The following is a 72,089-nucleotide window of genomic DNA, read 5'->3' as shown; positions in this document are numbered from 1 at the left end:
TCATAGACCCATTTGTGGACTGAAGTCAAGAAATACTGACTCAGTCCACTGGGATGCCCTCAAAGTTGTTCATGCAATACCATCAGAAGCTGTACACCAAAGTACAGTGCCTGGTATATCCTTTCCCAAGGCTCTAAGACAGTCTTTCTTTGTTGGTAATAACACACTCTGGCCTGTAGCTTATTGCAAGTGGTTTCAGGGAAGCAATCATGGCAAAACAAACACTTTCTGTAGATGATAGAGATTTAAAATGGGTGTGGTTAGCTTATTATTAATGATTTTCAAAACAAAGATCTGAAGAAGATTTGTTACAGGAATAATGTAGTTGACAAGGAAGGTTGATTCTTTCTGTGACATGTAAAATAAAATCACTCCAAAAAATTAAAGACAAAATTCAAATAAACACATTATTAGCCATATTTTCAAAAAGGAGATATCATATATAATTTATGAAAATGGATGAACATAAATTTTACAGAGAAAAAGCCTTCAGATAGCATAATCTTCACACATAACATACATGACTAAGCAAGCATACAATTAGAATAACCCAAGAATGTATCAGAATTATTAAGTAAAAAGACTCAGTAGATCTGGAGGAGGTACTAAACATTTGTTATATATTTTTTTCTAGTGCAAAGTTTTTTTATTATTATACTTTATGTTCTAGGGTACATGTGCACAACTGGACAACATATACATATGCAGATTTGTTACATATGTATATGTATGTTTATTGCGGCACTATTCACAATAGCAAAGACTTGGAACCAACCCAAACGTCCATCAAAGACATACTGGATTAAGAAAATGTGGCACATAAACACCATGGAATACTATGCAGCCATAAAAAAGGATGAGTTCATGTCCTTTGTCAGGACACGGATGCAGCTCGAAACCATCATTCTCAGCAAAATATCGCAAGAACAGAAAACCAAACACCACATGTTCTCACTCATAAGTGGGAACTGAACAATGAAAACATCTGTTATAGTAATAAAACTCCAGATATGAGTTTGTGTGAATCCCCAGTTGAAAACCATTGGCCTAGAATTCAAATTACATAAGTAAGGTTACTATCTAGTTAACATTTTCAAAAATAACTGAAATTATGACAAATAACACTATACTGATGTTGTCTAATTTCAGACAAAAAAAGATAAGACTTGATATTTGCATATCAAACAAAATTTACTGAAGTCTTTAAAGCAACTGGCTTCAGGCTATTTAAATTTACTTCACACAATGTAATCTTCTATTAAGCATTCTTTGTGATTCCTTTCTATCATGGTTATGAAAAGACAGTCTTCATCCTGGGACTAATCATAATGTCCAAATAAATACAATTTTGATTTTAAATTTAATAGCCATCTGCACCACATTTAATTATGTTTCCAAGGAACATAATTTTAATTAATGTTAACTTGTTTATCTCCATAAAAACTCAAGACAGCAGCCTTTAAATAATTTTACATATGGGTGTGTGTATATATATAATACCCATATATATGTATACATATACACATATATACATATACATATATACCCATATACATATACCATATACATATATATATAGTTAGAGGCTGCTCTCCTGAATATATATCATTATATATGTATAAACACATATATCATATATATATAAAAACATCATGTTGTATCCCTTGAATATATTTGATGTTTTGATATACACACAGTGAAATAATTGCTAAAGTCAAACCAATTAATATACCCATCATCACACATGGTTACCTTTTTTGTGTATATGTGGTAAAAGTACCTAAAATCTACTCTTTTAGCAAATTTCCAGTATACAATACAGTATTATGAACTACAGTCCTCATGCTGTACACTGGATCTCTACTTATTCATCTTATATTACTGCAACTTTGTAAGCTTTGACTTCCATTTCCTTCACCCCTGTATCAAGCCTGATAGCTACCTTTCTACCCTCTCTTTCTATGTATTCAAACAATAATAATTTTTCAAAAATGTTTTCTGATTTGTGTTAGTCCATTCTTGCAATGTTATAAACAAATACTTGAGACGGGATAATTTATAAAGAAAAGAGATTTAATTGGCTCACAGTTCTACAGGCTGTACAAGAAGCATGGTGCTGGCATCCGCTTCTGGTGAGGGCCTCAAGAAACTCCCAATCACGGTAGAAGGCCAAGGGGAGCCAGCACATCATATGGCAAGAGAAGGAACAAGAGAGCAAAGGACAAGGTCCCAGATGCCTTTAAACAACCAAATCTCGTGTGAACTAACTGAGGGAGAACTCATTTCTCACCAAGGAGACTGACATGGTTTGGCTCTGTATCCCCTGGGAAACCTCATCTCAGATCATAATCCCCAAGTGTTGAGGAAGGGAGGTGATAGGATCATGGAGGCAGTTTCCTCCATGCTTTTCTTGTGATCGTGAGTGAGTTCTCACGAGATCTGATGATTTTATGTGTTTGGAATTTCCTCCTTCCCTCTTCTCTCTTTTGCCACCTTGTGAAGAAGGTGCCTGCTTCCCCTTCCACCATGACCGTAAGTTTATTGAGGCCTTACCAGCCATGCAGAACTGTGAGTCAATTAAACCTCCTTTGTTTATAAATTACCAAGTCTTTGGTGGTATCTTTATAGCAGTGTGAAAACAGACTAATGCAGAGATGGTGCTAAACCATGAGGAATCTGCCCCATGATCCAATCACTTCCCACCAGGCCTCACCTCCAACATTAGGAATCACCTTTCAGCATGAGCTTTGGAGGGGACAAACGTCCTAGCCATGTCATGACTATTTGAGGTTATAGTAGCCTCTTTAAAATTTAAAATACGTAAATATAAATACTCCCTGATTTCTGCATCTGATAATTCTTTTAATTAAGATTTTCATTTCAAATTTTGTTTGAAAGGGTTTTAGGTAATTTATTTTAAAGGATCCCTTCATTATTCCTGCTGATAGACCTGTGAGAATATATGTTGACTAGACAGCACAGGTCAAACTCCAGCATATAGGCATTGAATTTCTGGGTGTAGCCACTTCATGGTCTGGGTTTCTTTAGGTTCACAAGTAGAGAGTGATTCTAACTTTACACTATAATTGACCATTTCCACCCAGTTCAGAGCCTACCCTTTCACAGATTGTGTACTCTTTTATTAGCTTAATTTAATAGCTTCAGTCAAAACTCAGTTGCATATAAAATATGTATGAGACAGAGAGAGAAAACAGTTTAAAAAGATGAAGAAAATAATCAAATTACAGATACAAGCATATAGCTCTAAAACCAATAACAATTCACTTAGGCCTTAAATTCTTTTGTAAGGTACAACTGTGATTAAGCTATCAGGAATTACTGATTGACATTTATGAAACTTATCTAACCACTGTGCTTGCTTGGAATTGCCAAATGAGTAATTCATTAGTGTTTCATAGGTATAATTAATACCACTAAGGAAAGTTAAACAAATTTAAATTATTGTTCTTTTTTTTTTTTTTTTTTTTTTTTTTTTTTTTTTCAGACGAAGTCTGGCTCTGTTGCCCAGGCTGGAGTGCAGTGGTGCGATCTCGGCTCACTGCAAGCTCCGCCTCCCGGGTCCATGCCATTCTCCTGCCTCAGCCTCCTGAGCAGCTGGGACCACAGGCGCCTGCCACCTCGTCTGGCTAATTTTTTGTATATTTATTAGAGACAGGGTTTCACCGTGTTAGCCAGGACGGTCTTGATCTCCTGACCTCATGATCCGCCCGCCTGGGCCCCCCAAAGTCCTGGATTACATGCGTGAGCCTCTGCGCCCGGCCTAAATTATTGTTCTTTAAAAACATATTTCAGCTGGGCACAGTGGCTCACACTTGTAATCCCATCACTTTGGGAGGCCGAGACGGGCAGATCACGAGGTCAAGAGATCAAGACCATCCTGGCCAACATGGTGAAACCCCGTCTCTACTAAAAATACAAAAATTACCTGGGCATGGTGGTGTGTGCCTGTAGCCCCAACAAGGCTGAGGCAAGAGAATTGCTTGAACCCAGGTTGCAGAGGTTGCAGTAAGCCGAGATTGCATCACTGCACTGCAGCCTGGCAACAGAATGAGACTCCATCTCCAAACAACAACAACAACAAAACACATACTTCAAAGGCACTTGAGTTTAGAACTGGCAAAATCTCTATGAAATAATCATTAGAACCTACTTTATGAAGGTTATTCCATTTCTGCGACATCCTCGCTTATTCCATTTTCACTGAAAGATGTGTTTTCTTTCTTCCAACTCTTCTATTTAAATCTCTTTTATTTACTGTATGTACTATACACTTATATGTGTATACATAAGCATTCAGGAACTATTTTTTGAGTGTCTTCTATGTTGCTGATACTATGTTGGGTGCTGGAGACTTATAATTAATGATAGAGAGCTACTCCTGCCCTCATGGAGCATCTAGTCTGAAGAAGGACACAATTACCCTACGGTTTGGTGAAATGTGATAAAATGGGAAAAGTTGAGCATGACCTGGGAGTTTCGAGGAGGGGCATCAAACAACTTTGAAAATGGAGAAAGGAAAAGTCAGAAAGGATTCCTAGAGAACATAGCAAATAAAGTGCAAAGGTAAGTAGGAGTATGCCATGTAGGGATGGGAAGAGAGGGCAGTCACCCTCAGAAATTTCCATGCACCCTATGTATTCACAGGTTATAACTTTCAGCACAAGAACTCTGCCTTACTTATGTATCCATGTTGCCTAGGTCGGGAGCTGATATTTACTAGGTGCGCCATAAATGGCTGATGAAAGAAAGAAAGGGAAAGATGCAGAGAGTTATAGTGTGTCCAGGAAGTAGACACAGATCTGCTAAGGGATGAAATTTCCTGATGCCCTTGTACAAGTAAATCCTACTGGGTTATGAAAGTTAAATGTATCAGGTCACAGATGGCAAAAGTACAGGAAAAGAGACCTTTTCTTAATAGCAGTGCCTTCTTTTTGGACAGGTGTAAGTCATGAGACAGGGGAGAGATGTTTCTTGTGCTTACGTGGGACACAAGGCAGTAGTAGACCTAGGTGAGAGTTAGGGACATGAATCAAAGAAAATCTGTGGAGAAGATGGAAGGAAGCAACGAGAGCAGGAAAGGGTAAAAAGCAATCGATTTTAAAAAGGTGGCAAAGGAAAATGTCAAAGTCTGCGGGCAAGAAGATTGAGAAAAACTGGAAATAAGAGGATAAAGAAGTGAAGGAAGAACAAATATAAAGCAACAGCAGTGAGGTTTGAATATCCATTCCAAGTCAAACCCGTGGAGAGTGACTATAACGGGTTATCACATGTTTTTGGCTCTCTTATCCAGAACCTAAAGTCTTTTGACTAGAAAAAAATATACACCTTTTGTTATGATAAGAAACTAAAAGTTTTGATAATATTATGGAATCAAATGCTTGTCAGACAAATAGATGATAATTTTTGGAAATAATTGCCCAAGTTTTTCCCTTCAAAAAAGATTTTTTTCCAAATACATATTTATGCCATTTGTTTAGCCACAAGTAAACAGTCAAATTATTTTGTTTATAACCTCAAACCCAAAAGCTTGTTCGGAACAGAAATATGAACCAGAAATAAATTACATGGTAAATCAAACCCTTATTTTGGGGCTAGGACACTATGCAAAGTGGTTTGCAATTTGTTCTTTGCAATGTAAATGAAAACCCCAAGATATTGGCAGGAGAATAAACTCCTTTTTTTTTTCTTACCCATCAGATGGGCAAAAATCCAAAAGTTTGAAAACCCAGTCTGTTGGTGAAGCTACAGAGAAACAGGCCCTCTCATTTAGAGCTAGTGAAACTGCAAAATGTCACAACTTCTATAAAGGGAAATTTAATAGTATCTAATAAAAGTACATATGCAGTTACCTTTTGACCCAACAACTGCACTTCTAAGAAATGATTACTAAGATATACTAGCAGAATAAGAAAATACATAGACTTAAATAATTCACTGCCATTTTATTATGATACCCAAAATAATGGATACAATCTAGATGTCTGATTATAGAACTGCTTGAATAAGCTATGGTGTATCCACACAATAGAGTGGTATGTATCTGTAAAAAGAATATAAACAAGGCCAGGCACAGTGGCTCACGCCTGTAAGCTCAGGATTTGGGGAGGCTAAGACAGGAGGATCACTTGAGCCCAGGAGTTTGAGACCAGCCTGAGTAACATAGAGAGACCCCCATCTCTACAAAAAAAATTTTTTTTAAAAATAGTCAGGTGTAGTGACTCCTACCTGTGGTTCCAGCTACTTAGAAAGCTGAGGCAGGAGGATCACTTGAGCCTAGGAATTTGACATTGCAGTGAGCTGTGACTGCACCACTACGCTCTAGCCTGGGTGACAGGACCAGATTCTGTCTCAAACAAACAAAAAAGAATCATGTGTAAAAAATAGAATTTTCTGTGTAGTATGAAGTTATCTCTAGTATATATTGTTGAATTAAAATGTTAGTAAAATAAATAAAAAGGTTGTATATCATGGTACTATTTAGCTTTAAAAGGGTGATATGGGAATATTTATATATTTTCTTGTATTTTAGATAATGGAATGATTATGCATATTTATTCAACTATCTACACAGAAAGGAAGGAAATTGTGTGAAAGAGAGAGGGATAGAAACTAGATTTCTTAGCATGTACAACATTTTGTAGATTTGACTTTGAAATCACATAAATATTTTACTTAGGTATAAAACAAACTTATTTTTTAATTCCTAAATCTCTAAAGCAAATTGAAATACATAAAATTGTAAATCCGTTAACAATATCACTATACAAATTGACTTTAAAACTCAGTAATTTAACTGTCCATCCCCAATAGGATGTACCCTAAGAATAAAAAGGGTTTGCAAAAGAATATTAAACTGTGGTTAAGAAACTTTTTATTGGCATGGTAGGATTTGTATTGTAATTTTGAAACTAGTATTGTGGGAAAAGTAAACACTTTATTAAGAGGTCTTTTCACCATAATAAAAAGTGGATATGTGTATCATACATATATGTATTGAATCATATGTATGATACATAATCACATATACATGATAACTTAAAAATCTCTCTAGTCTTGAATTTTATTGGAAGTATTAAGAATCAGTATAAGCCATAAGTATTTTATATATAAAGACTAATGACTTTGAAGATGTATTCTGTAGACTGCATAGCCTACAGAAACTGTACAAACTGAAACAGAAGACTGAAATAAAATCCCAAAGTCTAATGACTGCTGGAAAAATATATAGCAGTGTAACATCTAACATTTGTGTAACTGGTGTCTGAGGGGGAGAAAAGGGAATATAAAGGAAAAACATATTTAAAGCATTAAGGCAAATATTTTTTCCAAATTCCGTTTTTAAAACTCTATCCAGAAGTCCAAAAACTCATCAGTACCCCAAGCAATAAAGAATAAAAGTCCCTAAACATATTATAATCAAATTGCTAATTACCAAGTATACCCAGAAAAATCTCAAAAGCAGACAGAGACAAAACATGTATTGCATGTGTGAAACAATAATAAGAATAATCATGGAACTCTCATCAGGAACAAAGAGGGCTAGAAGACAATGGAGTCACAACTTTAAAGTGTTGAAAGATAAAACAGGATGTATAGTCAAAGAAAATGTAATTCAAAAATGAAGACAAAATGAAAATATGTGCAGATAAAAGCTGAGAGAATTCACCACTAGCAGACCAACATTACAACATAAGTTGAATGAAATCCTTTAGGCTGAAAAATCCTATGTATCTAAAACATGTATCTAAAGAAACACGTATCTAAGGAAACGTGTATCTAAAGGAAGGAGTGAAGAACACACCAAATGGTTCAAATACAGGCAACTATAACAGACCTTCTCCTTGCTTCTTAATTTTTAAAAGACAATGGACTGTTCAAAGCAAAAAAATAATGACTGTATTTTGGCGGCCATAGCATATTTAGAAATAAAGTACATGAAAAAAACAAAGAGGGAGTATATGAAAGTGTACTGTTGAAAGGATCTTACATATGAAGTGTGCAATGTTAATTCAATGTGGACTATAATAAGTTAAAAGTGTTTATTTTAATCCTCAGTGAAACAAATTTTTTTAAAAAGTAGTTTTAGCTAAAATGCCAATAGAGAAGATACTATTAAATATACTTGGTAATTCAAATCGAGAAAAGGAAGGGAAAAAAAGGAATGAATAAGAAATGAGACAAATAGAGGACAAATATCAAATGGTGGACTAACGGCCAAATATATTAATAATTGCATTAAATATAAATGAAGATTTTATTAAATCAAGATTGTCAGATTGAATGAAAAAGCAAGACCAAATGATGTAGTGTTTATGGGAGATAAACTTTAGATATGAAAAATACAAAAATTTATTATTACAGTTGGATAACACACCTCTCTCAGTAATTGACATAATTAGTGGCAACCAAATCCATTTATATATAGAAAATTTGAACATCACTATCAATCACCTTATGCTAATTGATATTTATTGAATGTTATCCCCAAAATTGGAAGAATTTTTTTTCAAGTGCTTATGGGTAAAAGTATACATTAAATTCTTATACTAGTAAAGAAGAAAGATCACAATCATTTATGTAAACTTCTACCTAAAGAAAATTTTAAAAAGAAGAACAAATTAAACCCAAAGTAAGCAGAAGTAATGAACTAATAAAGATAGGAGAAGGAATCAATGAAATAGGAAACAGAGGAGCAATAAAGAAAGCCAATGAAACTGAAAGCTGGTTCTTTGAAAATATCAGTATCATTGATAAACCTCCAATCACACTGAACAAAGAGAGACAGGGAGGGAGAAAGAAAGAAAGTGAGCACACAAATTCACATTTTCAGGAAAGAAAGAAGGAGTCCTGGCACAGTGGCTCACACCTGTAATCCCAGAACTTTGGGAGGCCAAGGTGGGTGTATCACTTGAGATCAGGAGTTTGAGACCAGCCTGGCCAACATGGTGAAACTCCATCTCTACTAAAAATACAAAAAATAGCAGGTCGTGGTAGTGAGTGCCTGTAGTCCCTGCTACTCGGTAGGCTGAGGCAAGAGGATCACTTGAACCCGGGAGGCAGGAGTTGCAGTGAGCCAAGATTGTGCCACTGCACGCCAGCCTGGGCAAGAGAATAACAGTCTGTCTCAATTAGACCATTTTTTTAAAAAAGGAAGAAATAATATCAACTTTACACAGACTTGTAGACAAATAGAGGAGGAAAAGTCACTTTCCAATTCATATTATGGGGAAAGAATAACCATGATACTAAAACTATATATGGACCTTATGAAAAAGTAAATTAGAAACCAATGGCACTCATAAATATAGGCATAAAAATCTATTTCTAAACCAAATTCATTAATTTATAAAAAGAATAATACAATGTATCTAATTATGGTTTAATTCAGTAATACAAGATTGATGTGATAGTTAGAAAATTTCACACATTGACAAGTTAAAGAAAAATCATACGAGCATTTCAATAGATGCCAAAAATGTATTTGACAAAATTCAATACCAATTAAAAATTGTTTTAAAACTCCCAGCTGACTCTAAATAGAGACAGTTTCTCAATCTGTTCAAAGGCATTTGCAAATAAACAAAACCCCTACAAGCATAAAAAACATTTATACCTAACTGTGAAATGATACTTCCCTTTTAGTATGGATACAAGGAAAGGATGGCCACTCCAACCACTTATATTGTGTTAGACTTTAGAGACTCATTATGGTGTAGCACGGGGCTCGCTCTCTCCTTGGAGTACTTCCGTAATGCATCTAGCCTGCTGACCCAGGTAGGCCTCTGTCTGCTGAAACTTTAGCCAATGTGCATTCAGGACATCTATACCTACCCCATAATGTGGAATAGTGAGACTTCAGGGGACTGCATATAATGCACCACTTCTCTGTTTTTAGGTTATCCCCAATAAAACCTATATTACATCTGTATTTTGTTTGTGATACCTTTGCATGGATACTGAATATATCCATACATGTTTTTATTCATACATGTTTTAAACAAACATATTCTAAATGATGTTTGTGAAAATTTATTACACTTTTAGTAATAGCAAAATATTAAAAATGAATAACTGCTCAGTAATAGAGTGCTGGTTAAATAACATATGTACATCCAACAAATAGAGTGTTAGTCATAAAAAATGAAGAAATTCATTATGTAGCATGTAATGATCTCCAAGATACAATCGTAAGTGAAAGAACAATGCAAAGAAAACTATGTAATTAAAAACTAAGGGATAGAGATAGGCAGGTAGGTATGCATTTATTTGTATATGCATAACATATCTCTGTAAGGATATACAAAATGTGTTTAGTATTAGTTAATTCTGAAGCAGGGAATTTGTTGCCAGAGTAACAATATGGAAGGGAGAGTTTTGTTATACCTTTTCTTCCTTTCGACTGTTGAACCATCTTAACGTATTAACTAACCCAAAATGAAATCAAATTTAAATTTAAAAAAACTCATTGATGTGAATCACAGTAACATTTAGTTCTGTACATGTAATTCTATACCTAGCACATGGGATGTCTCCTGCTGTTATGCATAAGATAGGTTGAGATGTGATCATGGGATTAGACTCTAGACAAGCGGATAGGACAGTGCAGAGACAGATGATGACAGTGAATGTTATGTGCCAAGTTCCACAACACAGTAAAAACAATCTTTAATTTATGTGAGTCAGACTTGAAGTCTCTTATGTGCAAAGCTGTGCTGAATAGACATGTCGGAGGGACAGTTCTACAGCCCCACCTTTCTTCCCTTGCCACTACATGCCTGTCCTCCTGCTTAATACTGCTGCCATGTAAAAACAGCTTCCTCTCACTTGTCTCCCACTTGACCTTATTTTTTCTGATGCTTTAAAATCCCATTTCATGCAGTCAAAGCTAGCAAAGAAGATAAAGCAGGATTTAGAAGAAGATGGATAATAGAAGGGAAAGGAAGAAAAACGTTCCTGTGATAAAATCTGGAAATCTAACCACCAGATTATAACATAATTTACATGGGAAAATTCATTTTTGTTTTCTACACAACCAGAATATCAATAAAACACTTTGAAAGGTAATCTGTTTGTAAACTGAGGAACTTCTGTGCTTATACTTCCACATGGAGGCATGAAGACCGGGTCATAACAGCAAAAAAAACAAACAAACAAACAAACAAACAAAAACACTCAAGGCTGATAATTAGACCCATTTAGCAAGGAGGCCTTCTTTTTCTTGAAAATAAATATTATATTGAATTCAATTTAGGTATAGTTAATGCTGGCCAGTTTGTGGAGATCGTGGAAAAAGCAAAAAAAAAAAAAAGTTAGCACAGTCTTCGAGGGACAATTCTAAAGGGCTTCAAGCGACAATTCTAAAGAGCTTCAAGACGGTGACTTCAAGTAGGTTTTTTCCCTCATCTATCACTGACACAAAAATATGTGAAACAGATGGTGCTTCTTGGCTATATATAGTTTTTGTTGAAACTTGTTAAAGACAGTTTGGATCATGATTAAGAAATCTTACCACCTCTTAACTGAAACATACCTCAGGGTTTTTCTTAGAAGGTGTTAGAAAGGCAGCTGATGATTATAGTCAATGTTTCCTTCTTCTACAAATAAAAAAAATCTAAAACCACCAATGGTCTTCTGGATGCAAGCAAATAAATACAGAAAATCAAAGACAACTGGGAGATTTTCATAACTAGTCTAGTTTTTTAATTGAATCAACAAGCGTACTTTGGGTTATTGACATATATATACATTATATGAACTCTTACTTTGACTTAACGTTTTTCTTGAATGAGTTGTTGCAGTCATTAGACTGTTTGCTGACTATTTCCTGTTTTGCCCTCTTGGGTGCCGGGGAGATTGACACGTCTTTGCTCCCTTGTGTTTGGACAGGGCTGTGTGACTCATTTGAGCCAGAGAGTTGTGAACAGATGTGTGGTGTGGCTTCCCTGGGCCTGTACACGTAAGTACCAATGCCAGACTGCAAAATATTTTTTGTTCCTTTGTCACGTTAACCAGAAACAAGTAAGATAGTGGCTACTCTTGCAGCTGAGTTCCTTGACTGACCACAAGAAGCAAAGTTTCATTACCAAACTGTCGTGGACATGCATCAGGAGTGAGAAACAAAGCTGTATTGTTTTAAGCTTCTGAAAGTTTTTAGTTTGTTTATTACTGTAGTGTAATCTAGCCTAGCCTGACTGATACAGATCATGCTGAAGTCACTGGCAATAAAACAACAGCCAATGACTTGCCAATGGAAAGGCAGAGAAAAGGAAGGTCTATTCCCAGAGACAGCATTGCTTTTTCCACATGAACAGGACAAAAAAGCAAACAAACAACAACAACAACAACAAAAAAAAACAAGTATTCCCAGTCATATATCTGCAATGCTACAGCTTTCCTGTAAGAATGACTCTCTTAATTATGTTCTCGTGATTGCCAAAACCTAGAAGCCACTGGAACAAATTTGAGTAAAAAGGATTATGGGATCATTAGTATCTTATAAGTGAAGAAAATCTTAGGAGGTGGATTAAAAAAACAACATTAGGAGAAAAACATGTAAGAAAATTAGACAACCAGTTCAGGAAGTTGACTGGGATTTCTACAAGAAAGAAAAATGAAGGAGATAAATTAGGAATTAAATACAGTTTTCTAGAAATGAAATTTTAAAAATTTCAGATTGAAAAAAAATCCACTGAATTCTCTGCATAAATATTGAAACCTAGAAAGACACACCATGCTGAAATATCGGAATACTGGGGACCATGAGAAGATTCTAAAATGTCTAGGAGAAAGAGGGGTAGGAAGAAAGAAAGTGAGAGAGAGGAAAAAGAAAGAAAGGAATGAGGAAGGAGAAGCAGGAAGGGAGAAGGAGAGAGGGAGGGAGGAAGGATGGAAGGAAAAAGGGAAGGAAGGAAGGAAGGAAGGAAGGAAGGAAGGAAGGAAGGAAGGAAGGAAGGAAGGAAGGAAGGAAGGGAGGGAGGGAGGGAGGGATGGAGGGAGGGAGGGAGGGAGGGAGGGAGGGAGATTTCTGACAAAGCACCAATAATCATAATGCATTCTGTATTAAGATGGCATTAGGTATTGTATAAAATAGAATCAAACTATAACATTGCTCAAACATATTAGTTTATTTCTTGTTCAGGCAAAAATCCAAAGTTTCTGGTTAATAGGCAGTTTTTATTTAGTACATCAGGGACTAAGGAACTTTCTCATATTGGGAGTTTCTTTTTTTTTTATTAAAAACTATCTTTATCTTTTTTTATTTTTTTTATTATTATACTTTAATTTCTAGGGTGCATGTGCATAATGTGCAGGTTTGTTACATATGTATACTTGTGCCATGTTGGTGTGCTGCACCCATCAACTCGTCAGCACCCATCAACTCATCATTTACATCAGGTATAACTCCCAATGCAAACCCTACCCCCTACCCCCTCCCCATAATAGGCCCTGGTGTGTGATGTTCCCCTTCCCGAGTGATCTCATTGTTCAGTTCCCACCTATGAGTGAGAACATGCAGTGTGTGGTTTTCTGTTCTTGCGATAGTTTGCTGAGAATGATGGTTTCCAGCTGCATCCATGTCCCTACAAAGGACACAAACTCATCCTTTTTTATGGCTGCATAGTGTTCCATGGTGTATAAGTGCCACATTTTCTTAATCCAGTCTGTCACTGATGGAGTTTCTATTCTCTAGAATGTCATTATCACCTGCATTCAGCTGGCAAAATGGTGGGTGGAAATATGCAGGAAAAATATTATTTTCTTAAAACCTTTGATCAGGAAGAAAACATATCACTTGTACTAACACTGCATTAATACCAGAACAATCATAACTACAAGCAAGGCTGAAAAAACGCAGCATTGTTGTGTGACATAGAATAAGAGGGATAGGATTTTTAGTGACTAGCTAGCAGTGTAGAAGGAGCAGTGTAGAAGCAGTGTAGAAGGTCCAGTGAGTTCACTAGCAGTAAAGAGGGCTGGTTCCCTTTAGGATCTAAGAAAATAAAATGATGCTTCTGTGCAGGTGTGCAACTGTGCAATAAAAAAGAGCATCAGATAATAAAAGTTTGCAATGCTTGCTTGGAACTGAATCATTTCGATATGACTAATTAGGAAATATGGCTTCATGTGTATTACTGTACTGGCACCTGCTCAGTGATATAAATTTGATGGATCTCTTTAGGGATATGTTGGCAATACTCCCTTGCATGGAAAATGCTTAAGGAAGCTTCAGCTGGAAAGAAGACCCTCATGGGGATCCTGTGACACAGGAGATTCTGGTTACCATCTTTGCATCTTTTTCTATCAAACAAACCACACTCTACAGCACTATCTGGAGTAGTGCTTTTGTCCTGCAACAAGAGTGGAGAATTGTCTTCAAATTTTCACCTGGAATGTATTTCTATCCCTACAATTTAGTACCCTGCCAAATTATCAATTACACGTGAGAATAGAATAAAGACATTTCCACATATGCGGTTTCAAAATGTTTTCTACCCATTGGTCCTTTCTTAGAGATATATTAGAGGATGTTTTCTACCAAATTGAGGGAGTAAGCCAAGAAAGAGGAAGACACAGGACACAGAAAATGGCTGATCCTTTCCAAGAGATAAAGAGAATTCCCAGGACATCTGCTATTAGAAAGCCTCTGAAAGAAACATCTCTCAAGAAATGAAATCAGTATATTCCTGGATTTGTTTACATGGTTGAGATAAGATTTACACATCTAGAGGAGGAAAATTAGTGACAAGTAAGTGGAAGTTCATAGAAAAAAATGGCACAAAATAAATCTCTAGTACAGACAATTGCTATTCTTCCCCCTTTCTTCTCTTCTCCCCACACATTCCTCCTTTTATCCTCTTTCCATTGCTCCATCCTCCTCCTCTCTTTCTTACCTCCTTCATTTTCTGCTGTATTCTTCAAATAATTTGAGATGCTTTATATGACGTACATGCAAACACTAAAGGATAAAACAAAAACTGAGAAAGTTGGAGCAAAGGGGACCAATGAGTGCAAAAAACAGTTAAATAAAACTAATTATTACCTCAACCATGCAGAGGTAGAAAGTAGGAATTGAGAAGGCTTGCAAATAAGTCTCGCCAGAAAGTTTCAATGTTTATACCAGTTGTTTATTGAGGGTGTCCATTTCATTTTCTGTGAAGGTCACCTCATGATCAGAAAGAATGAGCCCAGGTATGAGACTGGAGTTGGTCTTATTGCAGGTGAATGAGGAGCCTGTGGCCATCAGGCAAGGGAGTTTCTCACTGGATGAAGTGAGGTCCTCTCCTCTACACAACGCCAAGTTCTCTGTAAGTATCAAGAACCTTAGCAGCAGCTGAGAAAAAGGTCAATAAATATGTTTTAATCAATAAAGTCTGTATTATATATGAAAATATAAATATACATATGTTTTATTATTTTATACTTTGTCTAATTGGTGACATTTTGGGAGGTATTTGTATTTCTCCATTTCAAATGTTTGTCAGTGATTTTGCTTACGATATATTCCTACAGGATGTATTTGGATTGTTTGTGATATATATGAAATACATACATAAGAACATCAAGTTCAATGATATAATCATATAAAATAAGATAAGAAAAATGTGGCGCTCATTCTTAGCTCACAGAGTCTCATGGCTCGTTTGTCCTTTTTTTTAATTAAAGGCAACACAGTCTAGTGAAATGTGCATAAACGTTATAACCAACATCCTTGAATGAAAGTCTTTGCTCTAAAAATTAATAAATATATTATTACTTTTAATTTTTTAAGGAAGGAGCTTATGTTGTTTGAGCCTCAATTTCCTTCCTATAGAAGTAGGAATGGTGACAGCAATCCCTAGGAGTTTCTGTGATGATAAAGAGAACACTGACCTCTAGGTGGGCACTGAAAGAATGTTAGTTATTATATCTATGTAAATGCTAAACACTCTCCACCCTCCGTCTTCTATCTTTCCCATGCATATTTAATAAGAATACTTCTTTTGTACCTGAAATGTACATTTTCAAATGTCCATATTCATTTATATATGAGCATGTATGTTGTAGGGAAGACCTTACTATTTTAACTAAGTGACCTGTGATAAGTTAGCGGTGAAACTACTAACTAACCCCTCCAATATGTTTAACTCTTCTGTGGCTATACTGCCACCCTTGAAGTTAGTTAAGTACATCATGTGCCTATGTTCTCCCAACTGCAATGTGAGAAATGATACGGGCCACTTTCAACCAGAAAATATGCCCATCGTGCTACTCTTAGCTCTTTCTCTTTTCAAGATAACTGCAGTGGTAACTATCAGGCTGTGATGGATAATACTGATTGTCAACTTGATTGGACTGAAGGATGCAAAATATTGATCCTGAGTGTGTCTGTGAAGGTGTTGCCAAAGGAGATTAACATTTGAGTCAGTGGGCTGGGGAAGGCGGACCTACCCCTAATCTGGCAGACACCATCTAATCAGCAGCAAATATAAAGCAGGCAGAAAAACGTGAAAAGAAGAGACTGGCCTAGCCTCCCAGTCTACATCTTTCTCCCATGCTGGATGCTTCCTGCCCTCGAACATCAGACTCCAGGTTCTTCAATTTTGGTGACTAGGACTGGCCCTCCTTGCTTCTCAGCTTGCAGACAGTCTATTGTAGGACCTTGTGATCATGCAAGTTAATACTTAATAACTCCCCTTTATATATATGTAGATATATCCTATCAGTCCTGTCCCTCTAGAGAACCTGACTAATACACAGGCTGATAATAAAATCGATATTTTTAGGATGACATAGTCATTGTCAGTCTAGATCTTCAGTGATTGTGTGGAGAAATTACACCCTACTGAGCTAAATATCTCCCGGGTCTGCTAAGTAAGAAATGAATGGTATTTATCCATTGATGTTTTGTGGTCACCAAATGGGCTAACCATCCAATCTCAGTATTTGTATCTGAAAAACAAGAGAGTTGGATCAGATTACTACTAAGATCAATTTTGGTAATAACATATCTATGATCCTTAACTCTAGGTCAGTAAAAGATTTCCACAAATATTAATTTTTTTCCAACTTACAGAGAGCTGCACATTAAAAAGAATACTTAAAATACAGGTATTTGGAAAAGCTAGAGAAATATGTATAATTGAGAAAAGAACTGGTGAATCCAAGAGACTAAGGGGAAAAGAATCCAGGGGAATCAAGGAGAGAGAGAGACTACACAGAGTGTATAGAATAACCAGATTTCTGCTTGACCCCAAATCAGGGAGCTGTGCAGCTTCAAAGCCAACAGAGGAGCCTTGTGCCCACAAAGAACGAGAGCGTGTAGCATGATCGCTTGACTGAGGATAGAAACAGGGCTAAATTGAGAAAGAAATAAGACTTGGGCAAAGTCAAACAAGAAAAACCCATGTTCAAGACTGGAAATTGGAAACCCAGTTAGAACCACTGGAACCTAACGCTACCCAGAGTCAAACCAGGGGGATCCAGCAGCCCACTGTTATTTTGCCTTTTTTGACCTCAAATGTGCATTCTTTTTGCCTTTTCTGGTTTTATTACATTCTCCTAAAAGTGCAGCAACAAATTTTGCAAATAAAATAGAAACCAAATTCCACAGGAGTATAAACAGTGGTTTTAGAGTGGAATGGAGTAATAGTTTCAGTTTGTTTGCCAAAGCATTTGCTTCATGTCAAACTGCTGAGAAGTGGTAAAAGTTAGGATACTAACCAAGTGCAGACAATGAGTAGCAATGACAGAAGCCATCTAAACCTGAAGGCAGAGCATCATCCAAAGAACCAGACCAAAGAACCAAGGTCTGGAACCAACCATTTGAGATGCAGTAATAAAGCAGACTCTTTATTTTGGTGCGACTACATGCCAGACATTGTCTTAAGGACTTTATAATTACTATTTCATATATTCCTCCAAAATAATTTTCTTTCCATTTTACAGATTTGAAAACTGAAGTGCAAAACAGCTAGAGCAGTAAGTAGAGAACAACTTCTAACAGAGACCATCTTACTACTTACTATCAATATCTTACATACTATCAATATCTACTTGGATTAGCTACATCCAATTGCTAAGTGAATTAAACAGGTGCTGAAGAATAAGAATCAAACATCGTTATTAGAATCACACCAGGTTCAAAGACTGAGTCTGAAACTAAACTTTTAAATGTGAGTTTCTTCCTCTATCCCAGTCTGACTGGTTGACAATAGTCCCTAGACTAATTGCCTTTCTGGCCTCCTCTCCTTCCAGAGAGCTTGTCCTTTTTACATGTCCCTTCCTACCACCCACCTAGCACAAGACCTAACCCGAAACAAATAATCCATTGGCCACTTAATAATCAATTGGATTTTCTCTATCAAATATTTGAACTAAGAGTTAGAAACTGACATTAGCTGGGAATAGGTAATTGGGCTGAAAAACCATGTGGCACCTGTGCAGCCATAATGCCTACAAAGAAGATGAGCAATTCAAAGACATTCTTTCCTGTGATAAATAAAAGGATGGGATAAAGGAGAATGAGAAGAATGGAGAAGGGAAAGGGGAAAGAGGGTTCAATAGCCTGTAAGTGTCAGAATGTACCCTCGGGTCTTGACTTTCCAGGTCCCATGTTTGGTGTCTTAAACATCAGGCTCTGCCTTTTGCTTTCCTATATTCTGGGATTCCCCAGTTCAGAAAGTGATTGTAAAAGAAATGGAAGTACATGCTAAGTTCACATATTGAAATACTCAATAGTATAAAGATGGTAATTCATTCCAAATTGATCTATAGATTTAATATAATCCCAATCAGAAGTACAGTAGTATTTGGTTTCTAGTTGTTTATGGAACTAGGCAAGCTGGCTCTAAAATTAATATGAAAATTCAAAGGCATGGAATAGCTAAGAAAAAAGTTGGAGGACTTATACTAACAGGCAATAATTAATATAAAGCTACAGGCCAGGTGCGGTGGCTCACGCCTACAATCCCAGAATTTTGAGAGGCTTAGGTGAGAAGACTGCTTGAGCCCAGGAGTTCGAGACCAGCCTGGGAAACATGGCAAAATCCCCATCTCTACAATAAATACAAAAATTAGCCTTGTGTGGTGGCGTGTGGGAGGCTAAGGCTAGAGGATTACCTGAGCCCAGGAGGTTGAGGCTGCGGTGAGCTATGATCATGGTACCGCACTCCAGCCCAGGCAACAGAGCAAGACTCTGTCTTAAATAAATAAATAAATAAGCTACAGCAATTACATAAGTAGTATTGGCATCAGGAAGAAATAATAGGTCAAAGGAATGAAATATAGACTTTAGAAATGTACTGGCACAATAATAAACATTAATTTATCATAAAGATCACAATACAGAGTAGAGCAAAAAAAAAAAGTCTTTTAAATAAATGTTTCTAGGTTAATTGCCCAATAGTATGCATATGGGGAAAAAAGAATTTTGACTCTACCTCATACCATTTACAAAAATCAATTCCAGGTGGATTGGGAATGTGAAAGATAAAACAAAAATTACCTAAGATATTCATAGGAGAATATCCTCATATCTTTAGGATACACAAAGATATCTTAAGTCACTAAAAACAAAGAATAAAAGATAAAAAAATAAACAAATGTTATTGATAAATTGGACTGAAGGCAAATTGGGTTATCCAGAATAAATAAAGAACTCCTGCAATCAATAAGAAATCAGTAAGAGAGAAGATGCGGTGGCTCACGCCTGTAATCCCAGCACTTTGGGAGGCTGAGGCAGACAGATCACTTGAGGTCAGGAATTTGAGACCAACCTGGCCAACATGGTGAACCCTATCTCTACTAAAAATACGAAAATTAGCCAGGCATGGTGATTCATGCCTGTAATCCCAGCTACTTGAGTGGCTGAGGCAGGAGAATCACTTGAATCCAGGAGGCGGAGGTTGCAGCAAGCCAAGGTCATGCCACTGCACTCCAGCCTGGACAACAAAGTGAGACTCCATCTCAAGAAAAAACAAAAAATGAAAAAATTAATAAGTTAAAAGAAATCAATAAGAAAAAAAACGGCAGCTTAATAGAAAGTGAAAAAACTTCAACAAATTCTTTACAAAAGATTAGCCAAATGTCCAATAAACATAAAAACATGCTAAACATCATTAGCTATTTGGGTAAAAATAAATTAAAACCACAATGAAATACTACTAAACAACCATCAGAATGGCTAAAATTAAAACACACACACAGAAACTGACAATTCTGAGTGTTGGTTAGGCTGAGGAACAACTGTGATTCTCATTTATTGCAGGAGGAAGAAAACATTTGTTAAGCCATTTAGTATTTTGAAGAGTCTACAAACATTTGTACATGTGCTCGATATAGCAATTATATATATATACGTGTGTGTGTATACACACACACACACACACACACACATAGATATAGATATAGATGTAGATAGCCCCAACAAAAATGCACCAAAGGATGTGTCCAAGAATAGTTATAGTAGCATTATGTAATAGCCAAAGATTGGACTCAGTCCAAATGAGGGAATCATGTGCCTTACTGTAGTCTCTCCTCTGCAGGAGAAGATCCTAGAAAAGCCAAAATCATGACAATTGCAATGATAAAGTGGCATAAAGTGACAAAGTGACACTTTATGGAGCAAAGTCTAGGTATGCTGATTTCCTGAAACACTTACAGAATGTACACTCAATCCTACCTTCTAATCACAGGATGGTCCCAGGCAGCTGGTTTGAAATGTGTCATGCATTCAGAGGTTTTGTGCAAAGATAGATTGGGAAGTAAAGGTAGTCTGCTCCACCACATGAAGTCCCTGAACCTGGGGCCAATATGAAAGCAAACTGGATGAGGGTGTGGATTCTGCTAAGCCACAATTTCAGCAATACGTCCAGTATTGCTTTTAAAGAATGAAACGCTTCCAAATGAGATTTAGCAGCAGCTCACTAAAGTTTTATGGAAGTTGTATTGCCAGGAAAAAAAAAAAAAATTGCAGCTTGCAAACGGGGAACTGTGCCTGACTCAAATCAGCTCAACAGGGTATCTGGCCATTCATGACTGATAAAAAAATATAGTGCTCTAGAGGGTACCCAGCTCCATGAGGGTATTCTCCCTGATATCTGTCTCAGGGTGACCCTAAAAAAATAGGGAAAATGGTTGAAATTTTCCTGATAGGCAATACCCAAGGAACTTCATTTACTTCAAGAGAGTGAGATGGCATGCTGATGCCCATGGCACTCACTGAGCTAACTCATCATGTAACTTACAGCTCCTGGCCTCTTAGTGCCGATTGAAAAGGCCATTGTGAAATTGAACTTCTTCCCTGAAGGCTGTTAAAATCTCCTTAATATAGGAGGTCTCTTCTCCAACTCCCACTTCCTTTTTATACTATTGATTATTGGATGTTGTCTTATTTGGGGACCAGTTGTTTGCAAGGAGTCTTGATTTATTCAAAATATGAGAAAAATATGAGAATTTCTCAGAAGGAAACTTAAGGGCAGGACACACCAGATTTCATGAGTGGAACTAGGAAAAAAAAGTTGAAATTGACTTGATTCTGTTCTTTTTAAGTGTACATGATGTGTTTTTACTGCCCTTTTCTCTCTCTTCTCTCTCTCTCTCTCTCCTCTCTCTCTCTCTCTCCTCTTCTCTCTCTCTCTCTCTCTCTCTCTCAGCTACAAAATATAGGTTGCTTCTCTTAAAGTTTTGAGAAAATCACATAAAACTTGAAGGGAAAGTTGTTTCTGTTAGGCAAAATGCCTCTATTCCTGTTTCCAGTGTGTTAGTAGTGGTTAAATTTAGAATTTACTCCAGTAAATCTCAGACTTTTGCACAGATCAGAATCATCTGAGAGGCTTGTTGTTAAAACACAGACTGCTGAGCACCATCCCAGAATTCCTGATTCTGTAGTTCGGAGGAGGGGCCTGAGAATCTGCATTTTTCATGAGTTCCCTGGTGATGCTGATGATGCTGCTCAGGGTCCCACTGTGAGAGCCACTCATTTATTGCACAGTCTGCATACTGGTGAAGACTGGAGAGGAGGAGAGGACAAGCAGAGGAATAGATATCACCTGGTGATAGAAGGCCCTGATACACGGGAACTGGCTGTGATTGTCCTCTTCCTACCAAGTTTAGGGTGAGCATTTTTGCAGTTGTATGTGTGACAGGCCATAACTGGAGGTATGTGCATGAAGGAAAAGATGTTTGTGTGTTTGGAAGACTAAAGAGTTCATTAGACAGGTCTCATTGCTTGTCCTCTCTCCCACTTCTTCTAGAAAATCTATGCCACTCAATCCTAGAACAGGCAGTAGTTCATAGTTCTGTTGTCCCAGTTGGCCTGTGTCCGTTTGCATTTACATCTGTTCCTGGTGTAATTAATAGTGCTCCCTTTACTCTCAAAAGTGTGGTCATTCAGTACATAGCAGATGACATCCACTTCTTTTTCCCCTCACCTCCCTCCCTCAAAGCTTACTTGACTGGGAAAACTACTTCACCCAAGGCTAACCAAGCCATTGGCTGGTGAGCAATGAATCAGATGCTAACTCTTGAAAATTTATGCTAAAAGACTGTAAGAGATGACGTCAGAGGGTAGCTTAGGGTCCTAAAAAGTCATGTGGAGTCAGGGCTGGGGAGGCTCTTGGGAGACATAGTTAGCCATATTCAGGATGACTAAACAGAGAAAGTCAGCCAGGGAGCAGTGGAGGAGTAAGCCTGAAGAGGAAATGAAGCAGCTGCACAGACAGAAACCATGAGATGAAGAAGCTGACTAAGATACAGCAGTTCCTGAAAGACAGGGTTCCTGACTTTTCTGTTCCCAGAGTCTCCAAGAAGCCCGGCTGTAAATATTTTCCCAGGGTTCTCTAAGGTTTCTTAAACAGCCATCCTTTATGGGAGCTAGCTTGAAAGGGTTTCTTTCCTGTACAAGCAAAAAAGCATTAAGTAGAGTGCTACTGACATTACACAGTCAATGTGCCCCAAGCAGCCTCTTCAGCTCTGGCTCTGCACATCTTCTTTGCTTTCTGAGCTGCAGAGACACTTTAGTCTGACATCATTGCCCAGTAACTTCCCTGTTCGATTCTTTTCCAGTGCTGCTGGGCGAAAGTGGAACAGAACAAACATCAGCAGAGGTAACTATATGGGTAAGTGGAGCAGAGACACACAATTATAGAATTCACAGTAAAATTTGAGATCACAGAGACTCGTTCCTTTCTTTTACATATAAGAAGGCCTAAGGGAAGTAACTTTTCCAAGATCATAAACAAGACAATCTACCCCAAAGATTATTCTTCACTCCCCACTTTTGCCCTGCCAGATTTGCTTTTGTGCAAAATGTATTTGATGGGGGAAAAAGTTCAATCCACAATTTAAGTTAAGGATGGAAATGAAAAGGGCCTAGAAATGGCAGCACTAAGTTTTATTGACTTGGAAAGCTGTAATCCAATAGATGGGAAAAGCACAAAAATACAATCCTATTCCATCATATAAGACCTAAGCACCTATATGTACTCAACAGAGAAGTATAACCTGAAAGTATCCAATATTTGGTTCAAAACAATTCACTCTAACTCCTGCAAAAGCATGTCAGGATTGAGATTGATCTCACTGGTTTCCTTCTTTCTACTGTAGCTGAGGACCCACATAGAAACCACATGAAAAATATTAACAGCATTTTTCATGTGTCCTTCCACTAAAGTATAACCTGGCCAAATGTGCTTCGAAAGCATTTTAGGAAATTTTAGTATTTATTAACTTATACTATTGGACATATTGTCAAATTATACAAAAGAACTATCCCAAATATTATGATAGTTTATGATTACAAATATTAGAGGAATCTTAAAAAGTAACATTGCCTTTTCCAATACCATCTTTCTCACTAAGATGGTACCACAGCTGTGAAGTGAATACCTTCCTTAGGAGAAATCCTGTGTTTAGCAAATATAGTTGTCTGAAATCAGGAAGAAAGTAACAAACATCAGCCTTCATCTGAACTGTAAGTCTAACACAGCAAACCAGCTCTCGATACCACTGGCCCACTTGTCTCCTAATCTTCAAAAGGAAGTACTATGTTACCCCTCAGCAGGCGACCCCAGTACAAGTTACTCTTAGGGAAGATCTCCAAAAAGCATACTTTCAAATTCCTTGCTCACTACCTCAACCTCTCTCTCTCAGTGTTTACTCATGCTTTTATTATCAACTATCTGAGGAAAAATCTCAAAAAACAAAAAACATGTCTTTGCCCAGTTCAGGATGAGAATGAGAACTTCTGCTTGTCTCCCATATCCTGTCCTTCCACTCTCTTCTCTTCATCTTTACATTTCCCATCTCACATCTCCCTTCACTGACTCTTTCCCATGCCCTATAAATATATTCAACCCTCTCTCCTTCTAAAAACCAAAAACTTTATAAAATCATATTTACCCTCAAGTGAATTTCCCATTTCCTTTTTTCTTAACCACTAAACTTCTCACCTCCAACTTGTCACTTCAATTACAGCAATTCTGTATTAGTTGCTTCTCATATTGCTGTAAAGAAATACCTGAGACTGGTAGTTTATAAAGAAAAGAGGTTTAATGGGCTCGTGGTTCTGCAGGCTGTACAAGAAGCATGATGCTAGCGTTTGCTCAGTTTCTGGGGAGGCCTCAGAAAACTTACAATCTTGGTGGAAGGTGTAGGGGGAGCAGGCACATTACAATGGCCAGAACAGGAGCAAGAAAACAAGAGAGTGAGGGGGAAGGTTCCACTTTTAAATGACCAGATCTCATGAGAATTCACTCACTATCAGTGACAGTACGAACGGGGATGGAACTAAACCATTCATGGGAAATTCACGCCCATGATCCAATCACCTCCCACGAGGTCCCACCTCCAACATTGGGGATTACACTTCCATATGAGATTTGGGCAGGGCCACACCTACAAACTATATCAAATTCTTTTCCCACCTTATTGAAAGGAAGTTTCTCATCATCTATTATCAAAGTCAACCATCTCTTCTCATTCTTCATTTCATTCTTCCTCTTGGCAAGAAGCAGTTCTATTGAATACCACATACTTATTTCAATTCTCACCTTCAGCTTTAATTCGCTTCTGTGATTCCCTTCCTACCTTTCTGAGTAATATTTCCCACAACGCTTGGGAGTTCCTCTTCTTTTCCACACCCAGTGAGAGGAAGTTTTCCACCAGCTTCCTCTCCCTGCTTTAACACTCACCTCTACCAGTTTTTCCCTGACCTCTACAATTTCAGGACTGCCCTCACTTCTGAACCTCAGACTTAAATCTCTGATGTGGTTAGAATGTGTCCCCCAAAGTTCATGTGTTGGAAACTCAATCCCCAGTGCAACATTGTGGATAGGTGGTACCTTTAAGAGGCGATTAGGTCATGAGGGCTCTGCCTCCTGAATAGAGTAATGCCATTATAGATGGGTTCCGGCTAAAAAAGATGAGTATGTACTTTGGGAGTCCGAAGAGGGTAGATCACCTGAGGTCAGGAGTTCGAGACCACCCTGGCCAACATGGTGAAACCCCATCTCTACTAAAAAATGCAAAAATTAGCAGGATGCGGTGGCAAGCGCCTATAATCCCAGCTACTCGGGAGTCTGATGCAGGACAATTGCTTCAATGCAGGAGGCAGAGGTTGCAGTGAGCCAGGATTGCACCATTGTACTCCAGCCTGGGTGACAAGAGCGAGACTCCATCTAAAAAAAAAAAAAAAAAAAAAAAAAAAAATGAGTGTGGCCCCTTCCTCTCTTTCTCTCAGGCTCTCTTGCCCTTTTGCCTTCCACCATAAGCTAACACAGCATGAGGCCGTTGCCAGAAAGCTGACTCCTTGATAGAGGACTTCCCAGTCTACAGAACTATGAGCCAAACAAATTTATTTTCTCTGTAAATTACCCTGTCTCAAGTATTCTGTGATAGCAGCAGAAAACAGACTAAGACAATCTCCAGCTGCTTGCTTGACACCTCCATATGCATGACCAAAATCAGATTCATGTTATTCTCTACAAAACCAAATTCCTGTAATATTCCCAGTGATCTGACCCTAATATAATCTCTCAAGCTTCTCATCATGAAGCTCACTGCCTATTAATTTCTTTTCCACTTACACAGAACAACATAGTATTTCTGCCTCTAATGTTGCACACACTGCTACAGCTCTTTAGCATCTATTTCCTCTGTTTTCCTCTTATGAAACCCCCACCAATCCTTCAAGGCCTAATGAATGTCACCTTCTCCATAAATTTCTTCCCATTTTTTCTGTCTTAGACTAGGCTGTCACATAAGTGGAGGGTTTGTATTCCTGTTAGAGTTTTTATAGCTTTTAATTTATACTGTACCATCTTTCAGAGTTTAGAACATTTTTAAATTACTAAATGTATATCACATTTGCTGTGTGCCTATTGTATGCCTAAATTTTTATGTATGTTAACATTAATCCAGTCCGTTTCTTCAACCAATGTTAATTAAATGATTAATTGTAATTGGCTTATATTAAGTATCTTTGGGATACGACAATGAACAAGATAGACAAGGCTCCTACTCTGTGAACCTTATGGAGGTGGTAATTTTATATAGACATTAGTGCTGTGAGGAGAGTTGAACAAGATAATGTGGTAACGGCTGGGGGCTGTTTTTGCTAAATGGTCAGGGAAGGCTTATGTGAGGAGGCATGACAGAGCCAGCCAGGTGTGGCTTCATATGCAAACACTCATAAGATCAGAATGAGTTATGCACATTTCAGGAACAAAGGGCCACCAATATGACTAGAAAGATATGGCCAGGAGATCAAGTGGTTGGACACAAGAGGGAAAGAGAGAAAGAGAGGGCGAGGGAGAGGGAGAGGAGCCAGATCATGTAGAATCTTGAAGGCTATGTTGAAAAGACTGGATTTCACTTTAAATAAGTTAAGAAATCATTGGAGGAGGATTTTGAACAAGGAAATGAGATGATCTATTGTATGCATTTAAAATGTCATTCTGGTTCTTGTGTTGAGAATAACTAGGACTCAGATTGAAGTGAGCATTCTTCAAACTTGCTAAAATATTGAATGTAGGCATGAGGGTAAGAAAGTAATCAAGTATACGTCTTCCGTTTCTGTGTTGAGAAATTGGGTGAAAGATCCTGCTATTTCATAAGTCGGGGAAAGCCGGGAAAATCTTTTTTTTTTCTTCATTAAGGAAAGGGAGGCCAAGAGTTCCATATTGGACTTATTAAGTCTAGGACATATTAGACATTTATAATCCTTGCAAAAATCTTACAAGATTGATATCATCATTCCATTTTACAAGCAAGGGAATGAATATTCAGGAATGTATTAAGTCTTGTCATCCTGAGAAGTGAAACTAGAATCCTTTCTTGTGTCTTTCTAGTATCATAGTACCTGATGCTATGGTCTTGAATGTTTGTGTCACTCTGAAATGTCTATGTTGAAATCCTAACCACCAAGGTAGTATATTAGAAAGTGGGGCCTTTGGAAGGTGATTAGGTCCTGAGGGTGGAGCATTTCATGGATGTGATTAGTGCCCTTAAAAAGGAGGAATGAGGGAGCTTGGTTGCTCTTTCCACCGTATAAGGACACAGTGAGAAGACACCATCTATTAAACTGAAAGTGGATCCTCACTAGACACTGAACCTGCTGGAATCTTGATTTGAATTTCCCAGCCTCCAGAACTGTGAGAAATAAATTCCTTTTGTTTATGAACTACCCAGTTCATAGTGTTTTGTTATAACAGCCAAAACAGTCCAAAATACCTGAGGGGTATTTAAAAGTGCCCTATTGCTTCCCTATAAGGTATGCAATAGATTTGATTTCCCTTCCTTGAGGGCAGAGGTTACTCAGTAGGATTCTCCATATCATTTAACATCACCTATGTAAAACATGTTTCTGTAAAAGCAAATCATCCGAAATATTTTACAGTTTAAATCTTACATATATGCATTACATTGGAAACTTTGAAAGTGGAGTCACTTTCCTCTGACTCGAGGAGTATAGTCTTCCTAAGAGGCATCCTTCCATATCCTCAACAAAGAAGGCAAACTGGGACAGTGGGAAGAGTACCTTTCATCTTTATACTTAAGTACCTGAGAACTGCTTTATTGTGTACCTCGGCTTCGGCTTCGAAGAAAAAGCTAAGCTGTTATGTTGGTGAGCAAAATAAAAGAACTAAAACAAGTAGGCAGACTTCACAAACATGTAAATTACAAAATACAAGCCTGCCTTAACAATCCCCACATCATGTGCTGAAATTCATTTTTATTGTGACCATCTTAAAACCTATGGTTTTATTAATAATTTAAGTCACTGTGATAAAGATGGTCTATGTCACTTTTTAAAAAACAGACATTTGTGTATGACTAAAAGCCTTTATGAATTATATAGTAACCTTCCTGATTCTAATAGCTAGAATCTTCCTATTCATTAGCTCCATGAAACATTCATACTAGTCTTTGCCTAGGGAGTGATTGTTCACTGTACTCAGAGAGCTTTCATTTATATTAATGTGTGTATGCATAACAAGAATAACCCTTGAGTTCTCTTAAACTTTCTAATAGTTGCTATGTTGTACTGCAGAAATAGCCATGTTTTTATTTAAGTTGATTCAATCTGCCTTTTCTTTTTCTAAAACTATTAAGCTGGATATAGAGCTTTGATCTTTTTCAGCATTCTGCTTGAGTGAACCTTGGATGGAGCAAAATGATGCTTGCACAACAACTATAGGGAAGATGAAGTGTATATGGCAAACAATTTTCTCAGACAACGGGACCCTTTGATTCAATCCAGTTCAGTGATTAAGGCAGTGATTAAGAGTACAGGATCTGGAGTCCCACTGTCTGGGTTCAAATCCCAGATCTACCAGTTATTAGCTCTCTGAGTCTGGTCTTCATCTGCAAAGTAAGCATAATAGTAGTATCTCCTTCAGAGACTCTTTGAAGATTTAACCAGTAAATACACCTTTGTTTTTCTTCCAGTTGTTTCTGGAGTTTGACCACAAATATGTAACATGTATTTAATTTCCACTTTACCAACTATTTAATATTTTTCTCCTTAAAGCAATTGCCATTTAGCAGAGAAAAAAAAAAATCAAAGTTCATGGCCTGGTTGTGGAAATGAGTAAAGAGAAGGTAGAGCTAATTCAGACCTATGCATCAATAATATGCCTCACAAAAGTCAAAACATATATAAACTTCAATAGAAGATTGTTTAAAGATGTGAGAGTTGTTAACCATAACATGTTTGGCATCTGAGAGATGATGTTTGAGTAGTAGAAACAGTGCTTCCTCAACTGAATTGCCTCTGCCTAATTATGTACTGGGAAACCAAGCAGAATTTGAATTAATATGTTTTTAAAGAAATTGTAAGGCAGAAAATGAATCCATGCACTATTCCACTGGTCTGGAAGCACAACTATTTAGGGATCATCATATGCTGAGCATTCTGTGGGTTCCTAAATATAGTAACAGCCTTATGATTATTTTTCAATACTTCACCAAGATCTGGCTCCTGAGCTACCAAGAAAAACATTGTGTAGAATCATGAGTAATAATAGAGAACAATACCATGCTTAGTATTTCCTTTGTCTGGAATTCTCTTCCGCCAGCTATCTGCATTTCTATGTCCACTGTCAATTTACAGACAGGCTGTCAGGGACCACAATACAGAAAAAGAATATACCATCCCCCTACCCTAAACTCTATCCCATTGGTTAGATTTACTTTTCTTTATAGCTCTGAAAATCACTAGACATATTTTAAATTTGTTCATAATATTTGATACTGTTATTTGGTCACCGTATATCCCCAGTTCTTGGTAAAGAGTCAGTGCTAAATAAATATCTGTTAAGTAAATGACTCAATTTATCTCCACATTCAAATATTATATATGTGATATATATGACAATGTTCCCTTTGCACATTCTGAGGAACCATGAAAATGACTGTGCAAACCAAATCCAGGCAAAGCAGTCTTAATAATTGATGCTAAAAAATTATGTCTGTGCATAACCTTTCAAACTTTTTGTTGAAATATTTAAAACTTCTTACTGTCTGTTATGAATGTACAGGTATGTCAAAAAATAGTAAAACTAACATTTATTTAGTACACTATAATCAAAAACAGCAGAAACTTGAAAATTAAAATGCTTTATTTCTTTGTAAAACATGTATCAAGAATAGTTTGATCGGCGCTTACTTTCTTCTCATTGTGAAACTTACAATAGGGAGGAAACATCTTTTACACCTCGGCGAATTGTCACTCTCCTTTTCAAGTATAAATTAGCTTCCAGTATTGTATGCTTTGTGCTTTCAATGTCATGACATTTCTAAGAATTCTTTTAATTCTTCACTCTTTTCATCACAACCACTTTGCTCATTTATGCTGATGAAGTCACCTTTACTGAGTCCCTCCAGCTGTCTATCCAGAGCTTCTACCGCTGTGGCAGGTGTAGGAGCCCAGGGAACATTTCCCCTTCACCCTCTGATCGTTTGCTGGAAAATCAACTGACAAAAGGCAGATTAATTGGAGAAAAGGCATACAAATGTATTAATGTGCACATGGGGGACAACCACAGAGTGATTACCCTAAACCTCGTAGGGGCTCAGAGCATGGCCAACAACAGATTATGGTGGTAAATCCCATCACATTGGCAAGACCGGTTATGGAAGTGGGGAGACGAGGAAGGCTGGCTAGCAAAGGGGGTCTTGTTATATAGGTGAAATCTCAGAGCTAGAAACCCTCAGAGAGAAGAGATGGTAATGTTTTTTCAGACCTTTAAAGGTGTCAGACTCTAGGTTCATCTTTCCTAGGTCTAGACAAGGGAAAGCTTCAGAGAAAATCTGGCTGCATCAATGCACATTCTCTACAAATGCAAACGTCCCCATTAAGAGACAGCTTTGCAGGGGTACTTCTGTTTGCAGGCCATCTGAACAGCCATCTCAAAATATCTTTAAAAATTATATTTTGAACTGGGCACAGTGGCTCATGCATGTAATACCAGCACTTTGGGAGGCCAAAGCAGGTGAATCACTAGGTCAAGAGATCGAGACCATCCTGGCTAACATGGTGAAACCCCATCTCTACTGAACATACAAAAATTAGTTGGGCATGGTGGCGTGTGCCTGTAGTCCCAGTTACTCGGGAGGCTGAAGCAGGAGAATTGCTTAAACCCGGGAGGCGGAGGTTGCAGTGAGCCGAGATTGTGCCACTGCACTCTAGTCTGGCGACACAGCAGGACTACGTTACAAAAAAACAAAGAAACAAACAAAACTATATTTTGGGGTGAAATATTTTTATTTCTTTCACAGGGTTACCTCTCTACAGTGAGCTATTTTAACTCCATTTATGTTTAATTTGTATCTTGCAAAGTTACTTGCACAGTGCTGTATGCTACATAGGTATTACCCAGGTTTTCTTTGTTAGGAATGATAAATTCCTCTTCAAAAGGTTTAATTGTATAATGTTCTTGCCCTTTGTTCAAAAGCCCAACCTCCTTGTACTCTTTGTTTCCAGCTTGCAAACAACTCTTCCGCTCTAGTTGCGCCCTGACATGCCCAGACATGTCCAGACATGCCTTGTATTCTAGCAGATGGACCACTCTTACCCCTTCCTCCTCTTACAGACTGCGCATTTACCCTATTTAGAAAAGTTTAAGTCTTAGCCAGTTGGGATCAATTTACAATGGACGGTCCAACCCTAGACAAGGGAAGGACACAGGGATAGGAACTGCATTAGGGATAAAAATCACTTCTCTCCTTTGTTCAGTATGCTCTTGTGATTGTGACTGACACAGGTGTTGGAACCGAACTGTCGATTCCCTCCTGGGCAGGGGTCGCCGCGAAGGATCACCGACACGAGATTCACAGCAGAGAGTTATTTATTACTAGCGCGCTAGGGTCCCAAGCTCTAAGTTGGCCCTGGGACCCCGACTGCTTGTTACAGGCTGTTTATATAGGCAAACACAAGTTCAAACATAGCTTATGGCGCGAAATTCAAACAAAGCTTAAGGCGCAAAATGATTGGGTCTAGCTATGGCCTGAGCAAGGTGTCTTAGGCTAATTGGTTAGGGCAGGACCTTATGAGGTTTTTTCCCTGGAGTTGTTGATTCCGGGAACTTCGAGGCAGGGTGGGACCCCCGGAATTGGCAGGGTGGGACCCCATGAGGTTGTTTCCCGGAATTGGCAGGGTGGGACCCTATCAGGGTGGGTCCTTATCGAGGCAGGGTGGGACCTTATCCAGAGCCACCTGGTGTTAATTTTTTTCTCTATGATGCCTAGTTTCTAAGTTTTATGAGGCCTAGTTTCACAGGCAGCACCCTTCTGCAGAAGCAAATTGCCTTGCTGAGAAAAATTCTGTATAAGTGCTGGTTCTTACTTGTGGCACCGAGCATTTGTTTTCAACAAGCTTGGGGCTCGTCTGGGATTCCCATTCTCCTCCAGGGAAGTGTCTCTGATCACCTCTCATGGAGAGATGTGTCCCACTGCCTCATTGTGGTGGCCTTAGGGGTAAGGAATTGAGACCCACCCAGCATGACAAATAAACACAGACCCTCAGCAACGTGGGAAGAAAAGGCCTACAAACACCATGGTGACAGGTAACTCTATGCACAGACCAAGGTAAGAAAAACTGCAGGGGCGATGAAGTATTTCCTTGGTGGTCAGGACATTCTGGAGGTTGAAAGTGTGTGAATGAGATGCACAATTGAGTGCTAAGTGAGTGTGGAGTCCTGATCTGTGGTTCCATGGTCACCTCATAAGGCTTATGGTAGCTAGCCTGTCAGGAGTTTCTACCAACCCACCAATGTTAAGAGGGACCTAAATTCCCTCTACGGAAGCAGTCAGAGACAGAAAAAGTGAAAGCATAGGAATGCAAGAAACTTCCAGCAGGATGGGCTGAACCTCTAGAGCAAAGTGCAAGAAACTTCCAGTAGGGGCAGGGGATGAGCCTCTAGAGCCAAGGCAGCAAGAAATCTCTAGTAAGAGAGGTTGAGCCCCACACACTTGGGACACTCAGGGAAACACCTAAAAACTTCCAGGATGGGAAATACCTCAAGTAAGATGGGGGATAAAAAGGAAAAGACAGACAATATAATCCCCTCAGATAGCCCTCTAGGTCTCATGTTAAAATATTGGAAGGATAATGAAAGAACGAAACATAAAAAAAAAAAAGTAGCAAATGATAAGATATTACTGTTTTATTTGGACTAAAGAACCTGTCCTCAAACCCTCAGTCTTCTGGCCCAAGTTTAGGTCTAGTGAGGATTGGATTTGTCAACTTTTAATAGAGTATGTCAGTAACAAAGGTCCTATCTCCCAGGAGGAACTAGACTATGCCTTGTGTTGGCAGCAGAGGCCTCTTCTTTTGTATTCCTTAAGAACTGCGAAAGACAAACAAGGAACTGCTTCCCCCGAGGAAATTAAGATCCCTAATCTGTAACAGTCCATTAGCACATGGGACCCTTTATACCACCTTCCTCCAACAGCATCTGCTCCCACCACTGCCATCTCTAACCTCCCTCCCCTTCAAGCAAATGCTGCTGCCCCTAGTCCTTACCCAGCTCACTCTGTTCTCCACCTCATATCCCTGACTCTTGGAGTTATCCCCAGCCTGAATACCCTCCCTTGGGAAGGCTTCAACATGAGATAGAACAATGTAAGAAGGATGTTCAAAACTTCCCTTTCCCCTCTACCTCCAGAGGATTGACCACCAACCTTTTTTCCTTAATGGAAGTGCCTCTAGGAGGAGGGGGCATTGGCTTTGTGAATGCCCATTTAACCAGTTCAAAAGTTAGAAACCTAAAAAGGGAGCTTAGACCACTCTTAGATGATCCCTATGGCATAGCAGATCAAAGCAATCAATTTCTGGGACCCAAGTTACATACTTGGGCTGAGTTGATGTCCATCTTAAGCATCCACTTTTTGGGAGAGGAAAGAAGCATGATCCACAGGGCTGCTATGATGGTTTGGGAATGTGAACACCTCCCAACCCCCACCTGGCTCATAACGTCTCTGCAGCTGAACAAAAGTTCCTGGCCCAAGATCCTCAATGGGATAACAATAATGCAGTCCATCAAGGAGATGTAAGGGATCTCAGAGATATAATAGTTAAAGGGATTCAGGAATCAGTTCCTCTAACTCAAACTATTACCAAAGCTTTTAACATACAACAGGGAAAGGATGAAGGACCTATGGAATTCTTAGAAAGGCTTAAGGAGCAAATAAGGAAATATGCTGGATTAGACTTAGAAGACCCCTTTGGACAAGGGATGTTAAAGTTCCATTTTGTTACTAATAGTTGGCTGGACATTATAAAAAAAAAATTGCAAAAGATAGAAAATTGGAAAGACCATCCCACAGAAGAGCTTTTAAGAGAGGCCCAAAAAGTATATGTACAGAGGGACAAGGAAAAGCAAAGGCAAAAAGCAAGAATTATCTTTTCTGCCATGCAACAGAGAACTCTCCTGTAGAAAGCCCAGGAAAATAGAGCTTGTAAATCTTCTAAGTATCTGGCTGTTAGACCCTACATGGGAAACAAAGGGATCAAACCAGAGGGTCAAGGAATGAAAAAGGGAAAAAGGGCAAAATAGGCGTTTCAAATGTGAGAAAATAGGTCACTTCAAAAGATAGTGCCTCAAATGGGCAAAGGAAAGTAAGGTCACTCATGGCCTTTGAGGGAGAATAGGGGGGTCAGGTGCTTTGTCTCTTTTATTTTGGATCCCACCCAGAGCCCTTCACAAATTTAGAGGTGGGACTTAAATCTGAATTTATTACCTTTTTAATCTACTCAGGGGCAACTTGCTCCTCTGTCTGTTGTTATTCCCCATCTAGTGTAACTTGTTCACAAGAAGAACTTCTAATCTCAGGAGTAAAAGAAGGTTTTCGAGCAAAAATCTTAGAAGAAACAAAGGTCAAATATCAGAATCGCTCCACTAATACTAAATTCCTGTTAATTCCAGAGACAGGAACAAACTTATTAGGGAGGGATTTAATGCTAAAATTAGGCTTAGGACTCTATGTTAACCAGGTAAAATTTCTTACGTCCCTAAACTGACTCACCACCATAGATGAAGACTATATCCATCCTGATATCCAGTCAAAAGAAGGAAATTGGGGAAAATTAAAAGTTCCTCCAGTTAAGATCAAACTAAAAACCCCTGGGGAAATAGTAAAAAGAAAGCAATACCCTAGTCCTCTAAAAGCAAGAATAGGTTTAAAACCCATAGCTGAAAGTCTTATCCACGATGGACTTCTTGAGCCCTGTATATCTCCTTATTTTGCCTGTAAAGAAGTCAGACAGGTCATACCAGCTAGTACAGGATCTCAGGGCTGTTAATCAAATAGGTCAAACTACTTACCCTGTTGTCCCCAGTCCTTACACTAACCTAGAGATCAAGTCCTTGTCAAGAGCTTGAAAGAGAGAAAGCTGAAGCCCACTTGGGAAGGACCTTATCTAGTGCTCCTGACAACTGTAATGGCAGTTCGAGCTGCTGAGAAGGGATGGACCCATCACACCCGAGTCAAAAAGGCATCATCCTCTCCAGAGTCATGGACCACCATTCCAGGACCCACCCCAACCAGAGTAATGTTAAAAAGAAAAGTTTAATCTGTCTCTTCCTCCTTTTCCTCTTCTCCCCAGCTACCTCGCCCCTTATTATTAATATAACTAGGTCTAGTTCACCTGAAACCATTACCTTTGATGCTTGTCTTGCTATGTTCTGTGGAGATCTTCAAAGCCAAAGAAAGCTAGCCTCTTCAGAAAAGTACCTTTGTCCTTCCAGGATAAATGAAAGTGCCTAGAAGAGTGACTCTTACACCAAAGAGCACAAGGTAGTCAGTGGAAGTTCTTTTTTGGTTGGGGAGACGTGGTCTGGACTACCAAGTATCAAGGCTGGACCTCCCCAGGAGGAGGTTGCACTAACCTAAAACCTTACATCCACTTTACCAGAAAGACTACTCCCTCTAATTGTCAACTCCAACAATGTAACCATGTGCAAATCTCTACCACTGTCCCCACCTTTGCCGACACTAACCCCACTTTAGGTCGCTTCTATGGCCTAGGAGCTGATATTCTTGGAATAGACCCTATGGGATCCTTTGAGATCTACGTCATTGCTCCTCCACCGCCTTCCCTTTCTCCTCCTTCTAAACCTTCTCCCAATCATGTAGTTGTTCTTTCCATACCCAGTGATGAAACTACAGTAGACATTGTAGAAGTTAAAGATTTAAAACAAACTTTAGCCATTGAAATGAAATTCCAAGATGCGAATGCCTGACTGGCACGGATTAAATATTCTGTTCGCACGTTAAACAAACTTGTGCAGCAGGCAGGCCAGAAGCCCACATAGTCCCCTTCCCACTTGGATTGTCTTCTGACCGACTGGACATGAGCTGCATGGTGAGTCTCTTTCAAAACCCCACAGCCTGGGGCAATGAGGCGTGCAAGACTCTAGTTAAGTGCTCTATGCGTCAGCCACTGAGGGCCATCTGGCCTCCAGCTTCTGATGTTAATTTTTCCTTGTGTCTCTCATGGCAGGGGGAAAGATTATCGTCCCTTGGAGACCTGAAAAAGTACAGTGAAACCAAGCCTTTCCAAGAGCTTACCAGTCAGACTGCCTTTGTTTATTCCCAAGAAGATGTATGGTGGTATTGTTGTGTACTACTCTTGGATACTCTGCCAAGTAACTGGAGCGGCACTTGTGCTGTGGTCCAATTGGCCATCCCTTTCACACTGGCATTCCATCAACATAACAAGAAGGAGAATCAGACAAAAAGAAGTGCCCCTCATGGTCTTTTGACCCTCACATTTATATGGATGCTATTGGGGTCCCATGAGGGATACCAGATTAATTTAAAGCTCAAAATCAAATAGCTGCAGGATTTGAATCTGCACTGTTCTGGCGATCAACTATAAACAAAATTGTAAACTGGATAAATTACATGTATTATAATCAATAGCAGTTTGTCAATTACACAAGAGACACAATCAACGGAATAGTTAAAAAATTGGGCCCCACCAGCCAAATGGTCTGGGAAAATAGAATAACCCTTGACATGATGTTAGCAGAAAAGGGTCTGTGTCGTGATTGGAGTCCAATGCTGTACTTTTATCCCTAACAACACAGCCCCCAGTGGAAGAATTACAAAGGCCTTACAATGGCTTACCTCCTTATCAAATGAGTTAGCCAAAAATTTCGGAATAACTGACCCCTTCATGAGTCTCATGGAAATGTGGTTCGGTAAAGAGAAAGGGCTTATGTCCGCAATATCAACCTCTTGCAATTGCCATAAGTGTACTCATTTTTGTAGGATGCTGCATCATACCCTGTATCCATGGGTTAATGTCAAGACTTACAGAAACAGCTCTCACAAAACCCTCCCCTATCCCTCCTCCTCCATAGTCAGATAAGCTCTTGTTCCTAAATGATCAAGAAGAGTAGCAAAGCCAAATCATGCTAAAAAATTTTGAAGAGGAAGAATTGTCAAAAGGCAAAGGGAGAAATTGTTAGCAATGATAAATTCCTCTTCAAAAGGTTTAATTGTATAATGTTCTTGTCCTTTGTTCAAAAGCCCAACCTCCTTGCACTCTCTTGTTTCCAGCCTGTGAACAACTAGTCTCCAGCTCTAGTTGCACCCTGACATGCCCAGACATATCCAGACATGTCTTGTATTCTACCAGACGGACCACTCCTACCCTTTCCTCCTCTTACACATTGCATGTTTACCCTATTTAGAAAAATTTAAGTCTTAGCCAATCTGGATCAGTTTAGATTGTGCAGTCCAACCCTAGCCAATAAGGGAAGGACACAGGGACAGGAACTGCATTAGGGATAAAAACCCCTTCTCTTTTTTGTTCAGCGTGCTCTTGTGATCGTGACTGATGCAGGCAGCACACCTCACAGAAGTAAATTGCCTTGCTGAGAAAACTTTTTGTCTAAGTGGTGGTTCTTCCTTGTGGTACCCAGCATTTGTTTCTAACACCTTCCTGCCATAATGCTTAAATGTTTTCAATCACATGCTTTATGCCACATTTCTCCAAAAAATCAGTTAAAGAAGTTGCATGATTTCCAGCTGTAGTATCAACAGCCTGTCTTCAAGAAATGAGCCTTTAAAAGTTAAAACAACTCCCTTGGCCCATTGGCTGGATAATGTAGTTGTGTCAGTGCTAAAAAGCAAATTTTCACATTCTAAAGTCACCAGGAGAATGAGGGTAACAGTAGTCGTGCTTTAAAAGTTAAACTACTTTGCCAACAGTATCTCTCTACTGCTGGGAAACCAGGAGGCAACACAACTCCTTGTTTTGCTTTCTGTGAGTGGACTGAATAACACATGTGCAGTGACCAATCACTGACAGACATTTAAAGAGGTGACATGAAGGTCACTGATCATGATTGGTTGCATCTGTTATTTACATAATGATTTGTGGACCAACATGCTAGCAGCAAAGTTCGTACTTCCTGAAACATGGTCATGGAGATTCCAAAGAACACCTCACTGGTTGTGTCATATGCAAGAAAATTTTGAATTATTTCCACAATTAAGACACTGACTCCTAATCAAGTGTGTTAATCATATAAGGGATGTTAACAACCTGATATTGTTTGGTTTGAACAGCACCACAGTCTTAATTGTGAGAGTCAAATGGGCTGTAGCACCTCCAGAAGCCTATGTGTAATATTTGGTAGGTTCTGAAAATGTTTGAAATATGTATTTACACAGAGAAAAGCAATTTATAAAGTGTAGGAATAGAAAATATAAATTTAGGAAAATGATAAGAGTGAAAGAAGCAGAAAAAGAAATGAGGGTAAAGGAGATATTCAGTCAAGTGTCTCAGTAAGAAACTAGAATTTGCCTGGACTGCATTCTTTAGCTAATTCAAGGAATTTATGGACACAGGAACCAGGAAGCAGAGAGTGAATCATCAGCTCCTGGCATCAGGAGACTGCCTGGTGGAACAGTTTTAGCCTAAAGGAGAAGGTTCTACTAGATTTCCATTTAAAAGAACCTTGTTTGTAAGGATTGCATTTAGATAAACATCCAGTGGACCTGGGGGGATTGAAGCCAGGTATAACTACAACCCCTGTGCTCCTACTGCCCAGGAGAGCAATCAGTATTGGCTGCCATAGTTTGATGCTGTGAAGTGTGAAGTCCACACTGAGACCAAGAAAAGAAGTGCGGCCCTGAGTACCCGTGTTACCAAAAAGGGGTCCAGGTCCACGTCTCAAGAGAGGGTTCTCACGCAAGAAAGAATTTTAGGTGAATCCATAAAGTGAAAGTAAGTTTGTTAAGAAAGTAATGGAGTAAAAGAATGGCTATTTCATAGGAGGGCTGGGTGTTGCCCATTTTTATGGTTATTTCTTGATTATATGCTAAACCAGGGGTGGACTGTTTATGCATCCCCTTTTTAGATCATCTAGGGTAACTTCCTTACATTGCTGTGGCATTTGTAAACTGTCATGGCACTGGTGGGAGTGTAGTAGTGAGGAGGGCCAGAGGTCACTTTTGTTGCCATCTTGGTTTTGGTGGGTTTTGACCAGCTTCTTTACTGCAACCTGTTTTATCAGCAAGGTCTTTATAATCTGTATCTTGTGCCGACCTCCTATCTCATCCTGTGACTTAGAGTGCCTAGCCATCTGGCAATGCAGCCCAGGAGGTCTTGACCTTATTTTACCCAGTCCCTATTAAAGATGGAGTTGCTCTGGTTCAAAGGCGTCTACAGCTGGAAACTTTTTATCATGAGAAGAAGAAACATATTTTATTTTGCTTATAAAGGTGCACACAGCCACTCAGCTCCACTTAACCCCAGCCAGACACCCACACCACCATCCACTGCTGCTTTCTCATCAAGATTTCTCCTTATCAGCACTGCTTGTAAGCACAGGTTTCTAGGCTCACATCAGGCACTGAGCTCCTCGGACTCTTGCCTCCTCTCCATTCACATTCACCAACAAGAATCTTTGGGTCCCTGCACCAGGCTGTCTATATTATACAGCTTTGCTTTCCAAGTTGGTGAAAGAAAGTCTTACTTCCTAGATCCAAGACCCGACGCACCTGAATACTCATTCCTTTCTTTTTCCCTGGAGAGAACAGTGTTCATTGTTGAAGTGGCTACGTTGCCTGGGGTATACACGCTGCGGTTCATCATCGTGTGCCACAAAAATTTAGGACACAGACACACAGGAGTAGTTTAGGAGCAGAGGTTTAATAGGCAGAAGAGAAAAGAATGATAAACAGTTCTCTATAGGGAAAGGGATCTCTGAGTGAAAAGGACCGGCTGGTAACAAATGCACTGGATTATATAGTCCAGTTTGAGGAGGTGGTGTTTGATTTTCATAGGGTTCACAGATTGGTTCAATCAGGTATGATGTTTACATAGTGCCTGGAGAAGGCTGGTGGCCCCACCCTAATCCTATTATGCAAATGAATTCTCCTTGGCCGGTGCCATCTTGTCTGCTCTTTACTATACACATGGCTGGCAGCGAAGGGAAGATGGTGCTGCCATTTTGAACATGTCTAGTTCCTAGTTCCTGTCAGCATTCACCCCTGCAAGCTCCCAGCTTGCTTGTCTATGTCTGCAGCTCGACTTTATAGGCTGCTCTTTCTTTGTTAGATGACTTGGGGCTGCTTTTCATTAAAAAGCAAGGCGTTACTGAGGACTCCCATACCTTTACTATCTGCCTAAGTGATTTCTTCTTAACTCCTATATCATTATCTACTACTGCTGGGCATGATTCACCCTTCCTCATGTTACTCAACTGAATTGGGGTCCAGCAGCCTGGCACCGTAAAGCCAAATACCCACACCGAGGTTTGCAGTGGGAGAAAGGAGGGGGTTTATTTTGCAGGGTGCCAAGCAACAAAAGAATCAGGCACTTCATGCTTAAGACCCGACCTCTCTGATGGCTTGCTAGCAAATATTTTTTAAAGTCAAGGATAAATTCAGGAAAGCAGAAGTTACAGGCAAAATCATAAATTAATACAAGGAGGTTATACGTTGGTTTGGTCTAAAAAGGTGAGCTATCTTAAAGTAGGGGCTTACAAGCCTTAAACAGATTTAAAGATGTTCTGATTATGCAATTGGTTAGGGAAGAGCTTTGTTTTAAAATTTGGGGTCAGCAGAAAGATGTGTTAGGTCTGGCTCCTAGGCACGACTTCTAGGCCCTTCGGGAATAACTTCAGAACTAAGAACTGGAGTTGGAGTTCAGTCCTCAAATTCTCCCTTATCTGAGGTCTACCTGCCAGCGGGTTTCTTCTTGTATTTTTAGACAGACTATCACTTTGTCACCAGGTCTGGAGTGCGGTGCCATTTGCTGAAAGCAAAAAGCTCCAGTGAAAGGCTTTTGGAAATATCTACTTAAAAGATTTTACATTTTGGGAGGCCGAGGCAGGCGAATCGCGAGGTCAGGAGATCGAGACCATCCTGGCTAACACGATGAAACCCGTCTCTACTAACAATATAAAAAATAAGCCAGGTGTGGTGGCGGGCACCTGTAGTCCCAGCTACTCAGGAGGTTGAGGCAGGAGAATGGCATGAACCTGGGAGGTGGAGCTTGCAGTGAGCTGAGATTGCACCACTGCATTCCAGCCTGGGCTATAGAGTGAGACTCTGTCTCAGAAAAAAAAAAAAAAAAAAAAAAAAAAAAAGATTTTTACTTATCCGATGGCACATTGCTTTTTAATTTTTTTTTTTCTTTTTTTTTGAGATAGACTATCTCTCTTTCTCTCTGTTGCCCGGGCTGGAGTGCAGTGGCATGATCTCTAGGCTCATTGCAACCTCTGCCTCCCAAGTTCAAGTAATTTTCCTGCCTCAGCCTCCTGAGTAGCTGGGAATGCAGGTGTCCGCCACAATGCCCAGCTAATTTTTGCATTTTTAGTAGAGATGGGGTTTCTCCATGTTGGCCAGGCTGGTCTCGAATGCCTGACCTCAAGTGTTCCCCCCTCCTAGGCCTCCCAAAGTGCTGGGATTACAGGAATGAGCCACTGTGCCCGGTCTGCTAGTGGGTTTCTAAAAAAAAATTCAGGGATATATACTAAGAGGTTATCTTTAGCTTCTGTAGAGAACATCTTATGATTCTCATTCCCTTGGCTATTGTTTGAAGCTACTATTACCTTCTTGCTAACCAAGTTACTCATTTACTTCATAAGGATAGCTAGGTGCCTGGAATTTTTTCCCTTGAAAGAACTCAAGATTTTCCTTTTTCCATACTTGGGAAGAGGAGGGCCCTACTCCATCTTGTCTGGTTTCTATTTCCAATTTATCAGTTATAGGTCCCTACCCATATCCACTGATTTCTTATTGGGAGTATTTTATCACAAACTATAAAATGTACTTAATTCTTATTCCACAACGTGAAGTCAGTTATTCTTGTTTACATTTCTTCATTGTCACACATTTTCAGAACAGTATGCTGTAGCCCATTTGACTCTCACAATTAAGATTGCAGTGCCATTCGGCCGGGCGCGGTGTCTCACGCCTGTAATCCCAGCACTTTAGGAGGCCAAGGCGGGCGGATCACGAGGTCAGGAGATGGAGACCATCCTGGCTAACATGGTGAAACCCCATCTCTATAAAAATATAAAAAAAAAATTAGCTGGGCATGGTGCCGGGCACCTGTAGTCCCAGCTACTCAGGAGGCTGAGGCAGGAGAATGGCATGAACCCGGGAGGTGGAGCTTGCAGTGAGCCAAGATTTTGCCACTGCATTCCAGCCTGGGCGACAGACCGAGACTCCATCTCAAAAAAAAAAAAAAAAGGTTGTAGTGCTGTTGAAACCAAACAATGTCAGGCTGTCAACATCCCTTACAGAACTTTATTTTATATAAGGCTTGTTTTGTGTCCTTGTAATTAAATAGTTGCTTCCCTTGTCTGCAAGTTTGGCTGCAAGATTTCCTTTAGCGTCCTTGAAATAAGTTTTTTGCCTTCTCCAAACAACTAAGCGACTAAGACATGGTTAACACACTTGATAAGGAGCCAGTGTCTTAGTTGTGGAGATACTTCAAAATTTTCTTGTATATGACACAACCAGTGAGGTATTCTTTGGAATTTCCATGACCATGCTTCATTTATCTTCTGTTTTTGTTTGTTTGTTTGTTTTGAGACAGAGTCTAATTCTGTTGCCCAGGCTGGAGTGCAGTGGCACGATCTTGCTCACTGCAAACTCCGCCTCCTGGGTTAAAGCAATTCTCCTCCCTTAGCCTTCGAGTAGCTGAGATTACAGGCATGTGCCACCAGGCCTGGCTAATCTTGTATTTATGTATTTACTTTTAGTAGAGATAGGGTTTCACCATGTTGGTCAGGCTGGTCTCTAACTCCTGACCTCCTCACCTCAGCCTCCCAAAGTGCTGTGATTACAGGCATGAGTCACTGCATCCAGCCCATTTATTACTATAGTTTGCTTGACTACAGGTTAATAAAACAGTGACTACTTAGAGACCTGAAATTAGGTAACTGGTTACAAAGGGTGGGTCAGAGAAGCTGGGGATTCCAAAAATAAAATGGCTTTTATGTAGTATAGCATAATACTATGAGGAAAAAGACAGAGGTGGCCCCAAATGGCCTATCAAACAGGCTTTAAGATAAAGAGACCCAGTTTCTTCCTGTGACTTAAACAATGCAAAGTTAATCCACACAGAAACTCCTCTGAGTATAGTTCATCTTAGACTAGAGCTCTCATAAATCAATTTTGCATAAGAAACTCCAAAACTGTTATTAAATATGCAGCTACACCAACTCCACCCTACAGAGACTGAATAAATTGGTTTGTGACTGCCCAGGAATCTGGGAACCACCTTTATTTTAAGTTCTTCCTCATGAGTTGACTTACTGCAAGATGTGAAAATACTGCTCCTGTTTAAAGATTAATTAGGAAAAGCACTAAATGACAGACTTATTTTTCATGGCTTAGTTATAGAAGATTTTTTATATGTGTGTGCACATATGTATATATGTGTATGTGTATATTTTTGTGTGTGTGTGTATATATATATATATATTCCAGAGATGCTTTGGTATAATCTATAGCAGAGGTTCTCTAACTTTAATGTGCATACAATTTACCTAGAAAACTTTTAAAACATTGATTGCTGGCTTCCAACCTGAAGTTTCTTATTTCATAGGTCTGAGATGGGCATTGGAAATTTGCATTTCTATAATAATATGTTACCAAGAGTTATCAATGCTGTTCTCGGTACCACACTTTGAGAACCACTGACTTTAGGATATGCCTGTGTTAGTTTACCTTTTGACTTCATGGTAAAGACAGTTTAGAAACCAAAAAGTCTACATATACTAATTAAGTGTCTAATATTTGCTGGTTCTTCCCTAGGTGTTGGTGATACAGTGATGAATTAGATAGACATTGACTGCATCAGTTTGATATAAATAAATAATCCATGTTATGATGGAGAACCATCTCCACTGCATGCCTGAAAATGTGAGCAATAGAATCCTAAGGGGAAATAAATGACATTTTGAAGATTGCTTTCTATTTCAAAAAAAGGTTATAACATAGATGGTGATTACTCACACTTTCTTTCTCGGGACACCACAGCTTTTCCACAGCAGTGTAACTGATAGAAGAACTGTTCAAAATATAGACAGCCAGACATGGTGGCTTATGCCTATAATCCCAGCACTATGGGAGGCCAAGGTGGGTGTATCACTTGAGGTCAGAAGTTCGAGACCAGCCTGGCCAACATGGTTAAACCCCATCTCTACTAAAAATACAAAAATTAGCTGGGCATGGTGGCAAGTAATCCTAGCTATTCAGGAGGCTAAGGCAGGAGTAAAGCTTGAACCTGGGAGGCGAAGATTGCAGTGAGTCAAGAGATTGTGCCACTGCACTCCAGCCTGGGCAACTGAGCAAGACTCTATCTCAAAAAAAAAAAAAAAATTAAAAGACAATATGACATCAAATAAGTAAAATCTTTTAAGTAGATACTTCCAAAAGTCTTTCACTGGAGCTTTTTGCTTTTAGTAAATGCCTTCAGCAATTTATTCTTGAGTAGCACTGAATTACCTTCGTAGGTGTGAACGCAGTGCCCAGCAGCATTTAACACAGTTTAAAGAACCCAGGTCAATGGGAGAATTTTTTGAAAGTATATATTAGAATTAACTTATATAGAACATGAACTCCATGCCAAGCACTCTGCTAGGTGCTTGAGAAGCAGTTTAGCATAGTGGTTAAGGTCATAAACTCCAAAGCCAGATTATTTGGTTTTAATAGAGAGGTGACCTTGAGCAAATTACTCAATCTCTCTGTTCATTGGTTTAATCATCTGCAAGATGGAAATAGTAACAAAGTCTGCTTCACAAAGTCTTTGTAATAAACAAGTTATTATAGGGAAAGCACTAAGAGCAATATCCAACCCATAGTAAACACTCTATGTGTTAGATTTATGGTTTTTGACAAAATACATATTTTAATCGTAACAACACTAAGGTTGTTAAGTTCTGTCTTATTATTAGGTCTGTCTTAAAGTTGAGAAAGCTGAAGCACAGAGTTAAGTAACTTTCCCAAAGTCACAAAGTAAGTGGTGGAACTACTACTATCAACTCTTGCAGTATCACCTTGGAACTCACTTTCTTAATCTCAATGCCATGCTGCCCCTTGAGAGAACTGATTTTTCAGCCTAGGCATGTAAGTAGACTTCATCTCTACAAAAAAATTAATAATACAAAAAATTTAGTCGGGCATGGTGGTGTGTGCCTATAATCCCAGCTACCTGAGTAAAGGCTGCAGTGAGCTGTGATCATGTCACTGTACTCAAACCTGGGTGACAGAGTGAGACCCTGTCTAGAAAAAAAATAAATAAATAAACAAAAACTTATTTTTGAGAAGGCAAAGCTCATAAATTTTTTTTGTTCTGTTTTTGGTTTTTTTTGTTTTTTTTTTTTTTTTGAGATGCAGTCTTCCTCTGTCACCCAGGCTTGAGTGCAGTGGCATAGTCTCAGTTCACTGCAACCTCTGCCTCCCAGGTTCAAGTGATTCTCCTGTCTCAGCCACCTGAGTAGCTGGGATTACAGGCGCGCACCACCACGCCCGGCTGATTTTTGGAATTTTATTAGAAATGGGTGTTGCAGGAAGTCAGGGACCCTGAATGGAGGGACCAGCTGGAACCATGGCAGAAGAACATAAATTGTGAAGATTTCATGGACATTTATCAGTTCCCAAAATTAAAACTTTTATAATTTCTTACACCTGTCTTTACTGCAATCTCTGAACATAAATTGTGAAGATTTCATGAACGTTTATCACTTCCCTAATAATACTCTTATAATTTCTTATGCCTGTCTTACTTTAATCTCTTAATCCTGTTATCTTTGTAAGCTGAGAATGTACATCACCTCAGGACCACTATTGTCCCAATTGATTGTAAAACATGTGTGTTTGAACAATATGAAATCAGTGCACCTTGAAAAAGAACAGAATAACAGTGATTTTCGGGGAACAAGGGAAGATAACCATAAGGTCTGACTGTCTGAGGGGTCAGCCAGAATAGAGTCATATTTTTCTTCTTGCAGAGAGCCTATAAATGGATGTGCAAGTAAGAGAGAGATCACTGAATTCTTTTCCCAGCAAGGAATACCCTGGGGAAAGAATGCATTCCTAGGGGGAGGTCTATAAACGACTGCTCCAGGAGTGTCTGTCTTATGCGGTTGAGATAAGAACTGAAATATACCCTGGTCTCCTGCCGTACCCCTCAGGCTTACTAGGATTGGGAAATTCCAACCTGGTAAATTTTGGTCAGACCGGTTCTCTGCTCTCGAACCCTGTTTTCTGTTAAGATGTTTATCAAGACAATATGTGCACAGCGATATAGACCCTCATCAATAATTCTAATTTTGCCTTTGCCTTGTGATCTTTATTGCCCTTTGAAGCATGTGATCTTTGTGACCTACTCCCTGTTTGTACACCCCCTCCCCTTTTAAAATACCAAATAAAAACTTGCTGGTTTGGCAGCTCAGGGGACATGATGGACCTACCAATATGTGATGTTACCCCTGGAGGCCCAGCAGTAAAATTCCTCTCTTTGTACTCTTTCTCTTTATTTCTCAGATCAGCCTAGGGAAAATAGAAATAAGCTATGTTGAAATATTGGGGACTGGTTCCCCCGATAATGGGGTTTCACCATGTTGGTCAGGCTGGTCTTGAACACCTGACCTGGTGATCCACCCCCGTCAACCTCCCAAAGTGCTGGGATTACAAGCATGAGACATCGCACCCAGCCAAAGCTCGTAATATTTTTATATGTAAATCTACTTGGAACATATAACTCAACTGCAAGTCACATACTTTAGAAACATTTCCAGCCAATCCACATTATCCTCAGAACAATGAGGAAATGAAGCCCTTATTATAATTATTCTTTACAGAATTGAGGTCTGTAAAGGGAACAGTGTCATTTAATAGAAAGAGCATTTACTTTAAAGTCTGACAGACCTGCCCAGCTCTGTACAGGCAAGTTACATAAGTTATCTGAACCTATTTTATCATCTGTAAAATACTGGCAGCACTATCAACTTCATGGCATTGTTTTGTGAATTAAATGAGATAGTATTTGTAAAGTGCCTAACCCAATCCCATGCCCATGGTGGGCATTTTTCAAAATATCAATTCCTTCCTTCTGTAAAAATTACATACTAAAATAATTCCAATTATAAAAGTAAATGTTAGAATACTTCGTACACATCTTTCTTAAAGGGTAGAAAACACATGGAGCTCTTTCAGATATAAAATAAAGAGCCAGGTATGAGGTTTAACCTAGGAGCATACTACCCCATTGACTGTTTCACTGGGGCTCCTGTCTTCATCCATAGATTGAAGACGTTGGAAGAGAAGGAGAGGATGGTAAAGGAGGCTGTTCCTTCCACTTCTATGCAAGGAGTAGAAGCAAAAAGCTCTTTATATTTCTTTTAGTTTGCCTTTATCTTGCCCCTTAAACACATGAAACTTTTGGTACCTTCCTTCTTTTAATGTCATTTTGAATTATTGTAATTATCATCACCAGCTTTCATTCACAACAGTACTGACATTTCACTTCTAGAAAAAACAGTAAAATAACTACTTGCTTTGTAGTTGTATTAGATAAAAACATAGAAAACTGGAGGAAGTAGAATGAGAAGTGAGAAAAAAAATGAGCAATCATGTGAGATAGAATATAAACAGGTCAGTAAATATTACCTTTTCCTTTTTGATGATGGATCCAACTGATCCCATGTAGCCAAAACCAGGTATATCATGTGTGGGGTATGTGTGTGAATATATATATACACACACATATATACACACACTTGTAAGATAGGATATATATAACATATAGACACACATATATATACACACACATATGTGTATGCACACATACATAAATACAAAGGAATTTGTTACATAGATTTGATCTTACTCAACTGGTTGAGCTGGTTAAGCAGTTTCTATAAGCCTGCTGATTTCATGTCTAAAGCTGAGCTTTAAGTCCACAAGGCAGGCATTTAGGAAGGAAAGATGGAAAGTAAAGTGGTGGAGAACAAGGACAACCTGGAATGCAAGTGAATGAGGAGCTCATGAGGACAGACTGAACCCTAAGTCAGTTCACACTGTCTCTGATCTTAGTGATGTGCACGTCCTACAGAAGCCAGGTTCTTCTTCAGAGAACTTAACACTCCCACCTAGCTCAGGAGTCAGAGAGGCTGAAGAAGGATTTAGGAGAAAATGGGCTAGTTGCAGGCCAGGCCACTCCCTTGTCCCAGTTAGGTGAGTTAGCAGATAGTTGACAATGTGTGTGAGTACAAAAGACTGTGGCTTCATTTCCATCTTCCAAATCTCCTGCAAGAAATTTCCTTTTGGCCCTAACTAGAAATATACAGGAAAGGGAATTCTGGTAAATGTAGTTTAGTTTAGCCAAGTTGATATATTACTAAGCAATATTTTTAAAAATTCCCCAAGCTTGCCTGCTCAAGTAATAAGCATCTGTTGTCTCACACAGTTTCAGGGGACAAGAATCCGAGTAGCCTAGCTAAGCAGTTGTGGTTCAGGATCTCTTATGGGGCTACAGTCAGCTGTGGCTGATGGCATCTGAAGGCTGGGTTGGAGAATCCGTTTCTAAGCTCACTCATGTAGCTGTTGGCCAGAGGCCTCAGTTGCTTACCATGTGGGATGCTCCATAGGGCAGCTTATAACACAGCTGTTGGCGTTTTACAAAGTGAATGATCAAAAACAGGGAGAAAGACGGAGAGAGAGATGGAAGCCATGTCTTAAACGAATCACAGAGGTGATAGTATATCACTCCTGCCAGAATCTATTGGTCACACAGTCCCTCCCTGGTGCAATGTGGGAGGGTACTATACAAGGACATGAATACCAAGAGGCAGCAATCATTAGGGACCATCTGAGAGTCTGCCTTCCACAATGTCAAATCTGAACAATTCTATAACTCTATCCGAAAATATGCTGTCCATTTCAGGATGGGATCTTGACTCTCTTCTGCTTGTGGAGTGGTGTCACTTCCTCGTTTCTTCTCTTCTATGGACTCCATGCACTTTTCTGGAAACATCTTTAATAGCAATGCTCTTCTTTTGTATTAGTCTTTACCTTTTACAGATCATTTTATTATCATGTTTGAGCCTGGCACAGCTAGAAAGAGGACAAAGCTGAGGTGCATATGTGTGTCATTCTGTTTCCAAGGTAAAGTTATTTTTAGCCTTCCACAGCTAACTTTCCAGCATGTCCCTTGTCAAAATAAACATTCTATATTATTAATATTAGTGAAAGGGTCATAATCAACTGACACAGTTTAGAAAAGTATTTTTCTCTCTCCCACTATAAATAATTTTTTAGTCTGGCTAGATATCTTCAGCATTATTTTCTTATTTGTATTTTAAAATCTAATGATTGCTTTCTGCTACTTTGCATTTTTTTAATCTGTCAAGTATAAGGGGTATAATTTTCTCAACTACAAAACATCTTGCCAAATATAGCCACATCCTTAAATGTTTTCCTATATATTTTTTTAAAAAACTAGTGACTTTAATTATTTAAATTATTTATTGGAGGTAAATGAGACAACTTTGACAAACTAATCTTCCAACTATATCAAATGTTATTTAGTTACTGGGGATCTTTTACCACTGAAACCTTGTAACTGCAAAGTATTTCTCTGAATCACAGAATCATGGTTAGGCTTTCAAATTCCATCATCTTTTTCTACTTGGTGAACTGGCCCAGTAATTTTAAAAAAAGGTTAAAAAGGAAGTTTAACATCCACCCTACTTTCTTTTCTGTGCTGAGCCTTGAGTTCTCTAAGACTCCACTTTCCCTTTCTCTTTGACTGGTCCTCACTTCTTCCCTGCAGTCCACTACAGCCAAATTTGCCTCAAAAATAAATATACTTCCTCGCCCGGGATGGTGGCTCCTGCCTGTCATCCCAGCGCTTTGGGAGACTGAGGCAGGCAGATCATTTGTGCTCAGAAGTGTGAGACTAGCCTGGGCAACGTGGCGAAACCCTGTCTCTACAAAAAATACAAAACATTAGCTGGGTGTAGTGGCACGCACCTGTGGTCCCAGCTACTTGGGAGGCTGAAGCAGGATGATCGCTTTCACCCGGGAGGCTGAGGCTGCAGTGAGCTGAGATCATGCCACTGCACTCCAGCCTGGGCAACAGAGTGAGACCCTGTCTCAAAATAAATAAATAAGTAAATATAACATATTTCCATCCCCTCAAAACATAGATCCTGTAAGTGCTTCTTTCCTCACCAGAAAGCATTCCCCTTTCCCAGTCCTGAGTAAAAATATGTTAATATTCTAGCATTTTGAGTAATAATACCTGTTTCTTCCATCTTCAGATCCCACCCCCACTCTGCTACAGATGAGGTTTGCACCTGAGCTGCCAGGGTGGTGTATTGCTTCACCAGTATTTTCCTGTTTACTTCTTCTGCCCTTCTTCAGTTGAATGCTAGTCCTAAGGCTGTTTATCATCTCCTCACAGATCACACAAAACTGTGAATTCTTAAACTGATTCACCAACCCTACTTGATGTTTCTGGGTAAACAGGGTAGAATGAGCTCCTCTTACATTATTCGTATTTCATAAAAACATATTTTCTAATATGGCCACTTAATGTGGGTTTATCTTAAGGTAGATCTTCACAAGGCACTATATTCTAGTTGCTTGAATGGCCCCTACTGTATGGATATTTTGATTTGTCTACCTATGTGGCCCTATTCTCTCCAAGACATTTTTCCCTCCACTTTTATTTCCGGAGTGTTGCAAAGGGCCTGGCACATAGTAATCATTCAGTAAGCTATGCATTGAATGAATATGCTTTTAAATGACCAAAGTATGACTCAAATTTCTAGATAAACCCAGTCAAAATATCAACTGAAATATAAAAACATTTACATTCCCTGGTAAACTTGTAAGTAAAATGCCATCTCTAAATTTTGCAGTTAAACGATGCACTTTCTTAAATATGTGAATGGGAAAGTCTATTTTTTCTTAGAGTGTCAGCTTAAACAAAAATTATACATTTTAGACATAGATACATACAGATATAGCTATAGACAGGGACTTCTCCTATAAATTAGGGAAAATAAAGTGCAGCTAGAAAGTTACCTAAATGAAGTTAACTAATACCAATACATAGAACCTTAGCAGCAACATGTTACTGCTCTCTTAACCCTAAGAAACAAAATAGCTTTTAAAAGTGCAAATACGGTGGATATAATTTTTCTCGCACTAACTTCAAAGCATATTTCAAGGTTTTCTGTTCAAAATTCCAAAATAAATCACTAAGTTGTTTTGTGAATAAACTGGACAAATAAAAACCTATTTAGTACAATTACTATGGCATATTTTGGGGTTTCCTCCTCTCTGTTTGCAAAGTACACAGGTGTTTAAACCAATCCTCACTAGATTTGGGGCATAAAAAGAGCAAGATGAGTTTAGAACATCTTACTAAGCCAAAAGGAAGGACTTGTTTAGAGATTATTAAAGATATATCAAAAGGAGACTGGAGGCAAAACTAAAGACACAGAAAATAAATCAGTGGTTGCTCTGGAATGGAGCAAGGAGTTGACAATAAAGTGACACAAGGAAATATTTTATTGTGATGAAACTATTCTCTATGTTAGTTTGGTGATAGTTACATGCTTCTGTATATTGAGCAAAATGCATAGAACTATACCCTTAAGATGAATTTTACTGTATGAAAACCACACTGCAATTTAAAAAATAGTATACCTGAACTGAGTTGATGGGGCTCCCAGTGGCCAAATTTGGAAAACTGTTTAACATGACAAAGAATAGTGACCACACAAAAAGCTATAACTTGACTATTCAGAGTTTTATTTGTAATAGTCTAAAATGAGAAACAACCAAAATATCCCTCAGCAGGTGAATAGTTAAACATATAGTGGCATACCTGCACATGAAATATTAGTCAGCAATAAAAAGAAAAAACGGCTGCTACACACAATAACTTGAATGGATCTCAAGGACATTGCACTAAATTTAAAAAGCCAGTCTCCAAAGGTCATATGCTGTATAATTCATTCACATAGCATTCTCAAAATTGCACAACGGCCGTGCTAGAACACAGATTAGTGGTTGCCAAGAGTTAGGAATGGTGGGCGTTAAGGAGATGCCTATAATTATTCATGTAGCATGCTGGAAACCTTCATGGTGGTGAAATATTTCTGTCTCATGATTGTAGTTATATTTACATTAATCTACACATCTGATAAAGTGACCCAGAAATATATACATATATTGTACTAATGCTATTTTCCTGGTTTTAATATTGAATTATAGTTACCTAAAATGTAACCACAGAGGAAAATGAAGTGAAGCATTTTCAGGGCTTCTCTGCATTATTTTTGCAACTTCCTACAAATTTATAATAATTTTAAACTTGAAAAGTAAAATATAAGAAGATATTATTATACTAATAATACAAATGATATAAGTAGAACAAATAGAGAATGGTATAAGTAGAACATATTGCTGTATGTTTAATAAAAAGAGAATCCACGAGTCCATAGTTATCTCAAGTACTGGGAAGGTGGGGTCTTTTTTTTAAAAAACATGACCAATTGCATTAGTTTTTAAGTTATTTATTCACTTTTTCAAATTTGCCTACAGTAAAATTTTTAGTAGTATACAATTACTTGAGTTAGATAAATGCATACAACCATGTAACTACCACCAAAATTAGGATATAAAATAGTTCCATCGTGCCAAAAATTCCCTCTTATTTCCCTTTGTAACCAATACTTTCCCCCACCCCAGCCTCTGGTAGCAGGAGATATGTTTCTGTTCCTATATTTTGCTTTTTTCAGAACGTCATATTTTACATGAAATTCTACAACATGTAGTCTTTGAAACTGATTTCTTTCACTTAGTAAAATGTATTTAAATTTAAGATTTCACCACGTTGTTTCATGTATCTGTAGTTTGTTCTTTCTTTTTCCCTGAGTAATATTCTACTGTATGGATGCAATATAATTTGTTTATCTATTCATTCATTGAAGAACATTTGGGCTATTTACAGTTTTTGACAATTATGAACAAAACCACTATAAACATTCACATGCAGATTTTTATATGAACTTAGGTTTATAAAAGAACTTTTTCCACAGAATGCCAGCAAATAAATATAGAAGAAATAACAAACTTAAAAAAATCACTCATTGGCAACCAGTGAGATAAAAATTAATTCAGGGAAAAACATCAATAGATGCAAAACTACTGAATGAAAGGTCATTAGGGAAGAGGATATTTAGGTGACCCCAAAGAATCACCTCACACAGGGCCAGCTTCACGAGTGTGAGACCAGTCACCCAGGGCCCTATACTAAGTAGTGCCTCCTGCTTGCTTTAATGTTCCGTTATCGCCATATTGAAATTCTTAATAATTTTAAAACAAGGAGCCTAGCACTGTAATTTTGTACTGTGTTCTGCAAATTATATAGCTAGTTTTTCACCCCAGGTGACTTTCTGAAAAGGTAATTTAGCAAAGGAGAGATCTAGAACTCACCTTAACTGAATGATCTAATTTGGTATCAGCAATAGTAGAATAAACTATTATGCATCCCCCAAAGTGGCACAATGGCAAGCATACATCACCTACGTAGTCTTCTTATCAAAAATATGTAACCGGCAAGGTGCAGTGGCTCATGTTTGCAATTACAGCACTTTGGGAGACCAAGGCAGGAGGATCATTTGAGCCCATGAGTTTGAGACAAGCCTAGGCACCATAGTGAGATCCTGTCTCTACAAAAAATTTTAAAATTAGGTGGGCGTGGTGGCACGCACCTGTGGTCCCAGCTACTCAGGAGGCTCAGGTGGGAGGATCACTTGAGCTCAGGAGGTTGAGACTGTAGTGAGTTGTGTTTGCACCACTGCACTCCAGCCTGGGCAATAGAGGGAGACTTTGTCTAAAAAAAAAAAAAAGGAAAGAAAGAAGGAAGGAAGGAAGGAGGGAAAGAAAAGAAAAGTTTAACCAACCTAACTGTGAAGGAACAATCACACAAATTCAGATAGTAGGACAATTCCATGAGAATGGTCTAGACTCTTCAAAAATGTCATTTTGTGAAAGACCAAAAAATGGTCAGGAAAGGGGAGAGTTCTAAAAATATAATGAGCAACTGCAAATCCTTGATTGGATCCTTTATTAAAAAAAAAAAAAAGATGAAGTATATTTGGGGAAAATTGGAAAACTCTGAAGAGGGTTTCTATGCTAAATACTATTTTTGTATCAGTGTTAAATTTGGGGGTAATAATAATAAGAATAGATGATCTTTTAGTTTGTTTGTTCGTTTTAAAGATGGGGTCTTACTATATCACCCAAACTAGAGTGCAGCGGCGTGATCATGGTTCACTCTATACTACAACTCCTGGGCTCAAATGATCTTCCAGACTCAGCCTCCCACAGCACTGGGATTACTGATATGAGCCACCAAGCCCAGCCGGTAGTCTTACATTTTAAATGATATTTATGCTGAAATATTTAGGGATAAAGGTTCATGATGTCTAGAACTAATTTTTAAATAAGTAATTTTTGTAAAAATGTTAAATGATATACATACATTTAAATCTATTTAGAGAGACAGAGATAAAGCAAATGTGGCAAACTTTTTTTAAATCCCAAAACCTCTTATTCACAACTTTGCTAGTCAGTTTATCACATTCTTTCTTTTTTTCAACTTTAGCTTTACATAAAAAAACATATGTTGTAAGAACATGGATTTTGGAATACAATCTGGGTTCAAATTCTGTCTCTGTTCTTACTAAGGTTTTAAACTTGGGTCAAGAACTGTGGGGAGAAAAAGAACTTTAATGTCTATTGCACAACTTGTTGAAATGATTCAAATAATAAATTACAGACATGAGAAACAGCACCACCAAGTCCATGAAAACTGCGTATATACTCATTTTTTCATTATTGTGTCTTGAATGCTCAGCAAAGCACCTCAATAGGTCATCAAAAATATAGAGAGAATGAATTATTTCATGATCTATAGTATATTAAATAGAAAGTGTCATGTTATATTAAGTGAAAAAGTTACAAAACAGCATGTGGAGTAATGATTGCATTATGGAAACAAATATAGAGAGAGGTATATATTTTAAAATTCTGCAATCTCTCTACCAAACCCACCCTCACCTCCCAATCCCTGCCATCTTTGCTTAGAGAGAGAGGGGGCCACAATTACCTGGTATATAGAGGGTAGAGTAATCAGCACCAAAGATCTTTGCCTAGAAACTGGAAAGTGTGACACATTTATATATGCACATTGATTTATATTAATTGATATTAAACATACAGCACCCAAATTTACATATTCACTCCTCATGCTTCATCTCCTCCATGTATCTGCTCTCCTGCTCCATAAGAATCTCAGGAGTTACTTCAGTTGTGTCTGGAGTTTGGGAGTTAGGAAGGAGGAGGTATCTAGACATTGGTCAAAAATGCTCTACTTAATTCACTTCCTTCCATGATCAATAGCTTTATGTTTTTAAGAGTGGAGATTCTTGACTCAAAAGGGAAGTTGGTACTTAGATTTTATTTCTTCAAGGAGATTGCACCTGTCTTCATTTGTCTCAAAGTGGCCATGATCTGATGAACCCTGGGCTCTGATGATGTCCTCAAAAGCAGGCCAGTTTTCTTCTATGCGCTCCCTGCAGCAGGAACAGTTATATTAATGTGGGTCAATGCAAAGTCAAAAGTAGAGGAGAGAACAGAGATGAGAATAAGCAGTAACTGAACTGGTGTGGGGTAAAAAGGAAAAAAAACAAACAGATGGGAGTAGGGATTGGGAAGATCTTGAATAAATATGTGAAACTGGCCTTCACCAACTTTTACATATGTTTCATGACATATTATGTGAGCTGCTCTTAAAGAGCAAAGGGAAAGTGGCCACCACTAACTACTAGGGCTCCCTCTCTTGCTTTCTAATTTAGTTTTTATTGTATTTAATAGAACATTAATCTCCTCACCCTCCAGTCCTATACCTCAGTAAATACATTTAATTATTTTACCAGTCATGTCTGATACTCATCTTCATATTTTAAAATGAGATGACCTGTTAGGATTCAATGAGAGAAGCAAAACCAGTAGGAGATAGTTAAGAGGTTGTTGCAAGGGATTGGCTTATGTGAATTCATGGGGCAAGCCATCAGGAAGGACAAGTTAGAACACCTGGGATTTGGCTGCAGCTGCTCTACACTGGTGATGTTCAACTCCACTCTTAAGTTATTTCAACTGATTAAATCAACCCCACCAATATTATCTAGGATAATCTCCAACACTGCTTTAATCATATCTACAAAATACCTTCACAGAACACCTGGATTAATATTTGACTGAGCAAGGACTATACCCTAGTCAAACAGATAAATCAAAAGGCCATCACTCATGCTTACATCACCATTTCTTGATTTATCCAGTTTCTATGTTATCGCTTCACTTATTATTAAGTAGAAGATTTAGACTGTTTACAGCCTCCACCCTCTCACTGTGCCCCAAGAAACTCCCCCCAATATAGTTATAATGTATTTTGGGGTTTCTTTAAATTTTCTTTGTGCCTATCACTAATTTTGTCCTGAACTTTTGCACAGAACTCTACAACTCCTTTTAATATATTTAAACCCATGAAGCGATCTGTCAATTGGAATTTTCTCCTTGGAGACCTCTGTGTCCCCCTCCTCTGATCTGGAAGTGTTGCTCTCTGGGCCTGCTGCAGGTATGTCCTCCTGGAAGTCTCCTTCACCTTCAGAGTGAAAGTACCCTTTCCCTCTTTCTTATGTGGAATTTTCCTTCTCCTGGCTCCTGGATCTCCTTTGTTCTTGGCTTATTCTCTGATTAATCACCCTCCATAACTTCCTGAGAAAACAAAATATGGTGAAGAATCATTTTCACAAAAGCAAAATTATGACTTATGGAAACATAAAATGAATACATGTCAAAGTCAGATGTTATGACCGCTGCAAAGATCATTTGAAAAGCTAGATATTAATAGGACGATAACACTGCTGGGTCAAATGCAAAACTGTTTAATGCCCAATGCAGTTATAAACCATAATTTTGAGGGTCACTGCTTCTACTGGGCAGGAAAGAAATTGTTTATATCTCTACCAGAAAAATCTAATTATTAACATGTAGCTTCACTAAGTCTGAAAACTCTATTCAGTAGTAAACCATGAATAAAATTAAAACTTTCCCTTACATCAATGTCTTGCAATATCTTTTCATTATCTCATTCCTAAAAAAGCCTTTTTAGACATATTTTCTAATCTTGATATTTTAATACCACAGATTTATTGTATATTTGTTCATGTACTATATGTATTTCTATACTTATATATAAAACTATTAAGCATAAAGCTTAGTGTTTTTATTCAATTCAGAGTTAAGAATAACTTTTAAGTTAACAATTAAATTAAAATTTTAAAATTTTCTAACTTTTAACTTTATAATTGTATTTGATGAGTAACTTTTCATGTAACTTATTAAATAAATCATAATTCTCAAATTACATACACAAATTAGCAATTTATATAAATATGTGACAATATAATCAGATTATTAAAATAATTAAATTTTTTTCCACAAGAATAAAACTATTAAAAGTTTAATTAATTTTATAAAAATTATTTTCAGTGAAATTAACTTTTAACTTTTCATTGATATAAGAAAATAGCTTCCAGATATTCATTCAGATGATGTGGACATTTTGTACTTTTAGGCTTGACATAATTAATGATGGGCTGAATAACTTTGGAAGAATCAAATAATAAAATATAAACTATTTTTATTTAATTCTCAAGGTCCAAGTCCCACATGAAAACACTGATGATCAAACAAAACAATATCATAGTTTCCGGACTTTATTTTCTGCTTTAATATTGAATTTATTTTATGTTTTGGTGTCTAAGAGCTTTCTTATTCTTTGCACATCCTTAAAAATAGTATCGTATTTTTGTTTCATGGATGCAATATCTTCTCTCATTCATCTAATGATATTAGTTACAATGGACTTTTTGTACAGTTCTTATATTGCCAGTTTTCACCGTGCTTTTTCTTTCTCATATTACAGACTTTCTAAAAACATCTTTCGGTCATTGGTTTTCTGTTCATTATTAAGAGAGAAAAACTAAAAGCAATTTGAAGATTTTATAACATGGACAGGAGGGCTTGGGAACTAGTGAAGATCCCCTATTTGGAGTGGAAAAAGATATTATCTTGGATTTGCCCAGTAGAAGTTCCTAACATATTCTGAAACATTCCAGAAATAAGAGGCTGCCTCCATGAACATTTTTTTAGCCAGTACTCTTTACAGTAAAGTAAGTATTAGAACTGGATGTTTGTTGACAGTACTAGTCAATAACATACTTGAGCTGTTCTCTCTCAGGTCATTTGGGCTGTGATATGTGGTATAGCAGGGAGAAGTGAAAAACTAATTGGAAGGTTAAAAATGCCACAGGGTTGATGAACTCTACTACTTCAGTATGCTCAAGTAACAGGTTTTTTTGTTGTTGTTGTTATTGTTGACCAAGTAAAATGCCAAGGTCTTTGTTGTAGACTGAACTCTGTCCCTGCAAAAATTATGATCCTAATCCCCTAGTACCCCAGACTGTGACTGTATTTGAAGATAGGGCCTTTAAAGAGGTGATTAGTTAAAATGACATTCTTAGAGTAGACTCTAATTCAATCTGTGTGGTGTCCTTATAAGAAGAGGAAATTTGGACACACAAAGAAAAGACACCAAGTGCATGAGTACCCAGAAGGACAAACATGTGAAGAGGCAGTGAGAAGGTGCCACCTGCAAGCCCAGGAGAGAGGTTTTGGAAGAAACCAAACCTGCCAACACCTTGGTCTCCAACTTCCAGTCCCAGAGTGATAAGAAAATAAATTTCTGTTATTTTTACCACCCAGTCTGTGATCGTTTGTTATGGCACATCTAGCGAACTAATATAGTCTTCCAGTAGGCTTTATCTAATAATAACACCCCTTCCCATTTAGCAAGGAAGCCTGAATCAAAGGGGTTGTTGAACTCATCCTGTTCATTTAAATGTAGCTGTACCCTCCCCATGATCCAATGAGAAATGAACATAGATACCATCCTCAGGCAAAAGCATGTGCTTAGAAATGCCATCTGGCAGTCCTCCTGATATCCCCACTCTAATAAGAAAAGTATTTCAGGCTCTTAGATGTAATCAACAGGTGACTACTTAAGAAAAAAAAAAAGTTTATTCAAAGCATATTCCAAAATCTCAAAATTGCTGGGAAGGCTAGCAAACCAGACTTCAGGCTAACTTTTCAGGACTAAAGCCCAAAACCTCACGACAGAATTGGCCTGATGAAAAAACCTGCTGTCGCTCCTGCCTTCCCACCTAGTACTAAAGGAAACTTGGCAGATGCCACCGCCTTGGTGCTACTTCTGCGCCAGGAACTCCGCCTCAAACCCTCTGGGAAACTGCCCTTCCACTGCCAAGACTGAAAGTTGAATACATCTGCTGCGGCAGCCTCCGCCAAAATGGAAGTTTCCCTCAAAGCCAATTCCCTCTCGTTGCTTCTGATACATGTAGCCTAGGCCCAGCGTCTGCATTTTATCTGCTGGCAAGCCTCAAAATTTGAGTTGTGACATAACAAAGAAGCAGGTCTCATTGTCTGGGAATTTACCCAAATACTGAGGGATCTTTCAAAGATGAAGGTTAACCTTTACAATTACAACATTATTAGAGACCAATTCAGACTTGCTGCTATGACTTACTAACCTTCATTTTCCTTTCAGCACTCAGTTTTGTATCTTCTCCTGGAATTTCAGCTTCTGTAACTCTAGATGAAATCCTCATTTCAACACCTGGAATGATGCTTATTGGCCAAAACAGCCTATCCAAGCCTTCTCTCTGTAGAAGCAAGAGATGGAATTAAGACAGGAACTGTGTCCCTATGTCCCCACTGATAACCAATTTCAGATGACTTGTCTGTGGTATCTGTTAATGAAGCAATTTGTTGCAATCAATTAGATAAAACATAAAACAGCTGCTCAAGGAAGTAGATGCTGTTAATCTTAGGAAAAATATTATTTGTATTTCTTAAACTGACAATGATTCAGTATACAGGTTTCTTTTGTTTTTTGTTATTAATAGAATGATAGGATGTGTTTTGACAATGGGACTAATAATAAATTAGATGTGCCACTTGGGGAAAAAAAGCCATATTTTCAGAAGTAAAAAAATAGATAAGTTCATACTGATGGAGTATGTCTAGCTCACAGTCATCTTTCAATGCCTTGTCCACATAACCATCTTTTGCATCTTCAAAAAAAATTTGAGGACAATTTTAAAACCCTGGTGTCATCATTTTTTGCTTTAAACTTCACCACATTTCCTTTTGCTTCCATTTCTACCACACATCTATATGGGCAAACCCAACTTATAATCCTTCTAAAGTATTACATCCCAGTTTCTCAAACTCTCAAAAATCTTTTCTCTGACCACATTGTACTTTCCTCTCTCCTCTTCCTCTATTATATCTACTGAACTTCTTTTCTCATTGCACTGTGACTTCCAAGCCCTATATATTTCTCCATTCTTCTATTACATCACCTTTTCTTAACTTAACTTGCCATCCCACTGGGCCAGAATCCCATGATCACATCCAAAATTCTCACCATTAGGTAACTCCACCTTTCTTTTGCTCAGCTTCCACATCAAAGCTGCCAAACTTGGTGAGAGAAAGTCATAAAATCATGCCAATGAGATTGTTAAGCATGTATCCTCTAACTTCAGGTATCTGCCCTGCTTCCCCTAATTCATACCTATTTTTTCATGTAAATGTCCTAATTTCATAAATTGTTCAAAAAACTTATTTCCTTAACCTGTCTCTACCTAACCTCTTACCTTTGCCAGATGAATATGTATCTTTTACTCAATTGAGCAATCATCCAAACCAAACCCATACTGCCTGCCTAGAGATGAAAGGCTACAAATAATGATAAGGCATAAAGTGTGATTATATAAGATTATAACATGTTGTTTCCATGACCACAACCCTGATTTAGGTTCATATGTAGGGACCAATTTACCATGAAGCAGATAAGCTTTGAGGCCCTTCCTTTTTACCATCCCAAGACCTTGGAAGGTAACCGCATTAGTTTTTCTGTTGCAGTTTGATAAATTACTTCACAGTTGAGCAACTTAAATAACATAGATTTTGTCTCTCAATTTCTTTGATTTCGGAATCAAGGCATGGCTTAGCCGGTCCCTCTGGTTCAAGTTTTCTCATAAGGCTTCAATCATGGAGTTGGACAGAGCAGGAGTCCCATCTGAAGGTTTGACTTGGGAAGGATTGACTTCCAAATTTACGAGGTTGTGGACAAATTTTTAGTTCTTGAGGGTTGTTGATCTGACAGCTTCCTGCTGTTAGCCAGAAGCCACCCTTAATTCCTTATCACAGGAGCCTCCATAATATGACAACTTGCTTTATCAAAGCCAGCAAGGAAAAGAATCAGCTAGCAAGACAATAGTGACTTATGTGACTTAATCCCATCACCTTGCTCACATTCTATTGGTTAGAGCAGGTCACTAGGCCAGGCTACACTCAAGAAGAAGGGCTTACACAATGGGCTAAATACCAGGAAGCAGGGATTTTTGGGACCCCAGGGCCCTAGCAAAATATTCGCTAGGTCGTATAATTTAATAAATTTTCAAAAATAAGACATTTTATCCGCAATTGGTTAAGGCCACTATCTCCAATTCCACTTTCCTTCCATCACATGTCCCCTAGGAGCACCCCACCCTCCCTTGTCAGGTGGCATTGGAATGATCACAGGAACTTTGTAATACAGATAAGACGGAATTGAGGTGGAGATACATTTAGTTTGGGCTTTGGGTTTTGTGCAGTATGTTAAGTGGTTTGTAGTCAGTTCTTTGAGTAACTAATTTATTTCCAGTTACTCTGGTGTAGGACTGGTTTTCAGAAATACACCAATTGCCTACAATGCTGACTCAACCAGCTTTGTGACATAGAACAGAGGCCATACCTTTATATGAACATGTTCTCAGGCTTCCAGCACTGGCAGAGTTAGGGGATGAAACAAAATATTTCCAAGGTATAGAGCCAGAAGCTTTTTTAAATGGGGTAGGTTCTTTCAATAATTAGGTGTGTATGGCTGGAAGTGGAAGAATCAGTTCTTGACAAGTTCTGTCTTGCCAATAGTACATTCATAATTCAGTATGTGCAATCATAAACACACCATTTTTTTTCTTTTCTGATGGCTAATTTGTGATACAGAATTATTAGATTTCCTGGGCATAAACAAGAGGAAGTAGGTCTCTGGGCAAAGTTGTATGTTTTATGTATTCAAATATACTAGAGGTCATCCTAGTGTGAAATTAGCAGGAACAAGTTATAAAATTGGAAGAAAGTTTCCTAAACTATCAATTGTTTTTTAAACTATTACTAATCATACCACAGAAAAAAGGAACTCATCTTTCTGTTCTCCTTAGAGAAACTTATGTCACATGTCATAGGAAGAGGCAATTAAATGAATACACAGCTAAAAAGTATAAGAAATTAAAATGTTATGAAATATGTCAGGTTGTTGATTAAAATATTCTGATTTCTTTTTAGTTTTGCTCATGATTATGGTATTTATTAGCCTTTAAAATACATAACTTTTTTCTTTAAAAAATTTAGTGTGAAACTCAATTTTGTATTCTTCTTTTTAAAAGTGTCCAAATTGTATAAGCTTTGGGACCCTACACAACCATGTCTGTCATTAGTGGCCTAGATGAGGGTAGCAGCTTCCTAAATAATCTTCCTCATTTCACTCACTTCTATTCAAACCCATATTACTCACAGGTTCCAAAGAGTCTTCCTAAGGAAACACTCAGGGGTCTGTGAAAAAATCTTTACTGTTTCCCCATCATAAAAGTTATCTAAATTATTCAGCCTGACAAATAAGGATCTCAGTCTAATTTTCATTTTTACTGTCAACAACTACCTATTTGAGTTTTAGTTTTCTCTGCCATGATAACTACTTGCAACATAATTACTTGCTGTTATAGAGGCATCACTTTTGGTCATTTCTCTCATCATTTTCCCTTTATTCTCATTTTTATTTGTCAAAATCATTTTTATTTGCTACCCATTCATTAAGACCTATCTCAAATGTTGTTTCTCTCATACACTTTTTTCCCTGCTCTCAGAGCATGATAGCCTCTCCCACCTTCTGCATGTTTATGGCATTTTCAATCCATTCTCACTGTTCTTGTATTTCACCCTGTGTATTGTACTTTTATCATTTTATTTAAAAAATATTTTTATTCTCCTTGTAAATCCTAAACTCTGTGAAAGCAAATGTTGCTTCTTTTTCATCACAACCTCTCTAGCACCTCTTAAGTTGTACTGGTAGAACAGTAAATATTATTATCTACACATAATTGAATGAATGAATAATGTAAACTTTGAATAATAAATGAATTCATTCATTGATTTATTCATAATAAACAAATGTGTATTGTGTGCCAGTACTTGTGGTCATTGCCGAGAATCTAAAAACATGTTAAAAAACAAACAAAAAAACCAAACAAACAAAAAAATGTGCTCCTTGCCTATAGGAGGTAACATTCTAGTCAGGCAGACAAACATTAATCCAAGAATTGCACTAGCTAATATAAAATTTCATCCTTGACAAGGCCTATGTAGTAAAGGTGCATAGAACTGTGACTGTGTACGGTGTATATGATTTTAACCAGTCAGGACAATTTCATGTACATTTCCCATGATGAACCGGAGATACCATTTCATTTTTAAAAGTCTTCTGTAAGGAAATAGCTAAATTATATCTGATTTTATTTAACTACTCCCATAATGTATAATTCCTTAACTAATGAGTTATTTCATTTTGAAAACTTTACAAGATTAGAACAATGGTTTGTCTCATTTCTTAAAAATGGGCATGTTTTTGGTGCTGCTTTCTGAGGGCATGAGTGAAATTGAGAAGCCCAAAGCTTCATCCTTTTTTTCGGGTATAATGCTCCCTTTATGTGCATTGTGGCTGTTGATAGCTGAGCTGATCCTGTCTGTAGTGTTCTTTCTTAGTCTGTCAGTCGCTAACCAATATCGTTGCTTCCACGAAGTATCTTGTCCTGCGACCTGCATTGTAGATGGTCTGCCTGCTGCAGAGGTTTCTCAGATTAGGTTATGTAATCAGCTGAATTCTGTACACCCAAAAAAGATTTGCTGCAGTCCTCACTCCCCAAATCTCAGAATGTAGCCTTATTTGGAGACAGAGTCTTTACAGAGGTAGTCAAGTTAAAATGAGGTCATTAGGGTAGATCTCCACCCAATATGACTGCTGTCCTTTAAAAAAGAGGATATTTGTGAAACAGAGACAGACATTTACAGAGAAAAGAGGATGTGAAGACACAGAGAGAATGTCGTCTACATGCAAAGGATGCCGGAGGCTGCCAGAAGCTGAGAGAGAGCCACAGCCCTCAGAAGGAACCAAACCCTGCAGAAACCTAAATCTCAGACTTCTGCCCTCCAGGACTTAGGGACAATACATTTCTGTCATGTAAGCCACTTAGTTTGTGGCACTTTGTTATGGCAACCCTTGAAAATCAATACATGGTATATTGTCATAGAAAAATTTATGCTAAACTAATGTCTCCAGGATTTTTATCCTCGAGGACTTCTCTCTCTCTAGGATTATTTACATTTAAGCCTGAATGCAAATTTGGAAACAGCACGCAGTGTTTAAACGTATATGGTCATTAAAATATAAGAACCAAAAGCTCTGTTGGTATCAACATTTCTTTTCTGGGACTTACTTAACTTCACCAGGCCAATCTGGCTAGGACTTCCTCTTTTCTGTGCCGCTACCTCTGACAGAATTAAGAGGGAGGATAGCAATTACACCCTGAGGGCAGAATGAAAGAATCCGAAAATGCTTTCGAGCTCAGGATGAAAGAGGAATGTGCAAGGAGTACAATGTAGTTTTATATAAAAGTCTCTTAATGCTTGGGTTACTACCATATTTACTTTAGGGATTAAAGAAACCATTGTATGTCCTGGCTCAGTGCAGAAGGCATTTTAAAATTCACCCAAATGGCTGTTCCTGTGAAGGAGAGCCTGCAAAATAAATAGCTTCTGTTGCTTTCACAACAGGACAGCAGTAGGATGCTTTCCCCATCTGGGTTTAAAAGGGTGAAGGAAAGGCATACAACATACATCCACCGAATAATAGAAGTTGTTATGCTTATTTAATCTATATGGGTAGAAATAATTTTTATAGGTTAAATATATTCTTTCAAGAAATACTTTTTGAGCACCTATAATGTATTAAGTGTCGAGAATACACAGGTGAGCAAAAATACTCAGAGTCTCTCTGTGAGGGAGTTGGCAGGATACAGAAGGAAATAGATGAGTACATGGCAAATTGCAACAATATGTATAAATGTAAAATTCCAACTGTTACAAGTGCTATTAAAAAGCAGTGCATGTTGCAATGACAGTAATGGAATTTAATTTAACGAAGGAGATCAGGGAAATCTTTTATAGAGTTTGTACTTCTTTTTCACTACCCAACATCATCTGAGCTCCCTTCAAATGTTTAGAGAATTTCCTACATGACAAGCCGTGGCGGAGTCATAAAATGCCTCCCACTCTAGTACTCTAGAGGCTGAAAATGTCAGATACTTGCCTTCCCAGCTTCCCTTGTAACTAGGATGTAGTGGGATCTCTCTCTCTCTCTCACTCTCTCTCTCTCTCTCTCTTTCTCTCTCTCTGTCTCTGTCTGTCTCTCTCTCTCTCTCTCCCTCCCTCCCTGCCTCTCTATCTCCCTCCCTCTCCCTCTCCCTCCACTCCCATCCTTCCCTCTCACATTGATGTGATGCAGAAGTGGTAGTGGTACAAAATCTACCATGCAGGGCTTAATGATGATGGTAGATGTTTCTTCCCCAGACCAGTGTCTAAGAGTGGTTAGCATGCTACTCCTAAATACTAGGGCTTGGTTCTCCAGACTATATAACCATTCCATCTGTGAGGTATCAATATCCTTTTAATACATGATTTTTTCTGCTTAGGTCAGAAAATGCTTCTATTGCTTATAGATACAAACTTTGAATGATACAATTCTCCGTAAGTGTTACTTGAGCTGAGATTTGAAAGATGAGTAGGAGTTAATTAGAGAAGAGGGGAAGCAAAACTGTTCCAAACAGAAAGAAAATCATGGTGAGAGTAATTGTAAGGGCAGCAGTTTTGAGAATGAAGAGGAGCCAGTGGTATGACTGAAATTGGACAGGTAGATAGGCAGATCATGAAGGGGAAATCATTGGGCTAAAACAATTTTAATATAAATGGAAGAAAATTGTGAGACTTCAGTAACATTTAGGAGGTATTGTAGATCTGTCCAGGGCAGGCTGATAGTTTTAATGGCAGATGGTGATGGAGGGAGGTATGAAGGCTTGCACAACAAATTGGATGGCAATGTCATTCATTGAGATAGAAAGCACTACAAACAGAACAGATTTAGGAGTGATTAGGCAGGCAGGGAAATCATGGCTCTGCCAAAGAAACATGAATTTTAAGTAATTTTAAAGGTATCCTCCAAGAAATGTCAAGTGGGTAGATAAGTCTGTCAGTCTATATAGTACAGAGGAGAAGTCAGGGTAGATATATAAATTTGGGAATCATTGCCATACATGTGGTAACTGAAGCTTAGATAAGCTCCCTTAGGGAGAGAATATGCAGTGAGAGAAGGAAGAGCCTGGAGTCAAGCCTTGATAGTCCCCACTGAATATGGGTTGGGTAGAGAAAGAGACAGCAAAGAAGAAGCTAGAGGAATGTGAGGAAAAGCATGAGACTGTCTGGTTATTGAAGCCAAGAGAATGTGTGATCGCGAGGAACAGTGGGGTCTGCTTAGCTGGTTAGAGTGCTCTTGAGATTCTAAGGTACAGTAAGGATAAAGAAATGTCTGAATAATTGAACAGCACAGATGTAACTGATGATGTTAGAGAGATCTGGGTCTATAGAATGAGGGGACAAAAGCCAGACTGGAATTGAGGTGAGGAAATGAGACAGCAAAGGTAGAAAATTTGCCAGCTTAGCTACAAAGGATTAGAATGAGATAAGGTTTTAGTTGGATTGGAGGTGTGGTTTTTTTTTTTTTTTTTGAGACGGAGTCTTGCTCTGTCACCCAGGCTGGAGTGCTGTGGCCGGATCTCAGCTCACTGCAAGCTCCGCCTCCCGGATTCATGCCATTCTCCTGCCTCAGCCTCCCGGAGGTGTGGTTTTAAGGGAGATTTATTTCCATATGTTTGTTTGATAAAAAGAGAGAGCTTTGAACTGTATATAAGTCATGAGAAGGACTGAATTGAAAAGGAGAGGCTAAATATTTAAGGTGTAGAAAGATTAACTAACACTGACAAGTTCCTGAGAAGGTGAATGGACACAGGATCTATAACCGAAGGGAGAAGGGACCAGCCTTAGGTAGCAAAAAGGGAGGGAGGGAAAGATGGAAGTGGATGCAGATATATTTGCATGTTTGCTAGGGAGAAATTAAAGTAGTTCTTGTCTGATGGTTTTAATTTTCTCAGCAAAGTAGGTACGTTGGGGTGTGGACAGATAAAGCTTGAGGAAAAGTAAAGGAGGTTTGAAAAGAGTTTGAGAGTGATTTGAACCAATCAACATAGGCACATGCTGGGTAGTAGGGAATCCCTTTAATCAGGAATTCTCCAATAGAACCAACCAAGTCTTTAGAGTAATTTCCTTGAGGAGGCAGGGCGATAGATGTACAATCTGCGCAATCTTTGTTGCAACTTCATAGCCACGCAACCTGTGCAGTTGTACAGAGCCCCGCACTTAGAAGAACTCCACGCTTGGTTTAATACTCTGCCATCTGTCCTTAGAAATTCTTAATAATTTTTTAAAAGGATTTCACTTTTCATTTTTCACTGGGATCTGTAAATTACATAGCCAGTCCTGCTAGAAGGACTTTAGAATCCTGCCCCTACTGTACTAAGATACTGACATTTTATTTGAAATAGTAAAACAATGATTAGGAATAGACTTCGGTCATCTTAATAGACTCTTCTTTAAAAAATATCAAGCCATAGTATTAAGAAAATTCTATTAAAATATCTAAACATTTGTCTCATTGCTAAAGTATATAAGAAAATTACCGTTTTCACAGATTGGCATTGGTGTGAATTGCCATATCTAAGGTAACTTGCAGTGTTAACCCAACTGCAAGCAAACTGTGAGCTCTAAGAGCCTTTGATACATTTCAATCAATGAAAATGATTTATTTATCATATAAAGCTATATTTGTAAGTAATATTATTGAGTTCCTTTTAGTTTATGTAACTTTGGAATTTCAAGCGTAGTATGCAGGGTTTGTTCATTTTCTTCATAGAGTTTGCATATTTAATCAATTTATTTCCCAAACTAATGACATTGGTGTTTTTATTCTGGCCTTGTGATCCAAACAGGGTTCCCAAAATAGAGATTAAGGGGGGCAGGGGGCAAACAACAATGTGTTTTTGCCCTCTGTTTATAAAAATGAACAAGAAAATAAAACTTTTGGTTATATACTGGATCATATTAATAAATAATAATACTGCCCATTGGGAAATGCTATGAAAATATACTGACAACTGTTCCTGGAAAGGGTCTCTAAGGAGCAACCTTGTTTGCATTGCTTCTGTAGATATTGGTGGGAAAACTGTTGAAATTTAAGTAAGATTTATAGGTTAACAGATTTTATCAAGAATAATTCCAAGATTTCAATAATTATATTATGGTTTTGTAAGACATGTGCATGAGGGGCAGGTGGTTGAGAGATATTGTGATGGTTAATTTTATGTGTCAACTTGACAGGGCCAAGGGATGATGCCCAGGTAGCTGATACAACATTATTCTGCCTCTCTCTAAGGGTGTTTCCAAAAAAGATTAGCATTTGAATTGGGAGACCGAGTTAAGAAGGTCTGCCCTCCCCTACGTGGGTAAGCCTCAGACAATTTTTGTGGGTCTGAAAAAAAGAAAAAGGGAGAAGAAAGGCAAATTTATTCTCTGTGTTTGAGCTATGACATCCATCTTCTTCTGCCCCCAGTCATTGGCATCTTTTTGTGTGTGTGTGTCTGTGTATGTGTGTGGGGTGTGTGTGTGTGTGTGTGTGTGTGTGTTTAAGAATACAACCCTTTTATTGTTCTCCAGTACCTATGACAGTTTCATTTTCCTTTAAAGGAGACAGAAGTTTGGAACATGACTGGCTCTTTTAAAGGAAAAGAGGAGTGAACAGCAACACCCAGAAGTGAGTGACTATCTTAACACATAGGAACAACTAAGCCCACACCTGGCATGCTTACAAGCACAATCTGCTTTATCATCCCTTTAAAAATCTGGCATAATATGTAGCAAAATATACAAGTGACTTTTTATCTCTCCAAAAGCAAGTTCAAAGGTTGTTGAAGCTGACTAGATCAGGCCTGTGAACACACCACCAAAGGATTGCACTTTTTTCAACTTTTCCTTGGTTTCAGCCAGTGGGAGACAAGAGGCCCTTCAGGCCTTTGGACTCAAACTGAGTTCCACTATTTTCTCCAGCTTTCTGATGGCAGATCCTGGGGATTCTTGGCCTCCATAATCTCATAAGCCAATTATATTTCTCTCTCTCTCTTCTCTCTCTCTCATAAATATATGTTTCTGTTAACTTCAGAAAAAAATATATATTTTTTAAAAATTCTATTTGCTTAATTTTCATTCACATATCACTGAATATTCTCAAAGGATGTTTTGTAAGGTCAACAATACATCAGATAACGATGGGTGTGGTGTTCACGCCTGTAATCCCAGCACTTTGGGAGGTTGAGGTGGGTGGATTGCTTGACCTCAGGAGTGGGGGACTAGCCTGGCTAACATGGTGGAACACTGTCTCTACCAAAATACAAACAATTAGCCTGGTATGGTGGTGCGTGTCTGCGGTCCCAGCTACTTGGGGGTTGAGGTGAGGATCTCTTAAGGTGGCAGGATCTCTTGAGCCTGGGAGGTTGAGGCTGCAGTGAGCTGAGATTGCACCATTGCACTGCAGCCTGGGTGACAGTGAAACCTTGCCTCAAATAATAATCATAATCATAATCAATCAGATAACATATCAGTTGAATTTTTCCACTGCAAAACTGCCACCTCCCACTTCCTTCTTATCTTTTCTATGTTGAATATTCTGTTTCCTGGATCTTATGTCTTCCCTTTTTTTCTTTTTTCTTCTCTCTCTCTTTTTTTTTTTTTTTAATTTTACTCTTTCTGTTGAAAGAGCACATCTTTCAATAGCATTTTAATAATGCGGATGGGACCAGACAATTTACTGTGACATTTAATTGTGTGAAAATGCCCTTATTCGACCTTCACATTTGATTGATAGTTTGGGTAAAAATTTGTAAGCTGAATATTACTTCTCTCAGAATTTTAAAGACATTGTTTTACTGTCATCTAGCTTTCAATGGGTCAAATTTCTAGTCTTCTGTATATAACCTATTTTTTTTTTCCTTTGGGAACTTTCAATATATATTCTTTGGCCAAGTGAAATTTTGAAATCATATTTTTTATTGTGGTTCTTTTCAAACGTATTACACAGGGCATTCAATGTACCCTTTCAACACATGTATTTTATTGCTCTGGGAAACTTATTGAGAGTTCGCTCATCTGCATTTTCTCTCTTCTCACTTCCTTTGACTTCTGTTAGTTATACATTTCATTTTCTGCATGATTTTCCTCATTTTAAAATATTTTTTATGCATTATTTTCTTCTAATTCCTATGTAATTTCCTAAAATTTACCCTTCACCTTTGAATCTCAAGTGAAAATTTTCACTCTGTTATCTTAATTTTAATTTTCAATTCCACTTTAAACTCTCTGGTGTTTCTTTCATATGTCTTCTTATTCTTGTTTCATGAAGCAATATGTTCTTACATTCTGAGGTCAAAAGTTATTGTGTTTTTAGAAGTTGTCTTCTACATTCTTCTCTGCTTTCTCTATGTTCCTTCTTTTTTCACTTTTTTTCTACTTTGAGGGTCTCTTTATACTAGAAGTTTCTCTTAAATATCAAATTCTTAGCTAACTATTCTCGTTAAATTTAAGGCAGTTGAGAAACTTGATGAAAGTTCTGTGTGTATAGGCAAAGCTTGTTAGTGAACTTCTCTAACGAATAGTTAGTGATGAGTGGAATTTTTCACTAGGTGACCCACAATGTCAGTAACTGAAGTCATTTTTCCTGAGGATGTCATTCCTCTCCTCTCCTGCCTGGGAGATTTATGCCTAGCTCCTGGAGCCTTAGGAGAAGAGGAGGCAGGGCTAGGGACTTTCAATTCCATTTGCTGACTCTCACTTTATTTCCCTGCTTTCAGAATTCTCTCTTTGCCTGAATAAGTAGATTTTCAGTTCCAATTTCTCCAGAGGGGAAGCAGCCTCTTTCTTCAGGGATAGAAGGTAAGATAAGGGTAGTTGCCCGATCCTGTGAAATGCAGGGGAACTTCGGAACTCCCAGTTCTATCTGCAGACTCTGAACAAGTCCCCTCAACGATGCCTGGTGTCCCAGGTCCATAGATTTCCTGGGACTTGCTTCCTGT

The 72,089-nt window shown here is 38.3% G+C and overlaps 1 long non-coding RNA gene across 3 annotated transcripts; it reads left to right on the top strand.

Moving 5' to 3' along the window:
• The first annotated feature begins 14,605 nt into the window (after positions 1 to 14,605).
• LOC144339916 (uncharacterized) lies at positions 14,606 to 59,349 on the top strand. 3 transcript variants are annotated; one of them, XR_013415504.1, is made up of 6 exons: positions 14,606 to 15,326; positions 17,947 to 17,979; positions 23,065 to 23,117; positions 57,075 to 57,199; positions 58,553 to 58,799; positions 59,189 to 59,349. It is a non-coding gene; the product is annotated as an uncharacterized LOC144339916 (long non-coding RNA). The 3 variants fall into 3 exon arrangements; XR_013415503.1 differs by having other exon boundaries at positions 14,613 to 15,326; positions 58,553 to 59,349; XR_013415505.1 differs by lacking the exons at positions 57,075 to 57,199; positions 58,553 to 58,799; positions 59,189 to 59,349 and adding an exon at positions 36,503 to 37,880 and having other exon boundaries at positions 14,657 to 15,326.
• The last annotated feature ends 12,740 nt before the right edge of the window (positions 59,350 to 72,089 follow it).

This window comes from Macaca mulatta, chromosome 3 (genome assembly GCF_049350105.2).
Source record: "Macaca mulatta isolate MMU2019108-1 chromosome 3, T2T-MMU8v2.0, whole genome shotgun sequence".
Lineage (NCBI taxonomy): Eukaryota > Metazoa > Chordata > Mammalia > Primates > Cercopithecidae > Macaca > Macaca mulatta.
This window is presented reverse-complemented; position numbering and strand designations above follow the sequence as displayed.